The following is a 72,089-nucleotide window of genomic DNA, read 5'->3' on the forward strand; positions in this document are numbered from 1 at the left end:
TATTTTTCACACACATTGTACTTTAGGCATGGATTCTCAGTTCCTGTTATGTGTTACTGCCAAAAAAAACCTCAATATGTGTTCAACAACATCTCCTGAGTACAGTGATACCATCCATGTATAGGTGTGTCGGGTTCTCTGGGGGCTAAAAGGCCTTAATTTTAGGAAGCGCATTCCAGTTTTTCAACTTGGAATTTTCACATCGGTCATCATGCACCCATGTCCTATTTGGGACATTTCTGAAGCTGGCCAATGGAATTTACCCCCATCAAACCATATATTTTTGAAAAGTAGACACCCTAGGGTATTTCAAATGCTGGTATTTTAACACTTTCCATGCACTAATTCAACCACCAGTCTTTGTCAAACTTTTGGGTAGTCATTTTTTTGTGTTATTTTTCACACACATTGTATTTTAGGCATGGATTCTCAGTTCCTGTTATGTGTTACTGCCAAAAAGCACCTCAATATGTGTTCAACAACATCTCCTGAGTACAGTGATACCACCTATGTATAGGTGTGTTGGGTTCTCTGGGGGCTAGAAGGCCTTAATTTTAGGAAGCGCATTCCAGTTTTTCAACTTGGAATTTTCACATCGGTCATCATGCACCCATGTCCTATTTGGGACATTTCTGAAGCTGGTCAATGGAATTTACCCCATCAAACCATATATTTTTGAAAAGTAGACACCCTAGGGTATTTCAAATGCTTGTATTTTAACACTTTCCATGCACTAATTCAACCACCAGTCTTTGTCAAACTTTTGGGTAGTCATTATTTTGTGTTATTTTTCACACACATTGTACTTTAGGCATGGATTCTCAGTTCCTGTTATGTGTTACTGCCAAAAAAAAACTCAATATGTGTTCAACAACATCTCCTGAGTACAGTGATACCACCCATGTATAGGTGTGTCGGGTTCTCTGGGGGCTAAAAGGCCTTAATTTTAGGAAGCGCATTCCAGTTTTTCAACTTGGAATTTTCACATCGGTCATCATGCACCCATGTCCTATTTGGGACATTTCTGAAGCTGGTCAATGGAATTTACCCCATCAAACCATATATTTTTGAAAAGTAGACACCCTAGGGTATTTCAAATGCTTGTATTTTAACACTTTCCATGCACTAATTCAACCACCAGTCTTTGTCAAACTTTTGGGTAGTCATTATTTTGTGTTATTTTTCACACACATTGTACTTTAGGCATGGATTCTCAGTTCCTGTTATGTGTTACTGCCAAAAAAACCCTCAATATGTGTTCAACAACATCTCCTGAGTACAGTGATACCACCCATGTATAGGTGTGTCGGGTTCTCTGGGGGCTAAAAGGCCTTAATTTTAGGAAGCGCATTCCAGTTTTTTAACTTGGAATTTTCACATCGGTCATCATGCACCCATGTCCTATTTGGGACATTTCTGAAGCTGGTCAATGGAATTTACCCCCATAAAACCATATATTTTTGAAAAGTAGACACCCTAGGGTATTTCAAATGCTTGTATTTTAACACTTTCCATGCACTAATTCAACCACCAGTCTTTGTCAAACTTTTGGGTAGTCATTATTTTGTGTTATTTTTCACACACATTGTATTTTAGGCATGGATTCTCAGTTCCTGTTATGTGTTACTGCCAAAAAAAACCTCAATATGTGTTCAACAACATCTCCTGAGTACAGTGATACCACCCATGTATAGGTGTGTCGGGTTCTCTGGGGGCTAAAAGGCCTTAATTTTAGGAAGCGCATTCCAGTTTTTCAACTTGGAATTTTCACATCGGTCATCATGCACCCATGTCCTATTTGGGACATTTCTGAAGCTGGTCAATGGAATTTACCCCCATCAAACCATATATTTTTGAAAAGTAGACACCCTAGGGTATTTCAAATGCTTGTATTTTAACACTTTCCATGTACTAATTCAACCACCAGTCTTTGTCAAACTTTTGGGTAGTCATTATTTTGTGTTATTTTTCACACACATTGTACTTTAGGCATGGATTCTCAGTTCCTGTTATGTGTTACTGCCAAAAAAAACCTCAATATGTGTTCAACAACATCTCCTGAGTACAGTGATACCACCCATGTATAGGTGTGTCGGGTTCTCTGGGGGCTAAAAGGCCTTAATTTTAGGAAGCGCATTCCAGTTTTTCAACTTGGAATTTTCACATCGGTCATCATGCACCCATGTCCTATTTGGGACATTTCTGAAGCTGGTCAATGGAATTTACCCCCATCAAACCATATATTTTTGAAAAGTAGACACCCTAGGGTATTTCAAATGCTTGTATTTTAACACTTTCCATGCACTAATTCAACCACCAGTCTTTGTCAAACTTTTGGGTAGTCATTTTTTTGTGTTATTTTTCACACACATTGTACTTTAGGCATGGATTCTCAGTTCCTGTTATGTGTTACTGCCAAAAAACACCTCAATATGTGTTCAACAACATCTCCTGAGTACAGTGATACCACCTATGTATAGGTGTGTTGGGTTCTCTGGGGGCTAGAAGGCCTTATTTTTAGGAAGCGCATTCCAGTTTTTCAACTTGGAATTTTCACATCGGTCATCATGCACCCATGTCCTATTTGGGACATTTCTGAAGCCGGTCAATGAAATTTACCCCCATAAAACCATATATTTTTGAGAAGTAGACCCCCTAGGGTATTTGAAATGCTGGTATTTTCACACTTTCCATGAACTTATTTAACCACCAGTCTTTGTCAAACTTTTGGGTAGTCATTTTTTTGTGTTATTTTTCACACACATTGTACTTTAGGCATGGAGTCTCAGTTCCTGTTATGTGTTTACTGCCAAAAAACACCTCAATATGTGTTCAACAACATCTCCTGAGTACAGTGATACCACCCATGTATAGGTGTGTTGGGTTCTCTGGGGGCTAGAAGGCCTTATTTTTAGGAAGCGCATTCCAGTTTTTCAACTTGGAATTTTCACATCGGTCATCATGCACCCATGTCCTATTTGGGACATTTCTGAAGCCGGTCAATGAAATTTACCCCCATAAAACCATATATTTTTGAGAAGTAGACACCCTAGGGTATTTGAAATGCTGGTATTTTCACACTTTCCATGAACTTATTTAACCACCAGTCTTTGTCAAACTTTTGGGTATTCATTTTTTTGTGTTATTTTTCACACACATTGTACTTTAGGCATGGATTCTCAGTTCCTGTTATGTGTTTACTGCCAAAAACACCTCAATATGTGTTCAACAACATCTCCTGAGTACAGTGATACCACCCATGTATAGGTGTGTTGGGTTCTCTGGGGGCTAGAAGGCCTTATTTTTAGGAAGCGCATTCCATTTTTTACACTTCCCATTTTCACATCCCATGCACCCATGTTCTATTTAAGACATTTCTGAAGCCGGCCAATGTAATTTACCCCCATAAAACCATATATTTTTGAAAAGTAGACATCCTAGGGTATTTCAAATGCAGGTGTTTTAACACTTTCCATACACTAATTCAACCACTAGTCTTTGTCAAACTATTGGGTATTCATTTCTTTGTGTTATTTTTCACATACATTGTACTTTAGACATGGATTCACAGCTCCTGTTATGTGTTACTACCAAAGAAGACACCAATATGTGGTCACCAACATCTCCTGAGTTCAGTGATACCACCTATGCATAGGTTTGGTGGCTTGTTTGGGCGGTGCAATGCCAAATGTCTGACATGTGTTTGTGATTTTTTTTCACATTTAACATATTTTCTTTGCCTATCGTCTTTTTTTGGGGGTCTTTTAACATACCCCAATTTATTTGTTTTCCATAAATGTGATTATATTTAAAAAGTTGACCCCCCAAGGTATTATACATGGAGTGGTTTGATGACTTTGATGCAACCGTTTTAGCCCAAAAAATTGGAGAAAGTATATGGTGGTAATTTTTCAATTTTCATTGTTACAGACACATTGCTTTTTTACTATGATTTAGGAGAGACTGTTGTAAGTTATTGCAAAAGAATACTTCAGGTTGTTTTCTGCAAGGCACCCTGAGTACACCTATGCCCCCCATGCATAGGTTTGCCAGGATTTTGGGAAGGTTATGTTACATGATTTTAGTTATTAAAAATGAGAGTATTTCTTCTGATAGGCCTATCTTTAGTTTGGGGCCTATCACATACCCCACTTTTATTTATTGCATTCAAAGTGTATATTTTTTAAATGTTGACACCCCAAGGTATTGTATATGGTGTGCTTTGATGCCTTTGAAGCAACCGTTTTAGCCCAAAAAATTGGAGAAAGTATATGGTGGTAATTTTTCAATTTTCATTTTTACAGACACATTGCTTTTTGACTATGATTTAGGAGAGATTGTTGTAAGTTATTGCAAAAGAATACTTCAGGTTGTTTTCTGCAAGGCACCCTGAGTACACCTATGCCCCCCATGCATAGGTTTGCCAGGATTTTGGGAAGGTTATGTTACAATTTTATGACTTGTGATTTTAGTTATTAAAAATGAGAGTATTTCTTCTGATAGGCCTATCTTTAGTTTGGGGCCTATCACATACCCCACTTTTATTTATTGCATTCAAAGTGTATATTTTTTAAATGTTGACACCCCAAGGTATTGTATATGGTGTGCTTTGATGCCTTTGAAGCAACCGTTTTAGCCCAAAAAATTGGAGAAAGTATATGGTGGTAATTTTTCAATTTTCATTGTTACAGACACATTGCTTTTTTACTATGATTTAGGAGAGACTGTTGTAAGTTATTGCAAAAGAATACTTCAGGTTGTTTTCTGCAAGGCACCCTGAGTACACCTATGCCCCCCATGCATAGGTTTGCCAGGATTTTGGGAAGGTTATGTTACATGATTTTAGTTATTAAAAATGAGAGTATTTCTTCTGATAGGCCTATCTTTAGTTTGGGGCCTATCACATACCCCACTTTTATTTATTGCATTCAAAGTGTATATTTTTTAAATGTTGACACCCCAAGGTATTGTATATGGTGTGCTTTGATGCCTTTGAAGCAACCGTTTTAGCCCAAAAAATTGGAGAAAGTATATGGTGGTAATTTTTCAATTTTCATTTTTACAGACACATTGCTTTTTGACTATGATTTAGGAGAGATTGTTGTAAGTTATTGCAAAAGAATACTTCAGGTTGTTTTCTGCAAGGCACCCTGAGTACACCTATGCCCCCCATGCATAGGTTTGCCAGGATTTTGGGAAGGTTATGTTACAATTTTATGACTTGTGATTTTAGTTATTAAAAATGAGAGTATTTCTTCTGATAGGCCTATCTTTAGTTTGGGGCCTATCACATACCCCACTTTTATTTATTGCATTCAAAGTGTATATTTTTTAAATGTTGACACCCCAAGGTATTGTATATGGTGTGCTTTGATGCCTTTGAAGCAACCGTTTTAGCCCAAAAAATTGGAGAAAGTATATGGTGGTAATTTTTCAATTTTCATTGTTACAGACACATTGCTTTTTTACTATGATTTAGGAGAGACTGTTGTAAGTTATTGCAAAAGAATACTTCAGGTTGTTTTCTGCAAGGCACCCTGAGTACACCTATGCCCCCCATGCATAGGTTTGCCAGGATTTTGGGAAGGTTATGTTACATGATTTTAGTTATTAAAAATGAGAGTATTTCTTCTGATAGGCCTATCTTTAGTTTGGGGCCTATCACATACCCCACTTTTATTTATTGCATTCAAAGTGTATATTTTTTAAATGTTGACACCCCAAGGTATTGTATATGGTGTGCTTTGATGCCTTTGAAGCAACCGTTTTAGCCCAAAAAATTGGAGAAAGTATATGGTGGTAATTTTTCAATTTTCATTTTTACAGACACATTGCTTTTTGACTATGATTTAGGAGAGATTGTTGTAAGTTATTGCAAAAGAATACTTCAGGTTGTTTTCTGCAAGGCACCCTGAGTACACCTATGCCCCCCATGCATAGGTTTGCCAGGATTTTGGGAAGGTTATGTTACAATTTTATGACTTGTGATTTTAGTTATTAAAAATGAGAGTATTTCTTCTGATAGGCCTATCTTTAGTTTGGGGCCTATCACATACCCCACTTTTATTTATTGCATTCAAAGTGTATATTTTTTAAATGTTGACACCCCAAGGTATTGTATATGGTGTGCTTTGATGCCTTTGAAGCAACCGTTTTAGCCCAAAAAATTGGAGAAAGTATATGGTGGTAATTTTTCAATTTTCATTTTTACAGACACATTGCTTTTTGACTATGATTTAGGAGAGATTGTTGTAAGTTATTGCAAAAGAATACTTCAGGTTGTTTTCTGCAAGGCACCCTGAGTACACCTATGCCCCCCATGCATAGGTTTGCCAGGATTTTGGGAAGGTTATGTTACAATTTTATGACTTGTGATTTTAGTTATTAAAAATGAGAGTATTTCTTCTGATAGGCCTATCTTTAGTTTGGGGCCTATCACATACCCCACTTTTATTTATTGCATTCAAAGTGTATATTTTTTAAATGTTGACACCCCAAGGTATTGTATATGGTGTGCTTTGATGCCTTTGAAGCAACCGTTTTAGCCCAAAAAATTGGAGAAAGTGTATGGTGGTAATTTTTCAATTTTCATTTTTACAGACACATTGCTTTTTGACTATAATTTAGGAGAGACTGTTGTAAGTTATTACAAAAACATACTTCAGGTTGTTTTCTGCAAGGCACCCTGAGAACACCTATGTCCCCCATGCATAGGTTTGACAGGGGTTTTGGTTAAAAAAAAAACAGGCCCAATTTTAGAAAAAAATAGAGTAGTGAAATGTAAAAATCTGGCACAGTAAAAGTAAAAAAAACAAAAAAACATCTAACTGTAAACATAACCAAAAAAAATATATATATATGTAACAGCAAATGTATTTATTTTTTTAAAAATTGACCATTGTATGGTACCGCTTGAAGCAGTCCCCAATGCAGAGTGCAGGCTGTCCAGGGCAATCAGGACAGTAATATATGGTGTCCCTTCTCTTTCCCCTCTTGGTACAGACTCTGCATTTTTTTTGTGGTTTCTGCTTTGTGGCAGTAGGGGGGATTTTAAAAATAAAATGGGTAGCCCCAACTCTGCTCTCTCCCATCACCGCCCGGGGAGCAGGTGCATCATGGTACAAAATCCCCGTAATAATCTGGAGCTGAAACTGTAAAAAAGTCTTTTTAACTCTGGGGTTTGCTTTTTTGAACAACAAAAAAGCGTTGTGGGTTGCAATCTGCATTAGGTAAATTGCAACCTTTTTGTACCAGGCCCTTGTCTTCCGCATAATTAGGTAGGGCTGCAGCAGCTGATCAGCCAGATCAACCCCACCCATATGCCGGTTATAAGACTTGATGCACACTGGCTTCCTTATGATCTAAGCTCTGCCACGTACAGAAACCTCCACCGTCCTCTCTGTGTGGATGGTGGTAAGAAGGTATACATCCTTCTTGTCTCTGTACTTCAGTGCCAACAGCTCCTCTTGGCGCAGAGCTGAGGTCTCCCCCCTTCGTAGCCGGGTGCGTACAAGCTGTCCTGGGAAACCTGCGCGGTTCTTTTTAATTGTACCGCAAGCTACTGTATCAAAGCAATACAGTAGCTTGAACAAAAGGACACTTGTATAAAAATTGTCTAAGTACAAGTGATACCCTTTGTTCATTAGGGGTAATATCAGGTCCCAGACAATCTTGCCAGTGGTTCCCATATGTTCTGGGCAACCTGGAGGGTCAAGGTGGCTATCCTTTCCCTCATACACCCGGAAGGCCTGAGTATACCCAGTCTCGCTGTCACAGAGCTTATACACCTTTACCCCATATCTGGAGCGTTTGGAAGGAATATACTGCTTGAATCCCAGCCTTCCCTTATACTTCATTAGGGATTCATCAACGCATATATTCCTTCCAGGTGTATAAGCCTCTGCAAACCTGGCAGAAAAGTGGGTTATCAGGGGGCGGATTTTATACAGCCTGTCAAATTGGGGATGCTCCCTAGGGGGGCACAGGCTGTTGTCGCTGAAGTGCATGAAATGCAGAATCATTTCATACCTCTTCCTCGACATAGTCTGGGAGAAAATGGGGGTGGAGCAGATGGGGCTAGTACTCCAGTAGGAGCGAATGGAGGGTTTCTTTATGATGCCCATCAGCATAGTCAATGCCCAGAATTTTTTGAATTCTGGCACATTGATGGGGGCCCATTGCTGCTTTGCCAAATATGTTCCAGGCTTTGCAGCACGGAACTGATGGGCATATAAATTAGTTTGGGCGACAATGTTCCCCAATATATCATCGCCCAGAAACACTTCCAGAAACTGCTGGGGGCTAAAACCTGCCACATCTATATTTATGCCAGCATTTGCTGTGAAGGGTGGGATATCTGGCCTCTGGAGATGAGGCGTTACCCACTCTTCAGCAGCAATGGCAGCAACACGCCTCCTTCTGGCAGGGGGGCTAGCAGGGGGGCTGGCAGGGGGGCTGGCAGGGGGGCTGGCAGGGGGGCTAGCAGCCACAGATACATCACTATCAGTTGAGACTGCATCTAGTGATGTATCTGAGCACATGGCAGGGTCAAAATTGGGGTCTGAGTCAGAAATAGAGGCATCTGACTCTGACGCAAGGATGGCATACGCCTCCTCAGCACTATATCTTTTCTGTGACATTTTTGTATTGCAGAAAACAATTACTAAAAAAAATTAAATTAACTAAATTAATTAACTAAATTAACTAGCAAAAAAGTACAGCTATGCTACTGCCAGTGATTTATAGCGATCACTGGCAAGCTAGAGGTTAATGGCTCTGAAAATTAAATTAAATTAACTAAATGTTTCTGAAAAGAGCCTTTGGGTTTTTAAAAAATTACAACAACAAAATTAACCCCTAAAAAAAATGCACAGACAGCAAAAAAGTACAGCTATGCAACTGCCAGTGATTTATAGCGATCACTGGCAAGCTAGGGGTTAATGGCTCTGAAAATTAAATTAAATTAACTAAATTAATTAACTAAATTAACTAGCAAAAAAGTACAGCTATGCTACTGCCAGTGATTTATAGCGATCACTGGCAAGCTAGGGGTTAATGGCTCTGAAAATTAAATTAAATTAACTAAATGTTTCTGAAAAGAGCCTTTGGGTTTTTAAAAAATTACAACAACAAAATTAACCCCTAAAAAAATGCACAGACAGCAAAATGCAGCAAAAAAAAAAGTGCACCTTTGCTACTGCCAGTGATATATAGCGATCACTGGCAAGCTAGGGGTTAATGGCTCTGAAAATTAAATTAAATTAACTAAATGTTTCTGAAAAGAGCCTTTGGGTTTTTAAAAAATTACAACAACAAAATTAACCCCTAAAAAAATGCACAGACAGCAAAAAAGTACAGCTATGCAACTGCCAGTGATTTATAGCGATCACTGGCAAGCTAGGGGTTAATGGCTCTGAAAATTAAATTAAATTAACTAAATGTTTCTGAAAAGAGCCTTTGGGTTTTTAAAAAATTACAACAACAAAATTAACCCCTAAAAAAATGCACAGACAGCAAAATGCAGCAAAAAAAAAGTGCACCTTTGCTACTGCCAGTGATATATAGCGATCACTGGCAAGCTAGGGGTTAATGGCTCTGAAAATTAAATTAAATTAACTAAATGTTTCTGAAAAGAGCCTTTGGGTTTTTAAAAAATTACAACAACAAAATTAACCCCTCAAAAAACGCACAGACAGCAAAATGCAGCAAAAAAAAAGTGCACCTATGTTACTGCCAGTGATATATAGTGATCACTGGCAAGCTAGGGGTTAATGGCTCTGAAAAGAGCCTTTGGTTCTATATTTTTTAACAAATAAAAGAAATAAATCTCTCTCTCTCTGCTAAATACAGGTCTCTCTCTCTCTCCAACAAAATGGCAAGTGAGGAGAGGGAGGGAGATCCACACTGATCATAGTCAACATTTACAAATATTGACATGATCAGACAAATGGGGTATTTTATTATTATTTTTTTTTTAGGGTGGGAGGCTCAGATTGGGTGACCCTAGCTTGCCCCTATGATGATGCAGGCTAGGGACACCCCCAGAGGCCCCATGATGCACTGGGCATCGCCATCTTGGATGCCTAGTGAAGGGGGCTATTTAGTGTTTTTTTTATTTTAATCGTTTTTATTTTTATTTATTTTTTTATTTTAATTTACAACTAACTAAGTGCCTCGACCCACCGAGGCACTTAGCAAACAAGCAGAGCATCGGAAGCGTGTCCGATCGCTTCCGATGCTCTGAAACACTGCCGGGCTCCACGTGGAGCGAAACCGGAAGTGATCACTCGTTGGGGAGTGATCAATCCGGTCCCGGCACTCGGGAACAGTATTGCAGGATGCCTAGACCTCAAGGCAAGCCTGCAATACTGTTAGAGCAGCTGGAAGCGATTTTGATCGCTTCCAGTGCTCTGTTAAACCGACGACGTATGCCATACGTCCTCGGTCGTTAAGTGCTTTTTTTTTGAGGACGTATGGCATACGTCGTCGGTCGTTAAGGGGTTAAGGAATGGCCAGTGGCATCAAGGGATCCAAGCAATCGTGAGACCTCAGACTTTTTCTCTGCCGCTCCACACTCGCGGTTCAGCTTCAGTATGTCCTGATACACCTTCCAGTGTGACGTCACTCCAGGCAAAGGATGTTACAAATAATCAAGCCGGTCCAGGTAACACATGTCAAAGGATTAACGCTGTCCAAACAGTATCCAAACGGTTCATATGCATTATATGCACGCATAGGCAGTCACTAAAAAGTTGTCAAAGTGGGTAGAGCCTCCCAGGGCTATCTGTTAACCAGAGCTCTGAGGACGCACTTACCAAATGAGCAGTAACTTCCATTGCACTCAAGCGATTGCATTTACTTTCAACTTGAAATATGAGCCGAAAACCTGACGCGTGCAAACAGCCGCGATATACCCCTTATTGCTGTTAGTGCTTCACTCGTAATCTGGCCCTAAATCATTTGGCTGGTAGATTTTTATAGATTTATATATTTAGATACATATTAAACTTTAAACATGTATATGTATGTATCTCTACGTTAAAGGGACACTAAAGTCAAACTTGTATAATTCAGAAAGAGCATGAGGTTATAAGACACTTTCTAATTTACTTCCATTATCAAATTTTGCAGTCTTTTTATAGTTACACTTTTTGGGGTACAAGATTCTATTGAGCATGTGCACAAGCTCACAAGGTATACGTAAACTAGTCTGTGATTGGCTGATGTCTGTCACATGATACAAGGGGCTGGAAAATGGGAGAAAAAATAAATTTGTCAGAAAAAATTCTACTGCTTATTTGAAATTCAGAATAGGTGTTAAATAATTGTCTTTTTATTATACACGTATTAATTATGCAAATCTACTGCATTGAGTTTTCCTTTAAAGCCCTTTGCCTGCGCTTTTTTTTCCAAACAGCTGAGCCCTTATACCCTTTTTGTGCAATATTTTTTGATTAATTTTAATAGATGGTGTTATTATGCGTGCAACTGTACTTTATAATGTACTTTTATGTGTTTTGTTTCAGCTGTAGGAGTTGAGACTGAAGACTTTACCCTTAGCATTCACCAAGACTGGCAGCAGGGTGGTGGCAAACTCCGGGTCTGCAAGTAAGAACTTGACAGCTATATATACAGCATATAGGAATATCAATTTAAAAATATAAAGAACTTGCAAAGAACATTTCCCCTATATGAAAAACAATGGAATGTAAAATATTTACAGTTAAATATACACTAACACACATTATTAAATAAATATTAAAAACATATTAAAACTGAAAAAATATTTCATATATATATATATATATATATATATATATGTGTGTGTGTGTACATGTGTATATATATATATATATATGTGTGTGTGTGTGTGTGTATATATATATATATATATATATATATATATATATATATATATATATATATATATGTGTGTGTGTGTGTGTATATATATATATATATATATATGTGTGTGTGTGTGTGTGTATATATATATATATATATGTGTGTGTGTGTATATATATATATATGTGTGTGTGTGTATATATATATATGTGTGTGTGTGTGTGTATATATATATATATGTGTGTGTGTGTGTGTGTATATATATATATATATATATATGTGTGTGTGTATATATATATATATATGTGTGTGTGTGTGTGTGTATATATATATATATATATATATATATGTGTGTGTGTGTGTATATATATATATATATATATATATATATATATGTGTGTGTGTACATGTGTATATATATATATACATCATATATAAATACAAAAATGCACATGTATACACACACACACATATATATATATATATATATATATATATATATATATATATATATATATATACAGTATATTCTATACCTTTCCATTCAAGCACCTTGTGATATGCCATATACCTTTTAACCCTTATAAAGTATTTTATTTAATATTCTTCAGTCTTCAGTCCAGTTAACCCATGGGTGCAAATTTAAATTATGCTTGGTGGTACGCATTTACTTTGAACTAATATGTTCACAAGTAAGTATGGTTGTGCTGTTGCAATATCGCGACTGCGCTAATGTTAGTGCGACACTTGTAATCTAGCTCAGAGGCAGAAAAATATTAAAAATTATACACAAATACAAATATGTGGTTATCTTTTAAAAAAAATATTTTAATAACTTTGAGTTGTCATTCATCCATAATTTTTAATGCAAACTTATACCTGGACATACAGTTGACAGCCTTAAATGGACAGTGAAATTAAAATTAAGGGGTAGATTTACCATATGTCGAGTGGACATGATTCACTAAATGCCAACAGCATACGCTGTCTGGTGAAATGCTTGTGCAATGCCACCCCCTGATCACTGGCGGCCAATCAGCTGATAGCAGGGGCTGTCAATCATACCGATCGGATTGGGATGATTTCAGTCCGCAACCTAAAAGGTGGCAGAGAAGTTAAGGAGTAGCGTTCGTACGACCGCTGCTTCAAAACTTATGCTTCAGGAGGGCCTGGGATGATGGACGTAGAAATCAGCATCCGCTGCATAATAAATCTACCCCTAAGGCTTCACGATTAAGACACAATTATAAACAACTTTCCACTTTACTTCTAATGTTAAATTTTCTTTGGTCTCTTTATTCTTTGTTGAAAATCATACATAGGTATGCTAAGGGGCAGCAATACACTACTAGGAGCTAGCTGCTGTTTGATGTTTGCACATATATCCCTCTTGTTATTTGCTAACCCAGTGTGTTCAACTAGCTCACAAGAATGCATTGCTGCTCCTTTATCAAAGGATACCGAGAGAATGAAGTAAATGTCATAATAGAAGTCAATTGGAAAGTTGTTGATAGCTGTTTGCTCTATCTGAATCATGAAAGAAAAATATTTGGTTGCATGTCCCTTTAGGCATGACCATCCTGGATCTTTCTAAAACATTTGCCTAATTAAAACACACAATAATAATTTTTCTTTGTGATGGATCTTTAGCTTAAAACCAAAATAAAATTTAGACTGTCAACATATAAAATAGAAACAAGGGTCACCAAAATTAAATATGGACCTTCACGTTGATTATTAAAGGGCCATAAAATTGCAAAAAGAAAATGCTCTAATGTGTAACTGCATTTTATTATTGCACTGTTGATTGCATATAACTATGCATTTTACCCCATGCTGCACATATCTGGTGAGTCAATGACAAGAAACATATGTGTAGCCAACAATCACCAGCTAGCTCTTATATATATATGTGTGTGTGTAATAATGGAAAGAGGAAGTGTAATCATGTATCAAACCATTAAAACAACAATATTTTCATGTAAAACCTTATGATACATTAATATTTTTCTCATTAATTCAGTAGGTTATCCAAAAAAATCTCCTACAAAACATTTTATCATCTATATACCTTCCAGAGATGTATATTATTTTGTGAACAATTGTTTTCTGGCAAATATAAAAAAAAAAAAAGGAGAAAGAAATTTATCAGGTAAACATAAATTCTGTTTTCTCCTACATTGGTGTATCCGGTCCACGACTTCATCCTTACTTGTGGGAACCAATACCAAAGCTTTAGGACACGGATGAAGGGAGGGAACAAGTCAGGTAACCTAAACGGAAGGCACCACTGCTTGTAAAACCTTTCTCCCAAAAATAGCCTCCGAAGAAGCAAAAGTATAGAATTTGTAAAAATTTGGCAACTGTATGCAGTGAAGACCATGTCGCTGCCTTACAGATCTGTTCAACAGAAGCCTCATTCTTGAAAGCCCATGTGGAAGCCACAGCTCTAGTAAAGTGAGCTGTAATTCGTTCAGGAGGCTGCCTTCCAGCAGTCTCATAAGCTAACCAGATGATGCTTTTCAGCCAGAAAGACAGAGAGGTCGACCTCTTGCCAGAATAGACGACAAACAAGGACGATGTTTGTCTGATGTCTTTAGTTGCTTTTAGATAAAACTTTAAAGCACGAACCACATCAAGATTGTGTAACAGACGTTCCTTGCTAGAAACTGGATTAGGACACAGAGAAGGAACAACTATTTCCTGGTTAATTTTCTTATTGGAAACCACTTTTGGAAGAAAACCAGGTTTGGTACGTAAAACGACCTTATCTGTATGAAACACCAGATAGGGTGAATTACACTGCAAAGCAGACAATTCAAAAACTCTTCTAGCAGAAGAAATAGCTACTAAAAACAAAACTTTCCAAGATAGTAACTTAATATCTATGGAATGTAGAGGTTCAAACGGAACCCCTTGAAGAACTGAAAGAACTAAATTTAGATTCCATGGAGGAACCACAGGTCTGTAGACAGGCTTGATTCTGACTAAAGCCTGTACAAACGCCTGAATATCTGGCATGGCTGCCAGACGCTTGTGTAACAAAACAGACAGAGCAGATATCTGTCCTTTTAAGGAACTAGCTGACAGACCTTTCTCCAATCCTTCTTGGAGAAAAGATAGTATCCTTGGAATCCTAATCTTACTCCATGAGTAACCCTTGGATTCGCACCAGCAAAGATATTTCCGCCATATCTTATGGTAAATTTTCCTGGTGACAGGCTTTCTAGCCTGGATCAGAGTATCTATAACTGATTCCGAAAACCCACGCTTAGCTAGAATCAAGCGTTCAATCTCCAAGCGGTCAGTTGCAGAGAAACTAGGTTTGGATGTTCAAATGGACCTTGAATTAGAAGGTCCTGAATCAATGGTAGCTTCCATGGTGGAACCGATGACATATTCACCAGGTCTGCATACCAAGTCCTGCGTGGCCACGCAGGAGCTATCAGAATTACTGAAGCCTTCTCCTGTTTGATCCTGGCTACTAGCCGGGGGAGAAGGGGAAACGGTGGAAAGACATAAGCTAGATTGAATGACCAAGGCGCTACTAAGGCATCTACCAATGTCGCTTTGGGATCCCTGGACCTGGACCCGTAACGTGGAACTCTGGAGTTCTGACGTGACGCCATCAGATCCAGATCTGGAATGCCCCATAGTTGAGTTAACTGGGCAAAAACCTCCGGGTGAAGTTCCCACTCCCCCGGATGGAAAGTCTGACGACTCAGATAATCCGCTTCCCAGTTGTCCACTCCTGGGATGTGAATTGCTGATAGATGGCAGGAGTGATCCTCTGCCCATTTGATGATCTTGGATACCTCCCTCATCGCCAGGGAACTCTTTGTTCCCCCCTAATGATTGATGTACGCTACAGTCGTCATGTTGTCCGACTGAAATCTGATGAATTTGGCCTCCGCTAGTTGAGGCCATGCCTGGAGCGCATTGAATATCGATCTCAATTCCAAAATGTTTATCGGGAGAAGAAATTCTTCCCGAGACCATAGGCCCTGAGCCTTCAGGGACTCCCAGACCGCGCCCCAGCCTAAGAGGCTGGCGTCGGTCGTGACAATGATCCACTCCGGTCTGCGGAAACTCATTCCCTGAGACAGGTGATCCTGAGACAACCACCAGAGGAGTGAGTCTCTGGTTTTCTGGTCCATTTGAATCTGGGGAGACAAATCTGCATAATCCCCATTCCACTGTTTGAGCATGCACAGTTGCAATGGTCTTAAATGAATCTGAGCAAAGGGAACCACGTCCATTGCCGCAACCATTAGTCCTATTACCTCCATGCACTGAGCTATGGAGGGTTGTGGAATGGATTGAAGAACTCGACAAGTGTTCAAAAGTTTTAACTTCCTGACCTCTGTCAGAAAGATCTTCATTTCTACCAAGTTTATTATTGTTCCCAGGAAGGGAACCCTTGTGAACGGGGACAGAGAACTTTTTTCTATGTTCACCTTCCACCCGTGAGACCTTAGAAAGGCTAGAACAATGTCCGTATGAGCCTTTGCTTTGTGAAAGGACGACGCTTGTATTAAAATGTCGTCTAGGTAAGGTGCTACTGCAATGCCCATTGGCCTTAGCACCGCTAGAAGGGACCCTAGCACCTTTGTGAAAATTCTGGGAGCAGTGGCCAATCCGAAGGGAAGCGCCACGAACTGGTAATGCTTGTCCAGAAAGGCGAACCTCAGGAACTGATGGTGATCTTTGTGGATAGGAATATGCAGGTACGCATCCTTTAAGTCCACGGTAGTCATATATTGACCCTCCTGGATCATTGGTAAAATTGTCCGAATGGTTTCCATTTTGAATGATGGAACTCTGAGGAATTTGTTTAGGATTTTTAAGTCCAGAATTGGCCTGAAAGTTCCTTCCTTTTTTGGAACTACAAACAGGTTTGAGTAAAATCCCAGTCCTTGTTCTGCTGTTGGAACTGGGTGTATCACTCCCATTTTTAAAAGGTCTTCTACGCAATGTAAGAATGCCTGTCTCTTTATCTGGTCTAAAGATAAGCGAGACATGTGGAACCTTCCCCTTGGAGGAAGGTCCTTGAACTCTAGAAGATACCCCTGAGAGACAATTTCTAGTGCCCAGGGGTCCGGAACATCTCTTGCCCAAGCCTGAGCAAAGAGAGAAAGTCTGCCCCCTACTAGATCCGGTCCCGGATCGGGGGCTACCCCTTCATGCTGTCTTGGTAGCAGCAGCAGGCTTCTTGGACTGTTTACCCTTGTTCCAGCCTTGCAATGGTTTCCATGCTGGTTTGGGCTGGGGTGCGTTACCCTCTTGCCTAGTGGCTGTAGAGGTAGAAGCCGGTCCGTTCCTGAAATTGCGAAAGGAATGAAAATTAGACTTATTTTTAGCTTTGAAAGGTCTATCCTGTGGAAGGGCATGGCCCTTTCCCCCAGTGATATCTGAAATAATTTCTTTCAACTCTGGCCCGAATAGGGTCTTACCCTTGAAAGGAATATTAAGTAATTTTGTTTTGGACGACTCATCCGCCGACCAAGATTTTAACCAAAGCGCTCTGTGCACCACAATTGCGAAACCAGAATTTTTCGCCGCTAATTTAGCTAACTGCAAAGCAGCATCTGTAATGAAAGAATTAGCCAACTTCAGGGCGTGAATTCTGTCCATGACTTCATCATAAGAAGTCTCCTTCTGGAGCGAGTTTTCTAGTTCCTCAAACCAAAAAGCCGCTGCAGTGGTTACAGGAATAATGCAAGAAATTGGTTGAAGAAGAAAACCCTGTTGAACAAAAATTTTCTTAAGTAAACCTTCTAATTTTTTATCCATAGGGTCTTTGAAAGCGCAACTGTCTTCTATTGGTATAGTCGTGCGCTTAGCTAGCGTTGAAACTGCCCCCTCTACCTTAGGGACCGTCTGCCACGCGTCCCTTCTGGCATCAACAATTGGGAACATTTTCTTAAATATAGGAGGGGGAACAAAAGGTACACCTGGCTTCTCCCACTCCTTAGTCACGATATCCGCCACCCTCTTAGGTATCGGAAACGCATCAGTGTGTACTGGGACCTCTAAGAATTTGTCCATTTTACAAAAATTTTCTGGGACCACCAAAGGGTCACAATCATCAAGTGTAGCTAGGACCTCCTTAAGTAGGGCGCGGAGGTGTTCTAGCTTAAATTTAAATGCGATGGTATCAGGCTCTGCCTGCTGAGAAACTTTTCCTGTGTCAGAAATTTCTCCCTCAGACAGGCCCTCCCTCACCGCCAAGTCAGATTGATGTGAGGGCACTACAGATAAATTATCCTCTGCGTCTGCTTGCTCATTTTCTGTATTTAAAACTGAGCAATCACGCTTCCTAGGAAAAGCTGGCAGTTTGGATAAAAATGCTGCAAGAGAATTATCCATTACTGCCGCTAACTGTTGCATAGTAATAGCAATTGGTGCGCTAGATGTACTGGGCATCGCTTGCACGGGCATAGCTGGTGTTGACACAGAAGGAGAGGATAGCGAGCTATCCTCACTACCTTCAGCTAAAGAATCATCTTGGGCTATATCTTTAAGCGTGATTGTACAGTCCTTAAGCTGTTTGGATGCTATGGCACACTTCACACATAAATTTAATGGGGGAATCGCCTTGGCCTTTGAACATACAGAACATAGGCTATCTGAAGGGTCAGACATGTTTGACAGACTTAAACAGAACTTCAATGCAATAAAAATTATTTTGGACAAAAACGTTACTGTGTCTTTAAATAATAAAAGTGCACACTTTATTACTGAAACATCAAAAAACCATCAAATAAACATCCGATTTTAATGAAATTTTCACCACAGTGTCTTAATGCTTCGAAAAGATTGCACACAAATTTTCAGACCAATTAACACCTTAATGCCCAAACCGGAGCTAATAACAGCAGTTAACCGGTTAAAAACACTACAGTACTATGCCACAGCTTCTACTGTGGCCTTTACCTTCCTTAAGGATTATTTAAGTAGGAAATAAGCCTCTCTGAAGTCTTTTCTGATGCCTCTGGACTCCCCACGTGAAGCTGCATGAACTGCCTAGTCAAAACAACTGCGCAATTGAGGCGCGAAAATGAGGCCTCCTCCCTCTTCATTCCAGAGTGGAGGGGCCTTTCTGACTAGATTAGGTGTCCAAATAAGTGCCAGGCGCAAATTAAACCTCAAAAGTGTTTTAAAGTCTGAAAAAACACCTTATTTATAGTGAAAACATGCTAAAAAGCAATCAATTAAGCCCACAATAGTGTCAACCAGCATAGAGCCCTTAATATAAGCCATCATTTTATGCATGTCTTACCTACCCCAGAGGGAATTTTTGACAGTCTTCTAGCATTATATGGTCTTGTTAGAAAAATGACTGATCATACCTGAAGCAGTTAAGCCTGCAAACTGTTCCCCCCAACTGATGTTCTCTGGTATTCAACAGTCCTGCATGGGAACAGCAATGGATTTTAGTTACTGGTGCTAAAATCATATTCCTCTTAGCAGAAATCTTCATCACTTTCTGCTGCAGAGTAAATAGTACAAGCCGACACTATTTTAAAATAACAAACCCTTGATAGAAGAGATAAAAAACTACAACTAACACCACATAATCTTTACCACCCCCGTTGAGATGCTACTAGTTAGAGCGGCAAAGAGAATGACTGGGGGGGCGGAGCCTGAGGGGAGCTATATGGACAGCTCTGCTGTGTGCTCTCTTTGCCACTTCCTGTAGGGATTGAGAATATCCCACAAGTAAGGATGAAGCCGTGGACCGGATACACCAATGTAGGAGAAATTGTTACTCTAAAGGCAGGAAAACCTTTTCTCCAGATGGAAAGGACTTCAAAAGTTCGAATTTTCCTTATTCAATAACAATTTAGCAATGTCCTTGTGTGTTTATGGATTCTGGTGTTAGTCAATACGTTTGTAAGCTTCACTTTTGTTCTTGTCCAAACTTTATTTTGTGTGCTGCTGCTCGCTTGTAGCAATAGCATTAGCTACTGCTTTAACTTTTCTTTTAAGTTTAAGCTGCTCTTAAGATGTTTACAATTGGAAATAGTATAATATTGGATTTTTGTTAAAAGGGCATCAAACACTAAATAAATGCTAGATAGAGTGATGCATTCAAAGAAAAGATTAGTCTGAGAACAACATGTAGATGCATTTTTTTAAAGTTTCATTAGCTAATTATATATCATGGACATAAAGCCAATTACAAGCTTAACAAATGATTTATCAACAAAAATCCCCATAAACTTTAATTGTGATTTTCCGTAGAAAATCCTTAGACATGTTTTTCGAAAGGATTGTAAATGTCCTTTAGGTGCGCAACAATCATTTTTTCCTTCTATAAAACAGTTCACTATCACTATAACATATGTACAAAAAAAATGGAATTAGTTGAAAAAATGTATAAATAAAAAAGCGACATCCAGCTTTTACATTGTAGGACACAACCCCTAGACAAGATATGTCAAAAGGTTAATCGCACGTTTTTAAATCTCGTATGCTGACACACATTGGGGGGGGGGGATTTCCAACCCTGCCTTGAAAACATAGCAATAGCAGTATTATATCTCTCCCTATTTGTTCTCAGCAGAGGTAAGTGGCCTTTAAAATGTCATATTCCTGGGCCGCAAAATTTCCTAACAAAATGACAGTTGAAATGCCTTTAATTTTTTACTGCATATATACCTTTTACAAGGTATGGTTTAATTACTAATACATACTTCATGGCTATAAAAATAGTTATTTTATTTTAAGAATTATTATTAAAAACTCTTAGCAAGTTATCCATTTAACATAATGTTTTAAGAAAATTATCTTTCTTTCATGTAATTGGCAAGAGTCCATGAGCTAGTGACGAATGGGTTATACAGGAGGGGCAAAGTTTCTCAAACCTCAAATTGCCTATACATACACCCCTCACCTCACCACACCCACAATTCAGTTTTACAAACTTTGCCTCCTATGGAGGTGGTGAAGTAATTGTGTGCTTGATTTTCTTCGTTGATATGCGCTTCTCAGCATTTTGAAGCCCGATTCCTCTCAGAGTACAGTGTTTATCAGAAGGATGTGAACGGAGTATCACCTATTGATTCTATGGTTTTCCTCATGGGAAATCTTTTCAAAGGTTTTCTGTTATCGGTCGTAGAGATTCATTTCCTACCTCCCTTTTCAGATCGACAAAATACTCTCATATTCCATTACCTCTACTGATAACTGTTTCAGTACTGGTTTGGCTATCTACTATATGTGGATGGGTGTCTTTCGGTAAGTATGTTTTCATTACTTAAGACACTCTCAGCTATGGTTTGGCACTTTATGTATTAATATAAAGTTTTAAATATTACTTATATTTGCCATGAGTCAGGTTTATGTATATTTCCTTTTTGCAGACTCTCATTTTCAAAATTGGGAAACATATTTAGGAAGTTATTTTTTTCTTACCTGGGGTATAGTCTTTTCTTCATTAATTTTTGCGGGCAAAATTAGGCTTGCGAGGTTGCAAAATGCTGATATTTATTGCGCCATTCTTGGCGCAAGAGTTTTTTTGCCGCAAAGGTATGTTCTGTGATGCAATTTGTCATTGCTGGCGCCTTAGTTGATGCCAGGTTTCCTTGCACAAGGTTGCGTCTGCCATGATGCGAGTAGGGTCATTTCCGGATGTTGTTAGCGCCAAAAAATTCCATTTTGCGTTGTGCATCATACTTGGCGCCAAATAATTTAATTATTAAAACCCACTTCCTATATGCCTTTTGCCTCTTTTTATGCTCAGAGAGCTATGCTGTTTGTATTTTTTTTCCATTCCTGAAACAGCCATATAAGGAAATTGATAATTTTGCTTTATATGTTGTTTTTTTCTCTTACATTTGCAAGATGTCTCAATCTGATCCTGTCTCAGAAACCACTGTTGGAACCCTGCTGCCTGATAACAGTTCTACCAAAGCTAAGTGTATCTGTTGTAAGTTAGCGGATATTATATCTCCAGCTGTAGTATGTAACAGTTGTCATGATAAGCTTTTACATGCAGAGAATGTATCCATCAGTACTAGTACAATGTTGTTCCTTCAACATCTAATGTACATGATATCCCTTTGAATATAAAAGATTTTATTGCTGATGCGATTCAGAAGGCTTTGTCTGCTATTCCGCTTTCTAATAAACATAAAGGGTCTTTTAAAACTTCTCATAAAGTTAATAAAATTTCAATTGACTGACAACATACTGATTTATCCTCCTCTGATGAGGATCTATCTGGTTCAGAAGATCCTACCTCAGATATTGACAGTGACAAATCTACTTATCTCTTTAAGATGGAGTATTTTCGTTCCTTGTTAAAAGAGGTGTTGATTACTTTGGATATTGAGGAAACTAGTCCTCTTGATGCTAAAACTAGTAAACATTTAAATTCTGTTTATAAACCTCCTGTGGTTACTCCAGAGGTTTTTTCCAGTTCCTGATGCTATTTCTGATATAATTTAAAAGGAATGAAATAGGCCTGGCACTTCTTTTATTCCTTCTTCTAGGTTTAAAAAGTTGTATCCTTTGCCAGCAGTTAGGTTGGAGTTTTGGGAAAAAATCCCCAAAGTTGATGGGGCTATTTCTACTCTTGCGAAACATACTACTATTCCTATGGAGGATAGTACTTCTTTTAAGGACCCTTTAGATAGGAAACTTGAATCTTATCTAAGGAAAGCTTATTTGTTTTCTGGCTACATTCTTAGGCCTGCTATACCCATGGCTGATGTTGCAGCTGCATCAACTTTTTGGTTGGAAAGCTTAGCGCAACAGGAAACAGATCCTGATTTGTCTAGCATTGTTTGCTTGCTTCAACATGCTAATCATTATATCTGTGATGCTATTTTGATATCAGCAATATTGATGTTAAATCTATGTCTTTAGCTATTTTAGCTAGAAGAGCTTTGTGGCTCAAATATTGGAATGCTGACATGGTATCTAAGTCTAGATTACTATCTCTTTCTTTCCAAGGTAACAATTTATTTGGTTCTCAGTTGCATTCAATTATTTCAACTGTCACTGGGGGGAAAATATCTAAGGGTAAATCTAAAGCTTCTAATCATTTTCGTTCTTTTCGACAGAATAAGGAACAGAAAGCCAATCCTTCCGCCAAAGAATCTGGTTCCAATTGGAAACCTTCTTCAAGTTGGAATCAATCGAAGCCTTTTAAGAAATCAAAGCCAGCCCCCAAGTCAGCATGAAAGTGCAGCCCTCATTCCAGCTCAGCTGGTGGGGGGCAGATTAAAAATGTTTCCAAAACATTTGGGCAGATTCTGTTTAAAATCAATGGATTCAGAGTATTGTCTCTCAAGGGTATCGAATAGGTTTCAGAGTAAGACCTTTTTTCTTTCACATGTCCCAGCAAATCCAGTGAAGGCTCAGGCTTTTCTGAAGTGTGCTTCAGATCTGGGGCTTTCAAGGGTAATCATAGCAGTTCTGTTTCAGGAACAGGGTCTTGGGTTTTATTCAAATCTATTCATTGTCCCAAAAAAAGAAAATTCATTCAGACCAGTTCTGGAACTGAAAATTTTGAATCATTTTGTAAGAGTGCCAACTTTCAAAATGATGACTATAAGGACTATTCTGCCTTTTGTTCAGCAAGGTCATTATATGTCCACTATAGACTTCCAGGATGCATAGCTTCATGTTCCGATTCATCCAGACCACTATCGGTTTCTGAGATTCTCTTTTCTAGACAAGCATTAACCATTTGTCACTCTTCCATTTGACCTAGCGACAGCTCCAAGAATGTTTTCAAAGGTTCTCGGTGCCCTACTCTCTGTAATCAGAGAACAGGGTATTGCAGTGTTTCCTTATTTGGACGATATCTTGGTACTAGCTCAGCCTTTACATTCTGCCGAATCTCACACAAATCAACTAGTGTTGTTTCTTCGAAGACATGGTTGGAGGATCAATTTACCAAAAAGTTCCTTGACTCCTCAGACAAGAGTCACCTTTTTAGGTATCCAGATTTAGTGTCCATGACTCTGTCTCTAACAGACAAGAGACAAATAAAATTGGTTTCAGCTTGTCGAAACCTTCAGTCTCAATCATTCCTTTCAGTGGCTATGTGCATGGAAGTTTTAAGTCTCATGATTGCAGCATCAGACGCGATCCCCTTTGCTCATTTTCATATGAGACCTCTTCAGCTTTGTATGCTGAATCAATGGTGCAGGGATTATACAAGGATATCACAATTAATATCCTTAAGTGCCAATGTTCGACTCTCTCTGACTTGGTGGTTAGATGAACATTGTATAGTTCAAGGGACCTCTTTTGTTCGTCCAACCTGGACTGTAATCTCAACAGATGCAAGTTTTTCAGGTTGGGGAGCTGTCTGGGGATCTCTGACAGCACAAGGGGTTTGGAAATCTCAAGATGCAAGATTACCAATCAATATTTTAGAACTTCATGCTATTTTCAGGGCTCTTCAGGCTTGGCCTCTGTTGAAGAGAGAACCATTCATTTATTTTTAGACAGACAATATCACAACTGTGGCATATGTCAATCATCATGGTGGGACTCACAGTCCCCTAGCTATGAAGGAAGTATCTCAATACTTTCTTGGGCGGATTCCAGCTCATGTCTAATTTCTGTGGTACATGTCCCAGGTGTAGACAATTGGTCCTACTAGATAGGGGGCGCCCTTTGGGTTGAATACAATATTTGTAGACTAATAGTTTAAACAAGTGTAAACATCAATATGAACTAATTCCTAGATAATAGCATGCATAATAAAGAGTCAAATCCACATTAACAGAGTATCAAGATGACAATGATATTATCAATAACCCTTGTTATATCCATTGTGATATGATAAATTACAATATCGCCCAACAACAATTGGTTTCACACTGTTGGAGAGATAGCAATTAGTCCCTTGATATAAGATAGAGAATAAGATAAGGCATCAATCTGTGGAGGACCCGGCCTGGATCTCAGGATGGCAATCTAAAAACAAGAAAAGAGACAGATGCGCCACATGGCCCAATATTGTTTGTTCCAAAAGATATATGTAATAGTAATGTGTTGAGTTACACTTACATGTGATAAAAACACTCCAAATAGTGCCATGGGAGCAGTCTGGGATCTATAACAGTCACCTAGCATACCGACCTCTTGGATAAGGCGGAGAATCTGTGATATAAGGATACAAAAAGACACAAAGGTGCCTATATGGCCTAGTACAGTTTGAGCCCAGGAGTAGATAGTATAGGTGGTATGATATATACTCACAATAGTTGTAGCATCTCCATTGATGCTAGTGAGGCAGGAAGGGATCAATATAGTCACCCAACAGACTTAACAGGGCAAACCACAGATACCAAAGCTCCCAGATATCCAAAGAGCCAAAATGGATATAGTTCAAAAAAATACAGTGCAGCAAGTGTTTTTATATAAAAAGTAACCAACTTTACTTAAAATAATTAAAAACAAGTGACGCGTTTCTCAGCACTAGGCTGTTTCATCAGGCTTATAAAAATGACAAAAAACACTTGCTATAAATACACCAAACAATTGTATAAGCTTAATTAGCCACACTTGTAGGGGGTGGCTACAAACAATTCACTCATATGAGAACCTATCAACATCCACTTAAACATAAACAAACATTTCATAACAAATTGATACTGAGTCATAATATCAAAGAATATATAGCATCATTTCATAATATCCTACATTGTTGTTGTCTCTTTGGTATATTTAAGCACAAAAAGTGCATCATAATGATTTCTTACATTCCATTTGTCATTTCATAGATTGTCTTATGATCTCAGCCGTCAGACTTTACATCCGGGGGAGTGGTCTCTCCATCCAGATGTGTTTTTTCAGATTGTTCAGATGTGGGGTCTTCCAGAAATAGATCTGATGGCTTTCCATCTAAACAAGAAACTTCACAGGTACTTGTCCAGGTCAAGGGATCCTCAGGCGGAGTCGGTGGATGCATTAGCAGTTCCTTAGTTTTACCAACCTGCTTATATCTTCCTGCCTCTAGTTCTTCTTCCAAGATCCTCATGGAACAATTGTTTGTGTTTCTGGTAGCACAATCATGGCCTCACAGGTTGTGGTATGTGGATCTTGTCCAGATGTCCAGTTGCCAACCTTGGCCACTTCCTTTAAGACCAGACCTTCTGTCTCAAGGTCCGTTTTTCCTTCAGGATCTCAAATCGTTAAATTTGAAGGTATGGAAATTGAATGCTTAGTGCTTAGTCATAGAGGTTTCTCTGACTCAGTGATTGATTCTATGTTACAGGCTCGTAAATCTGTTTCTACGAAGATTTATTATCGAGTTTGGAAGACTTATATTTCATGGTGTTCTTCTCATAAATTCTCCTGGCATTCTTTTAGAATTCCTAGAATTTTACAGTTTCTTCAGGATGGTTTTGAAAAAGTTTGTCTGCAAGTTTTCTGAAGGGACAAATCTCTGCTCTTTCTGTTTTATTTCACAGAAAGATTGCTAAACTTCCTGATATTCACTGTTTTGTGCAGGCTTTGGTCCGTATCAAGCATGTCATTAAATCAATCTCTCCTCCTTGGAGTCTTAATTTGGTTTTGAAGGCTTTACAGCCTCCTCCTTTTGAGCCTATGCATTCTTTGGATATTAAACTACTTTCTTGGAAAGAGTTGTTCCTTTTGGCTATCTCTTCTGCTAGAAGAGTTTCCGAATGATCTGCTCTTTCTTGTGAGTTTCCTTTTCTGATTTTCCATCAGGATAAGGCAGTTTTGCGGACTTCATCTAAATTTTTACCAAAAGTTGTGAATTCTAACAACATTAATAGGGAAATTGTTGTTCCCTCTTTGTGTCCTAAACCTAAGAATCTTTGGAGAGATCCTTACATTCTCTGGATGTTGTAAGGGCTTTGAAATATTATGTCAAAGCTACTAAAGATTTCAGGAAGACTTCTAGTCTATTTGTTGTCTTTTCTGGTCCTAGGAAAGGTCAGAAAGCTTCTGCCATTTTCTTGGCATCCTGGTTAAAGCTTTTGATTCATCAGGCTTATTTAGAGTCGGGTCAGGCCCCGCCTCAAAGAATCACAGCTCATTCTACTAGATCAGTTTCCACTTTGTAGGCTTTTATGAATAAAGCTTCAGTTGATCAGATTTGCAAAGCAGCAACTTGGCCTTCTTTGCATACATTTAATTAATTCTACCGTTTTGATGTGTTTGCCTCTTCGGAATCAGTTTTTGGTAGAAAAGTTCTTCAGGCAGCTGTTTCAATTTGATTCCTCTGCCTATGTTTTAAGTTTTATCTTTTCAAATCATGAGAAAAACTTAGACACCTAGATTACGAGTTTGGTAATGGATCAGCCAATCGGAATTCAAGGGACGCCATCTTGGATGACATCATTTAAAGGAACCTTCATTCTTCAGTTGGACTTCGTTTGAAGAGAATGCTCCGTGTCAGATGTCTTGAAGATGGAGCTGCTCCGCGCCGGATGGATGAATATAGAAGATCCTGCCTGGATGAAGACTTCTGCCCGTCTGGAGGACCTCTTCTTCCCGGCTTCGATGAAGACTTCTGCCCATCTGGAGGACCATTTTGCCCGGCTCCGTTGAGGACTTCGGCCTGGTTGGGTGAAGACTTCTCAAGGTAGGGTGATCTTCAAGGGGTTAGTGTTTTATTAAGGGGGTATTGGGTGGGTTTTAGAGTAGGGTTGGGTGTGTGGGTGGTGGGTTTTAATGTTGGGGGTATTGTCCTTTTTTTTACAGGTAAAAGAGCTGATTACTTCTGGGCAATGCCCTGCAAAAGGCCCTTTTAAGGGCTATTTGTAATTTAGTATAGGGTAGGGCTTTTTATTATTTTGGGGGGCTTTTTTATTTTATAAGGGGGATTAGATTAGGTGTAATTAGTTTAAAAAACGTAATTATTTTATTATTTTCTGTAATTTAGTGTCTTTTTTTCTTTATACTTGTATTTAGTTTAGGTAATTAATTTAATTATAGTGTAGTGTTCGGTGTAATTGTAACTTAGGTAAGGATTTATTTTACAGGTATATTTGAATTTATTTTAACTTGGTAGCTATTAAATAGTTAATAACTATTTAATAACTATTGTACCTAGTTAAAATAAATACAAACTTGTCTGTAAAATAAAAATAAACCCTAAGCTAGCTACAATGTAACTATTAGTTATATTGTATCTACCTTATGGTTTATTTTATCGGTAAGTATTTAGTTTTAAATAGGAATTATTTAGTGAATTTTAGTAATTTTATTTAGATTTATTTAAATTATATTTAAATTAGGGGGGTTAGGGTTAGATTTAGGGGTTAATACATTTAATATAGTTGCGGCGACGTTGTGGGCGGCAGATTAGGGGTTAATAAATTTAGGTAGGTGTCGGTGATGTTAGGGATGGCAGATTAGTGGTTAATAAAATGTAACTAGTGTTTGCGTTGCGGGAGGGTGGCGGTTTAGTGGTTAATATATTTATTATAGTGGCGGCGATGTCCGGTTCGGCAGATTAGGGGTTACATTTTTTATTTTAGTGTTTTTTTATGTGGGGGGAGCCTCGGTTTAGGGGTTAATAGGTAGTTTATGGGTGTTAATGTACTTTTTAGCATTTAGCATTAGAGTTTTATATTATGGCGTTAGCCCATAAAACTCTTAACTACTGACTTTTAAATGCGGTATCAGTCTTGACAGGAGAGGCTGTACCGCTCACTTTTTGTCAGACTCGTAATACCGGCGTTATGCAAGTCCCATTGAAAATATAGGATACGCAATTGACGTAAGTGGATTTGCGGTATTTTCGAGTCTGACCAAAAAAGTCAGCGGTACACCTGTACCTGCAAGATTTGTAATACCAGCGTTAGGAAAAAAGCAGCGTTGGGACCTCTCAACGCTGCTTTTTAAGGCTAACGCACAACTCGTAATCTAGCCTTTATTTTTTTGGATATGGATTTAATTTTTTCAACGGAAAATGGCTGATTTTATTTTTATCCCTCCCTCTCTAATGACTCTTCTGCGGAGTACCACATCTTGGGTATTACTATCCCATATGTCACTAGCTCATGGACTCTTGCCAATTACATGAAAGAAAACATAATTTATGAAAGAAATTACCTGATAAATTCATTTCTTTCATATTGGCAAGAGTCCATGAGACCCACACTTTTTATCGTGGTTATGTTTTTTTGTATAAAGCACAATTATATTTCCAGTTCCTTTTTTTTAATGCTTTTTACTCCTTTCTCTATCACCCCACTACTTGACTATTCGTTAAACTAACTGAATTGTGGGTGGGGTGAGGGGTGTATTTGTAGGCATTTTGAGGTTTGGGAATCTTTGCCCCTTCTGGTAGGATTGCATATCCCATACATCATAGCTCATGGACTCTTGCCAATATTAAAGAAATTAATTTATCAGGTAAGTTCTTACATAAATTATGTTTTTAAGAATTGAATTATATATAATTCTATGTGCCCTTGTTCTATGTTACAACTGCACAAAATCTTTTTAAGGTGCTAAACAGAACCCTCCTCCCCATTTTCCTTTATGTATTTATGAATAAATGTAGCCCAATATATTTTAAATTTAAAATGATTAACATTATTTTATTTTGAATACTCAAATATTGTATTTTTATTTAATGCATGCATTTGGATTTCAGTCGTAATCTGGCTACTGATCTGGGTTCCAAGTTGGTTTCATATTAGACATAAGGGACATTAAACCCATTTTTTTTTTCTTTCATGATACAGAGAGAGCATGTGATTTTAAACAACTTTCCAATTTACTTCTCTTATCTAATTTGTTTTGTTCTCTTTGTATCATTTGCTGAAAAGGATACCTAGGTAGGCTCAGGAGCTGCTGATTGGTTGCTGCAGATATATGCCTCATGATTTTGGCTCACACAATGCTCCCAGTAATGCAATGTTGCTTCTTCAACAAAGAATACCAAGAGAATGAAGACAGTTAGATAAGAGAATAAATTGAAAAATTGTGGAAAATTGTGTGAATCATGAAAAAAAAAAACTACTTTGGGTTTCATGTCCTATGTCCCTCATGTTTAAGTTTAGAGTAATTAAAAAACAGCTAAATACTTTGCAGTATATCAGAAAAAAAATATATTTTATTGTCTACTGACAGGTTAGTTAAATTTTAAGAATTTCGGTCCAGGTTGGTTGTAATTTTTATAATGTTTGATTTGTATTGCTAACAACTTCCAGTTAACTAGAATGTCATACCTCTGTGGACAGATCTCAGGATATACAGTACACTCCAAAATAATATACCATTGTATCTTAGATCCCTTTAGCTATTAATAAAATAAAAAACAATAGCTAGAATATATATTTATTATTTGTCAGATTATTTCGCTGATTTTCAAATATATTTTATGTATGCAATTTTTTTTTGTAAATCCATCAAAAATGTACTTCATGGATTAGACTCTACTCAAATGAGAGATATCCATCATAGATTAACCTATTATGCAAATTGCCCCTTGGGATTTTTTTCTGTTATAACCTTACAAAAGAATCCTGTTATCTGTTTTTTGCATGAATAAAGTATAAATGCAAGGAGAGGGTGCCTTCAGAAATAATCAGCCCAGAGAGATAATTATCAAAGATTGGTAGCAATTAAAAAAAAAAAATGGAATGGTATGTAAATATTTTTTTGTTTTCCCTTGTTTTGTCTTTCAATCAGCAATGTGCATTCTGTTTTGGAAATATACAAGACTTGACTTGACAAATAATGGCAGTAGAATGTTTTCAGCTCCCACCAAAGTCAATAGGAGCCAAAAAAAACTATAAATTGTGCTCAGATTTTTTTAGCTCATTAACTACTTTTGACTTGACATATTCTGTATTCTGACATATTGTAAGAGGGGTATTTATTAGCACTACAGAATCTGTTGGCGCTCTACAAATAACTGATGATAATAATAATGATAATAATAAAATATTAGTTATTTTCTGTCATGAAAATAAAAGAAAAAGAGTTAACATTTTAAAATTTATGTAAAAGCTGTTTGAATTTAATGCATAACTGAGTCCTGAGACTCTACTGCTTATTGGCCGACAGGGAAAACTCCCATAGTACGGCAGAACTTTTGGTTTCTAGATAGAAAAAGCAGGAAAAATAAATAATAAAGAAACCATTTATTGGTTTTTACAATGTTTGATTAAACATTCAATTTTGAGTTTAATGTCGTTGTCACCTATATCTTTTTATTATGCCCACTAATTGGAGCTACTTGGTCTCCAAAAAGATTGCAAACCAACCTAGGAATTAGTGCTAATCAAAATCCAATCTTCAACCATAAAGAGATATAAAAGTCTGTTTTATTGTTGTAATAAAAAGCACTAAGCAGGGGATTATATTTAATATAATCATTTGAATATGTATTTTTCATCATTTTAAAAGGATTTTACCTTTTAACTTAAATTTGTGCAAGGTCCATTACTTCATTTCACAACCCCACAATAGAGCTGTGGTGTCTACAGGAAGTCAAAGGAGTAGTTTTGCCTTAGAAGTGGTTACTAGGAGACACCTTCCCAAGCTGCTGTTAGTTTCTTGCCCATGCTCAGTAAAAGACTTTTGCTGCAAAAATCATGTGACAATAGAACTTATAACAGTAGACGTTTTATAGTGGTAGCTCCCTTTGCTCACTAAAGGCAGTGGAAAGATTGAGAATTTCTAAGAACTCATTTTACATTGAAACAATTATATTGTTTGCTGCTTTTAACACATTCTGCCTTTTGCATGTTTACTTTGATTTAACATATATTTTTCTAATAATGGAGCACTCTTTCATATACCTTTTAATTAACTTACCATGACTTACCTTTTGACAACATTTCAATATTTTCCGTTTAAATGAAGGACATTTTCACCTGTCAATTATTGATGACAGTTTGGTATCAAGTGTTTTATGTCAGTGAAATTTTGGGTTCATTTATTAAAGTTTCAAAAAGTAGAAGCAAGCGTATGTGAGAATGTCTGCATTACTTCAAGCCCTCCAAATGCCAAATTATATAAAAATTTGCTCTGGATATCTTTGCATTAAATCGGGCATGGTAGTTGGCAAAGATTTTTAAATTAGAAGGCAGACTAGTCACAGATAAGTGGTGAGACCTTGGTGGTCTTAAAGCAATATGTGGGCGTTCTATAGCACCTAACACATTATGAATGCCAACAATGTATTTTCACTGATTGCCATTCCTCTGGTGTTTCAGGTAGGCAAACATAATGCTTAAATATTATGTACATTATGTCTAGTAAAGTCCGTCGGTGTCTGAGGAATATACGTTGACTTATACCAACGACAACAATGGATACAAATTGGAATGACCTGGTGGCCATGAAATGCAGAACGGTCAACAATTTCAACATGCCAGAGATAGCTCTTGTTCTGAAGGTGACTGGCTCCTAAAAGTTCTGTATCTGGTCAAACAGCATAAGATTACATTGCCTTTAAGACAAGAATGGGGCAAAAACAATCTCCCCCCTCCTCTTCCCTTTGATTTAAACCAAGACGTGGTCTTCTGCAAAGAAAGGTTGCTGCCACTGTAAATACCAGTATTTCCATTCCTAAGTACATTAAACTAATCATTTATTCTTCTTATTAATATTATTATTATACTTCATTTAAATAAAACAATATAAAACTTGTAAGAGACAAGACAAAATTTACAAACACATACAGGAGGAATTGAGGGCCCTATTCCTGTTGAAACTTACAATCTAGAAGGGTAGGAGGTTGAGAAACAAGAGGCGAGGACTGCAAGTTTGAGAAATATGTTAATGCAGAATTAGATGAGGGAAATGTTGTTAGGTAAGAGAAATATATTATATATTGGGTGGTAGGCTTCTCTGAACAGAAAAGTCTTCAGAGAGCATTTAAAGAAAGAAAGATTAGGGCAAAGGTTGACAGCACAAGGGAGAGTGTTCCAGAGGGTAGGTGCTGCACGACAGAAGTCCTGCAGTCTAGCATGAGAGGAGGTGATAGTCGAAGATGCAAGGAGCAGGTCATTGTTGGATCTTAGTTGACGGGCTGGAGTATACTTGTTGATTAGAGAGGATAGGTAGAGGGGAGCGATGTTGGTGAGTGCTCTGTATGCAAGAGTGAAAATTTTGAATTTAATTCTGCTGTGAATGAGGAGACAATGAAGGGACACACAGAGAGGTGCAGCAGATACAGAGCGATGGGAAAGGTGGAACAGCCTGGCAGTGATATTTAGCATGGATTGAAGGGGGGAGAGGCGGGAAAGAGGAAAGTCAGTAAGTAGGTTATTGCAGTAGTCAAGTCGGGAAATAACAAGGGAGTGGATTATTTGCTTTGTGGTGTTAGCGCACAGAAAAGGTAGAATCTTGGTAATATTACATAGATGGTTGCGAAAGAATGTAGAAAGCAATTGGATATGGGGGATGAAGGATAGATTTGAGTCAAGTGTAACTCCGAGGCAGCGGACTTGGGGCTATGGGGAAATGGTGATGCAGTCAACAGGGATAGAGAAGTTACAAGTTGGCATAGAGCTTGAGGGGGAATAAGAAGGAGCTCTGTCTTGGACATGTTAATCTTTAGGTGGTAAGAGGCCATCCAGGAAGAAATACCAGATAAACAGTCTCTGACATGAGAAAGGACAAAGGAAGGGAGAGCAAGGGTGGAGAGGTAGATCTGGGTGTCATCAGCATAGAGGTGATATTTGAAGCCATAACTGTTGATAAGTTTACCCAGCAAAGAAGTATAAATGGAGAAGAGTAGAGGACCCAGAACAGATCCTTGAAGTACTTCAACAGACAGTGGCATTGGAGAGGAGGAGTCCCCAGCAAATGACACAAAAAAAGACCTGTGAGAAAGATAGGAGTGAAATCACGAAAGAGCAATGTCACAGAGGTCAAAAGAGCTAAGGGTCTGTAGGAGGAGGGGGTGGTCAACTGTGTCAAAGGCAGCTGAGAGGTCAAGTAAGATGAGTATAGAGTAGTGGCCAATATTTTTAGCAGAGAGAAGATCGTTAGTAACCTTGGTAAGGGCAGTCTCAGTTGAGTGGGGTCAAGCAGGGGGTTGGCAGACAGGAAGTGGGTTAGGCGATTGTAAACTAGTTTTTCAAGGAGTTTTGATGTTAGTGGAAGCAGGGATATGGGGCGGTAACTTTCAGGAGAATTAGGGTCGAGGGAGGGTTTTTTGAGTATGGGAGTGACTTTTGTGTGTTTAATAATTATGGGAATGAGCCGGTAGAGAGAGATAGGTTAAAGATGTGGGTAAGAGCAGGAGTGAGGGTGGAAGATAGGGAGGATTTCAGATGGGAATGGATAGGGTTGAGCGGACAGGTAGTGGGGCATGAGGAAGATAGTAAGGAAGAAACTTAATTCTCAGTGGCTGAATGGAAGATGCAGAGGGTGGCAGAGGGAGTAACTTGGCCTGTTGATGGAATATTGCAGGATGGTGTTGGGATGTTGATTCGGATAGTATGTGTTTTGTTTAAAAAGTAGTCTGCCAGGTCTTGAGCACTAAAGACAGATGGGGGGGGTGTGGAGCAGGTGGGTAGTGGAGAGAGTTATAGGTGGAGAAGAATCATTTAGGGTTTAAGGAAATAGTAGATATGAGAGAAGAGAGGTAGGTTTGCTTGGCTAAGTAAAGGGCAGAAGTGTATGAACAAAGAATAAACTTATAGTGTATGAAATCAGGTTCAGAGTGAATTTTCCTCCAGACACGCTCAGCAGTACGGGAGCATTTTTTGCAAATAGCGTGTTTACTGAGAGCGCCAGAGCTGCAAGTGACTTTGTGATGTTTTGCACAGCTGGGGAGGGACAAGTGTGTCTAGTGCAGAGGAGAGAGTTTTGTTATAGTGGGCTCTTGCGAGATCAGGGCAGGTTATAGTGGAAGTGTGAGGGAGGAGATCTTGAATGATTTTTGAAAATTGGAGCAGATCCACAGCATGTAGATTTCTACAGGTGCGGGGGCGGGGTGGAGAAGTGGGTTTAGCTGTTGCATTAATATAATAGATGACCAGATGATAGTCTGAAATGGAAAAAGGGCGGCAGGTGAGGTCAGATAAAGAACAGAGGTTGGAAAATACCAAGTCGATGGAGTGTCCATCACGGTGGGTAGGGAATAGGGTGAATTGTGAGAGACCAAAGGAGGATGCGAGTGAAAGAAGTTTAGAGGCAGCAGGGGCAGACGGGTTGTCAAAGGAAATGTTGAAGTCCCCAAGAATTAGGGTTGTTATATTTGTAGAGAGAAAGTGAGAAAGCCAGGCGGCAAAGTTGTCAAGGAATTGGGAGGTAGGTCCAGGAGGGCGATAGATGACTGCCCCTTTGAGGGAGAGGGGGGAGAACAGGCAAATACAGTGGACTTTAAAGGAGGAGAAGGCGATAGATGGGATTGGATTGGAGGTAGGTACTGATAAGTGCAGGAGGGGAAGAGCAGGATCCCAACACCGCCACCAGGTTTCTCAACTGGCCTAGGGGTATGACTAAAGTGGAGACCACCATGTGTGAGAGCAGCAGTGGAAACAGTGTCGGAAGAAGATAGCCAGGTTTCGGTAATTGCTAAAAGGGTGAAAGCATTTGAAATAAACAGGTCATGAATGTTTGTAAGTTTGTTGCAGACAGAGCGAGAGTTCTATAGTGCACAAGTGAAAGAAGTGTGTGCGTATGGGATGCATTGGATGGAAATGAGGTTATGTGTGTTGCTTTTATTAAAGTTTCTATAAGGAGTGCGTAATTGGGTAATGGTGGGAATGAGGGTGGACCCAGGATTTGGAGATATGTCACCTGATGCTAATAGCAGCAAGATGGAAAGTAAGAGTAGGTGAGAATGAGATTTATAGCAGTGAGGGTATTTCTGTGAGATGGTGCAGTTTAGTGACATAGATTTTAAAATACAAAGTAGTTCATGAGAACTAAGGTAAGGAGAGGACAGGAGAGAGGGGCCTATATAAACTGCATGTGGAGAAGGGTAAGGTATGAGCATGTGAGCATGCCTGTGGAATAAGCATGAGACTGTTAAAAAGAAAAACAGTCCTGAAAACATAGCAGAATTTTAAGTGCAAAATATTTGTTTTGAAAAGAAAATATTTAGCTTGCCTCAAATCTTCTTCAAGTCTTGTTCAATTCTTGTCTAATTCTTATGTCCCAATTTATATCCATTCCAAATTCCAGACTGTCTATTGTTTTTTCGTGGTATTTGATTTCCGGCATGTTTGTAATACACATTGGGGCATATCTATTAAGCTCCGTATGGAGCTTGAAGCCCCGTGTTTCTGGCGAGCCTTCAGGCTCGCCAGAAACACCAGTTATGAAGCAGCTGTCTAAAGACCGCTGCTCCATAACCTGTCCGCCTGCTCTGAGGAGGTGGAGAGAGATCACCGCAATTCAACCCAATCGAATACGATCGGGTTGATTGACACCCCCTGCTAGCAGCCAATTGGCCGCAAATCTGCAGGGGGCGGCGTTGCACCAGCAGTTCACAAGAGCTGCTGTTGCAATGCTGAATGCAGAGAGCGTATTGCTCTCCGCATTCAGCGAGGTCTGTCGGACATGATCCGCAATGTTGGATCATGTCTGACAGGCCTTTCATAAATAGGCCCCAATGACTATACACATTTTGCTCTTGTGGTACTAATTTTATTCAGACAGCCAGACTATTGTTTTCTATGGCGTTTGCAACATATCATGTGCCGAAAACACATTTGCTATCCAGGGGAATTTTTAGACACGACTTGATCCGATTTGGCTTAATATGTCTGGAAAATATGTGAAATCGGTCAGATGAGAATACACATCATGATTAAATATGGGAGCAGGAAAAAAACGTTGTTTTGAATAGGGTGCATACCTTGATAAATCTAAACGCTGAATTGTGAATGGATTTGAATGCATTTGAGGGTTGAAGTCTTGATAAGCCTTAGGGCAAGTGGTTGCCATAGAATAAAATATACAAAAAGGTTTTACATGACTTGGCCTACATTATCAGTTACATTATGATTTGAATATACAATGTAACATTTAATTATTTTAATTAATAGCATTCAAATGTTGATTCTTCAGCATACGTCTATTCTTCAGCATACGTCTATACAAATGAATGTTTAATATGAATATGAATGTCTAAAATTAAACGTTTCAATGACCACTAAATACAGTAGAGTTACATAGTCAATAAACACCTGGTTAAAGGACATTGCAATAACATTTACTCTTAAAGGACCACTAAACACAATAGAATCACATCTAGACTATAATCGCGTTTGTAACGCATCCATCGCTGTCGTCAGTTGCGCAAGCAGTCAAAAGAATGTAGGCTGCACCCACAGCCAAAGGAAGCATTTAACCAAAAAACCTAACCGCCCGCACGAAATATTAACAAAAAACTTACCGCTAACTTACCACTAAACACAATAGAATCACATCTAGACTATAATCGCATTTGTAACGCATCCATCGCTGTCATCAGTTGCGCACGCAGTCAAAAGAATGTAGGCTGCGCCCACAGCCAAAGGAATCATTTAACCAAAAAACCTAACCCGCACAAATATTAACAAAAAACTTACCGCCGAAAACTAAGTATTATCAAAAAAACACCTAACACCCGCACAAAGTATTAACAAAAAAAAATTAGCCGCCCACACAAAATAATAACAAAAAACCTAACCGCCCACATGAAATAATAACAAAAAACCTAACCACCCACACAAAGTATTAATAAAAAAAAATCATAAACGCCCGCACAAAGTATTATAGGGACAGTCAACAACAGAATTTGTGTTGTTTTAAAAGATAGATAATCCCTTAATTACCAATTCCCCAGTTTTGCATAACCAACAGTTATATTAATACACATTTTATCTCTGTAATTACCTTGTATCTAAAACACCTTATTTCAGTTCTTTTGACAGACTTGCATTTTAGCAAATCAGAGCTGACTACATGGTAAATTCACGTGCATGAGCTCAATGTTATCTATATGAAACACGTGAAAAACTATCAAAATGCATTTCGATTAGAGGTGTCCTTCAAGGTCTAAGAAATTAGCATATGAACCTCCTAGGTTTAGCTTTCAACTAAGAATACCAAGAGAACAAAGCAAAATTGATGATAAAAGTAAATTGGAAAGTTGTTTAAAATTACATGCCCTATTTGAATCATCAAAAAGTTTTTTTGGGACTCGACTGTCCCTTTAACAAAAAAACACCTAACTGCCTGCACAAAGTATTAACAAAAAAAACCTAGTTGCCCGCAAGAAATATTAACAAAAACCTAACGCAAAATGTACCTCTAAACCGCCAACCCCCACATCGTAAAATAATAAAGTAATTAACCCCTAATCCACAAATTAAAAAAATAACCCTTAAACCGCCAAACCCCCACAACACAAACTACCTAATTACACTATTAACCCTTAAACCGCAAAAATCTCCACAACGCCAACTGCCTAAATACAATATTAACCACTAAAACGTCAACCCCCCACAATGCAAATTTTTTTATCTAATCACTAAGCCTCCTAACCTAAAACCCCATAAATTATCCCCAATAATTTTACAAGATTTAAGATTAAATTAAAAAAAATCTAACTATACAAAAAAACAAACACTAAAATTAGAAAAAAAAACCCAGAAAAAAATAAACGTAGTTATCAGAATAAATTTTTTAAAACCTAAACTAATATCCCTATAAAAAAGCCCCCCAAAATAAAAACACCCCCTAATTTAACACTAAACTACCAATAGCCCTTAAAAGGGCCTTTTGTAGGGCATTGCCCTAGGTTAAACAGCTCTTTTACCTAAAAAAAGTACCCCCTAACAGTTAAACCCCCCACCCAACCAACCCCTGAAAATAAAAAACCTAAGTCTAAAAAAACCTTAGCTACCCATTGTTTATATAGTGGCATTTGTATGGGCATTACCCTTAAAAGGCCAATCAGCTCTTTTGCTGCCCATTAAAATAAAAAAGCCCTAATCTTTGGAAATACGCTGACTTGAAGAATATGATTTCTTGTGCTGCACTAATAATGATTATGTGTATGTCATGTTCTTTTTGAGCCTGTACAATGTACCATAATGGTGATGTTTTATTTTGCTTCTTTTTTTTCGGTGAACACTTTGTACATTCAGTTTATGACGTGTAGTGTTATATATAACCTAAATAAAGCTCTTTTGAAAATAAAAAAAAGCCCTAATCTAAAAAAAGCACTAACACTAAACTACCAATAGCCCTTAAAAGGGCCTTTTGCAGGGCGTTGCCCTAAAGCTCCTTTAACCTAAATAAATACTAATTACCCCCTAAAAGTAACCCCCCCACCCACACAACCCCCCAAATAAAAAACCTAAATCTATAAAAACCTAAGCTACCCATTGCCCCTAAAGGGCAATCAGCTCTTTTGCTGCCCATTAAAAAATAAAATAATCCCTAATCTAAAAAAAAACACACAAAAAACAAAAACAAAAAAACCTAAGTATAACCCCGAAATGGGTACTTACTCACAGTTCCTAAAGTCTGGGGGTGAAGGTCTTCTTCCAGGTGACGACATCTTTATCCAGTGCGGGGATATCTTTGATTTTTGATCCGGAGCGAAGGCGGAGTGGAGGTGACCGCCGAGCAGGATCGGCGTTCACCGTACACTGAAGATTGAATTCCATTCCTATTGGCTAAAATGTTTAAATCAGCCAGTAGGATGCGAGCTACTGAAATCCTATTGGCTGATTTGAACAGCCATAGGATTTCAGTAGCTCTCATCCTATTGAGTGATTTCAACATTTCAGCCAATAGGAATGCAAGGTACCTAAATGGGGTACCTTGCATTTAATATTCAGTATACGGCAGCGACCGCATGAAGAGGTTCCTCCATGCCAGTCCTGCTCCGTGAACCACCAATCCTGCTCTGTGATCACCAGTCCTGCTCCGAGGTCACCTCCCGGGTCACCTCCACTTGCCACCTGGAAGAAGACCTTCACCGCCGGACTTCAGGAACTGTGAGTACATATTTCGGGGTTAGATTTAGGGGTTTTTTTTGGGGTGTTTTTTGGGTGTTTGTTTGTGTTTTAGATTAGGGATTTTTTTTTTTATTATTGGGCAGCAAAAAAGCTGATTGCCCTTTTAAGGGCAATGTCCATAAAAATGCGCCTTTAGGGGCAATGGGTAGCTTAGGTTTTTTAGACTTAGATTTGTTTTATTTTGGGGGGTTGTGTGGGTGGGGGGGTTTGCTTTTAGGGGGTACCTTGTCATTTTTTTAGGTAAAAGAGCTGTTTAACTTTGGGCAATGCCCTACAAAAGGCCATTTTAAGGGTTAGTGGTAGTTTATTGTTAGATTAGGGAGTGTTTTTATTTTGAGAAGGTTTTTTTTTATAGGGGTATTAGATTAGGTTTAATTTGTTTTATTTTTGATTATTTAGTTTATTTTTTTCAGGAATTTTAAATAGACTGCCCACTGGGCAGGCTTATCGCCTAGTAATCAATAAATGCATAATAAAGAGACAAATAAAAAGCACTTAGTTTCAATTTCAAATGAGTAAGTAGATTTCTTTATGACAAATGTCAAAGTTAATGACATTTTCCTTCCCACTGCATCACGTGACAGCCACCAGCCAATCAGAAAATACATATAGGTATATCCTGTAAATTTTGCAGTAGGATCTGGTGCCTGAGAAGTTGTGCGTATAAAAAGACTGTGCATATTTAGATAACGGAAGTGAATTGGAAAGTTGTTTAAAATTGTGTGCTCTATCTTCACCTTAGACGTTTCTTCACCTCTCTTGTCTTGTCTATAACCACTTTGTCTGAGAAACTCCCATGCTACCTGAGCAGTATGGTCACCCTTGCTCCCCACTCCCCATTTAACTTGAGAGCCTCTTTTTCTGCTCTACTCTACATTCCCCATTATAACAAGGAAACTGGTAGGTAAACGTTCTTATTCAGACCTTCTCAGCTGTGGAATAACCTTCCGGAAACTACAAAAGCTTCCGGCAATCTGAAATCCTTGAAAAAAAAAAAAAATCTCTCTACAGACAATTCATTCTTGTAAAGACTGTAAATTATAAAACAACCTACCTTGTGTCTGTGTATAGCTATTTAAGTATATAACTATTTGTACAATATGCAATGTATTGCTGACATATCCCAGGACAACAAGAGAAATCTCAATTTCAGATGAACTATAGATTTTTTATTTGACAAATATTAAAATGTCTTTAATTTCACTGCTTCCTGTATCATATGACAGCCATCAGAAAGTCATTATATATGTACAGTATATTCTGTGATCTCTTGCATATGCTCAGTAGAAGCTGGTGCCTCAGAAAGTGTGCATATACAAAGACGGTGCAACATTTGATAATGGAAGTAAATTAGAAAGTTATTTTTATTTTTATTGCATGCTCATTCAGCTAGATTACAAGTTTTGAGCACTATAGGGAAATTAAAGACCGCCACAAAAGCGGCGGTATTTCACTTCCCTATAGCGCTGCTATTGCAGGTTTTGTAAAACCCGCCTTGTACTGGCGATATGGTGGCGTTGAGCGCCATACCTCACCCAAATACAAGCAGTGTTTTGACGTGCTCGTGCACGATTTCCCCATAGACATCAATGGGAAGAGTCGGAAAAAAAAAGCCTAACACCTTCGATCGCGGAATGAAAAGCTCAGTAATGCAGCCCCATTGATGTCTATGGGGAAAGAAAAAGTTATGTTTAAACCTAACACCCTAACATAAAAAACACGGTTAAACACCACTAATCTGCTGCCCCTAACATCGCCGCCACCTACATAATGTTATTAAGCCCTAATCTGCCGCCCCCGACATCGCCACCACCTACATAATGTTATTAACCCCTAACCTGCCACCCTTAACATCGCCGCCACCTACATTACAGTTATTAACCCCTAATCTGCTGGCCCGAACATCGCCACCTACCTACACTTATTAGACCCTAATCTGCTGCCCCCAATGTCGAGACCACTATACTAAAGTTATTAACCCCTAAACCTCTGGCCTCCCACATCACTAACACTACATAAATATATTAACCCCTAAACCTAACCCTAACATAACCCTAACCCTAAGCATAAGTCTAAGCCTAACGTAATCCTGAACCTAACCCTAACACCCCCTAACTTAAATATAATTAAAATAAATCTAAATAAAACTTACAATTATTACCTAAATAACCTATTTAAAACTAAATACATACTTACCTGTAAAATAGAACCTAAGCTAGCTACAAATTAACTAATAGTTACATTGTAGCTAGCTTAGGTTTTATTTTTTTATTTTTTTAAATCAAAGTTTTTTATTAAGGTATTTGGCGATACAAAATATAATGCATAACAACATATAAATCAACATAGCAACATAACAGGTCTATAAAGTTGCACACATATTATCTTATTTAAGCTATTTTCATAATTCCTTAGATTTTATTTTATGTTTTAAATTTACAGTGATACCTCTATATGTAATTAAGCTATCAACTAGAATGATATGCACAATTAAGATATTCAGCATAATACCATACATTCAGAGATGAGAGGCAAAGTTTGAACTCTAAAGGAAAACTGTAGTATAGTGTAATGTAACACCTCCCAACTCAAGCCGGGTCGCTTTTGTACCCTGATGATAAAATCTTAAGCTAGGGAGGGTCTCAACTAGCACATATGGTCTCTCTGGGACCCAAACAATGTTTGTACAATTATTGAAATTAACTAATGATACTACATGTAAGTGAAAAATGCAAGGAATCATTTCTTTTCAGGAGCCACAAAAATACACAGAAGACGTTGGGGTTTTTTACTCAGTATCTATATGCCCAAGTGGTAACCTGTTAGCTGGTAAATTTAGAATGAGCACACTGGATACCTTATATAAGAATAGTTGGGAACAGGTAAACTCCTATTAGGGTAAGATAAAAGTAAACACTATTAGTGTCCCCATGACAGGATAATGTACAGAAAGGGGTTAGTCTATTAGAGATTTATCGCCAGAGACTAGTAACTGCAGTCTGTCTCTGTGATCTCGGTGCTACATAGAAATACCCCTTCAACATGCTAAGTAAGGTCTGCAAGCCACATTAATGACAATCCTAAACTCAAATATAGCGTCAAACAATACTTGCGCCATGTTAATACTAACTTCTTGTGATTTGTCGGCATATGACAGCTTATTACCTATCAAACTTTACATATCAAAAGTATATAATGATTACAAAAAGAAAGTGGATTAATACCACAGCAACAATTCACCAAATTGTGTGAATGACTTTTTTATAATATTGTAATTTTACAATAAAACATACTGCTTTAGCGAATACATCTAAGCCAAGCCTATTAACAGTACCATTTGTCTGGGTAAGATGGATAAAGTGAAAACCTGCTGGCAGCATATATGATATTTGAACAGTGTAACATAGCCGGTTGGACTATAAAATGAAATTATAGGGTGCTAACCCATATCCCCATCCCCCTCGCCGGCTGAGGGAGACACAGAGCCTGACCCAACACAGTGCATTTTGCAGCCCATGGTGAGTACCCTGTGGAGCCATTTGGCTGACACCAGGCACTTCATCAACTTGCTTAAGGATATTGTGTGGCAAGGAAATTACAGATGGCTCACTGTGGATGTAAAATCCCTCTATACCTCGATTCCACACAGTAAGGGTCTGGAGGCCATCCATTTCTTCATGACCAGATTTTTTGAAAATTCAGATTTCTCTGATTATGTGGTGGAAGTCACTAGGTTTCTTCTTACCCATAATTATTTTGAGTTTGGTGGGGAGTACTACCTCCAGAGGCGTGGGACAGCAATGGGGGCCAAGTTTGCCCCCTCGTACGCCAACCTATTCATGGGTTGATGGGAGCTGTCCCACGTCTTTGGGGATGGGAATCCTCACCGGGAAGAGATCATCTGGTTTGGGCGCTACATTGATGATCTCCTCTTCATTTGGGGGGGATCTGGGTCACTCCTGATGGAATTCACGGAATATCTAAACAGGAATGATGTTGGCATCGAGTTCACCTCGGAGACACAAGTCTCTCGGGTGAATTTTTTGGATATCACTTTGGTGGGTATTCCAGGCCAGAGGACAAAGACTGACGTGTATCACAAGCCCATGGCCGGTAACTCATTACTTCATGCCTCTAGTTGTCACCCACGTTGGGTTTTTGGAGGTGTAGCCAAGAGTCAATTCATCCGCCTGAAGAGGAACTGTTCTGAACCTCAAAGATATGAGGCGCGGGCGGATGAGTTGACCCAGAAACTGAGCGATAGGGGTTATGATACACGAACCATCAGGAAGGCAAGGAAAGTGGTGGACAGGATACCGAGAAAGAGTCTCTTGGATCAGAAGAAAACTAACTATAAGATTTCTGATCCACTGCTCAATTCCGACTCCAAGGTCACTTTCATTACCGAATATTCCAGACAGTATGAGGAAGTCTGCCAGACTGTAGACAAACATCTCAAGCTCTTGAGAGCGGATGACGGTCTAGTAGGAGTGATTGACCAGGGAGTCAGATTTGCGTACAGGAGAAACAGGACAGTGGGTAATTCGGTGGCACCCACCAGGATAGGGATAGGTGGGGGAACAACTCCCTCATCGTGGCTTACCCACCTGGGGATGTTCAAATGCCATCACCATACGTGCGTTGCATGTGAGAAGGTGAATGTGGGAGACTCATTTGCCTCTACCATGACAGGCGAGTCCTTCAGGATAAAATTCTGCCTGAATTGCAGACAAACTTTCATCATTTACCTTATCACATGCAATAGCTGCTCAGTTCAGTACGTAGGACTAACCACTAGGGAGGCGAGAACACAAATTAAAGAACACCTATCAGACATTAGGTTGGGCACTATGACGACCCCCCTAGTGAAACATTTTGCTGAGGTACATCAAAAGTCATCCAGATCACTGACATGGACCATTATTGATAAGGTCCCACCCAAGAAGGGTTTAACTGATCGAGTTGGTAAACTGGGAGAAAGAGAGGCCTTCTGGATCTTTAAGTTGAGAACTAGAGATCCGGAGGGCCTCAACTCTGAGTTTGACCTTATAAATTTTTGGTCAACACATAGGGATTAATTCGGATTGTTTCATATGTTCCAATTCACTATTCACTTGTTCCCTGATTCCCACTAGGTCTGTACATGTTGGCATGCTTTGTGACTCTTTACTTTGGGTCACTGGAATATGTTCAGAAGTTTATTGCCATATGTCAAGCCCACCCGGTCCATATTCCTATTATTCCAATTATCCCCATTTATGCATTAGGCATATTAAGTTACATCTAGTCTACCTAGGTTATTCATTGTATTATTATCAATATATATATTTCACAATTCTTTGGCTCATCCTTTCCACTTGTTGTAAGGGATTTTTCCCTTCCCATCTGAGAGCACCCTGTCAAGTAGCTAGCACCACTTGTTTATTACCCTGTCTAGGCAACCGTACCCACGGTAATAGGGATGTTTATATTATTTATATTGTTCATGACTTCCTGAAGTGGAGCTCTATTTGGAAGCTTGTCTTAGTGTTTATACGTTGCCCACAAGTCCTTTCCCTCTTTTAATATTGCTTCACAGTGAGCATTGACATTAGGCTACTTCTTAGCTTGCGGACAGTACATTTGGTAGCTGGGATTTAGTTACTCCCACGGTACTGACGAACATTTCTGTGACCGCTGTCAAGCAAGAGGACGTTTAGCGCACGCCCAGGGGGAGGGAGTGTCCCGCCGGTTGCGTAACAGGATTGGCCGGGCGGGCACTCCCCCCTATGTTAGCATGGATTCACGCAATAGCTTGAGGGTGGGGGGGGGGTGTAGGTTCATTTGCATTTGATTGGCCAACAAGATTCAGGCTGAGACCCTGACGGCCTATCACGGCTGGAGTAAGGTTTTATAGCACGTAGGTATCGTGCTAATTTTAAACAGGCTATGAGTAAGGCTTAGGCCGAAACGCGTAAGCCAGTTACTAGTATCTCCAGCCGAACCTGTCTCTGTTTTTACTGGGGTTATTATTACCCTTGAATTTGCTGTTTGTTTTCGCACTTTTCCTTTGTCCAACATTGGAATTTCTAATAAATACACTGAAATGCTGTTGCTCGTGTGCTTCTCATATGTTCTTTTCAATTCTGCCAACACAGTGAAAACATATTAAATGAAAATCCAACCTGCCCTAACATGCTGATCTCGATAGTATAACATCGAAACTGCAGGAACATAACTGTTTCTAATAATTAAACTAACTGGCATTTACACGATAGCTCAAACAAAAGAAAAAAAAAGAAAAAAAACACTAGGGCTAAGTACAGTGACATTACAAGTATCTAAAATATTATCTCGGTTATATGCCATATGTGAACCTGGAGATAGATATTGCTCAGTCCACGCCAGAAGTGACCAGCTGGGTCATATTCAACCATCTACCCAGCTGAGATAATTTCTGGATCCAGCGGGGGAGAGACCACTCCTGGGCATGTAAGTTCTGTCTACTAGGGTTACCGCAAGTTACTTGGTCTGAATAAACATGCGACTCACACCCTATGGACCATAGTCTCTCCTTATCTGCTGACTTTCGCCGGGAGCTACCTCTCCTCATTGCTAGAAACTGAGTGCCCCTTTTCACTGTAAATGTAACCTCATCACCACAGGTCAGGAGGTCGGCCGCCCCTTCCCAAGATCCGGCTGAGAAGGATATGGAGTAAGGGCTGCTCAGTAATTTGCCACATTCAGGATCTGAAAAGGGAGTCCCAGGCTCTTGGTCAGGTAAGGAAGATTGCAGCGGTGTTCCGATCTTGCTTCTCCGCAGTGTACAGCTGTGATCAACATCTGATGCGGAGCGAGCAGAGCTTGATGCGGTCAATTGCTCCGGGTACATCAAAACAAAGTCTCCTCTCTCCGCCATCTTAGGTAATCTGTAAGCATCGTGAGTACAAGAGTCTCTCAGCTCCCATGTAAGTGCGACAAAGTTAACTTGCATTTGTATGTCCAGTTGTACAAGGAGCTCTTGGATCTGCATTCGGTAGCCCTCCTCCATGATCAAATAGGGTACATTAGCTAGGATGCACTCTGCTCTGTAGCGGAATCACTGACACACAGCCCAAGTAAAATAGAAAGAAGGGTAATGGTAGCGTGAGTATAGGCCTCAAACTAAGCACATCGCCTCCTATTTCTTCTCACCGCTCAAACTAGCTTCCAAAGCTGCAGCATACTGTTGGTCACCACTTCTGTGCTAGATTTAAGCTCTTTTTAAGCTAGTTGTCTGCAGAAATTACAGTTTTAAGTAGAAAAGTATGTGGAGCTCATTTCCCATGCATCTAGTCTGCTTGGCGGTTGGCTCCGCCCCCCCAGGTTTTATTTTTATTCCACAGGTAAGTTTGTATTTATTTTAACTAGGTAGACTAGTTAGTAAATAGTTATTATCTATTTACTAACTACCTAGTTAAAATAAATACAAACTTACCTGTAAAATAAAACCTAACCGGCCTTACACTAAAAACTAACATTACAATAAAATAAAAAAATTAAATTAATCAAATACAATTATCTAAATTATAAAGAAAATAAACACTAAATTACACAAAATAAAAAATGAAATTATCCAAAATAAAAATGAATTACTCCTAATCTAATAGCCCTATAAAAATAAAAAAGCCCCCCCCAAATTAAAAAAAAACCCTAGCCTGCACTAAACTGCCAATAGCCCTTAAAAAGGCTTTTTGCGGGGCATTGCCCCATAGAAATCAGCTCTTTTACCTGTAAAAAAATACAAACAACCCCTAACAGTAAAACCCACCACCCACACAACCAAACCCCCCAAATAAAAACCTATCTAAATAAACCTAAGCTAACCATTGCCCTGAAAAGGGCATTTGGATGGGCATTGCCCTTAAAAGGGCATTTAGCTCTTTTACATTGCCCAAAACCCTACTCTAAAAATAAAACCCACCCAATAAATCCTTAAAAAAACACTAACCCCCGATGATCCACTTACAGTTTTCAAAGACCGGACATCCATCCTCATCCAGTCTTCATCCAAGCGGGCAGAAGTCCTCATTGAAGCAGAAGTCTTCATCCAGACGGCATCTTCTATCTTCATCCATCCGGCATGGAGCGGGTCCATCTTCAAGACTTCCGGCACGGAGCATCCTCTTTTTCCGATCATTGCTGTAGAATGAAGTTTCCCTTTAAGTGACATCATCCAAGATAACATCCCTTACATTCTGATTGGCTGATAGAATTCTATCAGCCAATAGGAATTAAAGGTGAAAAAATCCTATTGGCTGTTGCAATCAGCCAATGGGATTGAGCTTTTTTCCTATTGGCTGATCCAATCAGCCAATAGGATTGAGCTTGCATTCTATTGGCTATTCCAATCAGCCAATAGAATGCAAGTTCAATCCTATTGGCTGATTGGATCAGCCAAAAAGATTTTTTCACCTTTAATTCTTATTGGCTGATAGCATTATATCAGCCAATTGGAATGTAAGGGACACCATCTTGGATGATGTCACTTAAAGGGAAACTTCATTCTACAGTGGCGATCGGAAGAAGAGGATGCTCCGCGCCGGATGTCTTGAAGATGGACCTGCTCCGCGCCAGATGGATGAAGATAGATGATGCCATCTGGATGAAGACTTCTGCCCGCTTGGATAAAGACTTCTGCCGCCTGGATGAGGATGGATGTCCGGTCTTCAAAAACTGTAAGTGGATCATCGGGGGTTAGTGTTAGGTTTTTTAAGGGTTTATTGAGTGGGTTTTATTTTTAGAGTAGGGTTTTTGGGAATGTAAAAGAGCTAAATACCCTTTAAAGGGCAATGCCCATCCAAATGCCCTTTTTAGGGCAATGGTTAGCTTAGGTTTATTTAGATAGGTTTTTAATTGGGGGGGTTGGTTGTGTGGGTGGGGGGTTTTACTGTTGGGGGGTTGTTTGTATTTTTTTAACAGGTAAAAGAGCTGATTTCTTTGGGGCAATGCCCCACAAAAGGTCATTTTAAGGGATTTTGGCAGTTTAGTGTAGGCTAGGGTTTTTAGTTTTTTTTTTAGAGTAATTTGTTTTTATTTTAGATAATTTCATTTTTTATTTTGTGAAATTTAGTGTTTATTTTTTTGTAATTTAGATAATTGTATTTGATTAATTTAATTTTGTTATTTTATTGTAATGTTAGTTTTTAGTGTAAGGCAGGTTAGGCTTTATTTTACAGGTAACTGTATTTATTTTAACTAGGTAGTTAGTAAATAGTTAATAACTATTTACTGACTAGTCTATCTGGTTAAAATAAATACAAACTTACCTGTGAAATAAAAATAAAACCTAAGCTGTAACTATTAGTTGTTTTGTAGCTAGCTTAGGTTTTATTTTAAAGGTATGTATTTAGTTATAGTTATTTAGGTAATAATTATAAGTTTTATTTAGATTTATTTTAATTATATTTAGGGGGTGTTAGGCTTAGGGTTACGTTAGGGTTAGGTTTAGAGGTTAATATATTTATGCAGTGATGCGGGAGGGTGGCGGTTTAGGGGTTAATACGTTTATTATAGTGGCGACGATGTCAGGGAGCTGCGGAATAGAGGTTAATAATTTTATTTTAGTGTTTGCGATGCGGGAGGGCCTCGTCTTAGGGGTTAATAGGTAGTTTATGGGTGTTTAGTGTACTTTTTAACACTTTAGTTATGAGTTTTATATTACAGCTTTGTAGCGTAAAACTCATAACTACTGACTTTAGATGGCGGTACGGATCTTGTGGTTATAGAGTGTACCGCTCACTTTTTGGCCTCTCAGGCAAACTTGTAATACCGGCGCTATGAAAGTCCCATTGAAAAAGGACTTTTTTAAAAGTGCGGTACTGACGTTGCGTGACGGCCAAAAAGGTGTGCAGTACACCTATACCTACAAGCCTTGTAATAGCAGCGTTAGGGAAAAAGCATCGTTATGGGCCATAACGCTGCTTTTTCAATCATAACGCCAAACTCATAATCTAGCTGTATGTGTATCATGAACGTTTAATTATTGGGACTTAAGAGTAACTTTAAACTAGACATGTACGATTCGTTTCGGATCGTTTCGGAAATTCGGCCGAATTCGTAAAATTCGGGATTCGGATCGATCCGAATTTCCGAATTAAAATACTGCCGAATCTACCGAATAAATCCGAATTAGTTCAGATTTATTCGGATTTATTTGGTAGATTCGGATGGCCATGGATTACACTAGTATTGTACAGTATATTAGGTTATATCACTCTGCTATGGGTTACACCTAATATACTATACATAATACTAGTCTAATCCCACCTAACACTTACGGAAATTCCGAATTTCAGAACCGAACCGAATTGAACCGAATCCAGCCGAATTTCTTCGAATCCGAATGAATCCGAAACGAATCCGAACCGAATCGATTCAAATTTCTCTGAATTCGAATCAATCCGAACCGAAATTTGAAAAATTCCGAATCGATCCGAACCGAACCAAATTTTCTCGCCATGCACATATCTACTTTAAACATTTTGTAATGTAAATGGAAGCATGTATTCTACTATTCAAATATTAAGAAAAAAAATAATTTTAACTTCCACAAACTTTTTTTTTTTATGTTGCATGGAAGGTTAATTGTTAAAAAAAAGAGAAATACATATAAAAATATATAAATTAGAAATTGTGGCTAGTACTGTCTTGTGAATATATAATAAAATGAATACAATGAATGTACTAAAACACATAAAAAAAAAAAAAAATAAGGAACAAACTTGCTATCCAATGACAAGACTTCTTATTTACATTTTTGCTGAGTCATCTGATGCTACATCAAAAAAACAAAACAAAAAAAGCTACAACATAAAGATGCAATATCCTGAGGATGAGTAAACTTGGTAAATGTGCCTTAGAAAAGCTTTTGCCAAGTACATGAGTGTTCATCTAATACTCTGTAGAGTATCTGGCTGAGGGTTTACGTTTGAAACAAATTAGTAAATTGCGCACATTGTCTCAAATGGAGCCAGATTAGGGTCTTGTGATTGAAGTTTTGGAATGTAGATAAGTCAAACCTGTCTAAGTTGTGGCCCGTGTCCCAAATAAGACAATTGTGCTTTTGTGAGGTAATTGATAAATACTGTGTTCCACCCTAAGAGAACTTCCAATCTACAGTATAATTAATAGGTACCATATGAGTCTTTGATTTACATAAGTTTTATCTATACCTGTGCTATTAACATATATGCTATTTCTTAAAGGCAAACATATACACGCCTGCTATAATCAACACTTTACATATCTCTTGCGGTTTTATAGTGAGGACATATAAATGTTTAAATTAGTTTATAACTTTAAAGGGGAAGTAAAAACCTTTAAATTTGAGATACATAAAATGTTTAGTTATGTATAGTAAAACAGCTTTGCAATATACATCATTCCATTATTTAATCCCCACCCCTTTTCATGTAAGCTAGCTCAGAAAATAGTGTTTTTTCTCATTTTCAGACATGGAAATGCATATTGCACACTTGTCATGTCTAACCCTGACACATATCTGCCCATAATTGGATTCAGCAGATAACAACTGCAAAACAATGCTATTTATACTAACAAAACAGTGGCTAGTTTTGAGTTCTTGAAAAGCAAGCCCAAATTGGCTCCTCCAAATAAAGCAAATGATGAGTAGAGTTTGGCAATTGAAAAACAATGTGTATAGAAAGTGATTAAATAAGAATATCTGATATCCCTGTAAGCTCAATCTATTTTAAAGGACAAGTAAATACAAAAGATTTGTATAATCAAAAAAAGCATGATAAAAAGACAATGCAATAACACATAGGGGCCAATTTATTATGCCCCGTATTCAGCAGTATATAGCTGTTTCCGCGTGATCCTTCAGGCTCGCCGGAAATATGAGTTAAGAAGCAGCGGTCTTAAGACTGTTGCTCCTTAACACGTCTGCTGCCTCTGAGGCTGCGGACATCAATCCGCCCAATCTCATACGATCGGGTTGATTGACACCCCCTGCTAGTAGCCGATTGGCTGCGAATCTGCAGGGGACGGCATTGCTAAAGCAGTTTACCAGAACTGCTTGTGGAATTTTAAATGCTGACAGCGTATGCTGTCGCCATTCAGCGATGTCGGGCGGACATGATCCGCTGTCCGACAGTTAGTAAATCGGCCCCTTAGTCTAATCTTCAAATGAGTAGTAGATTTTTTTCTGACAAATTTCAAAGTTATGTCTATTTCCACTCCCCCTGTACCATGTGATAGCTATCAGCCAATCACAAATGCATATACGTATATTCTGTTAATTCTTGCACATGCTTAGTAGGAGTTGGTAACTTAAAAAGGTAAAGGAAGTAAATTGGAAACTATTACAATTTTTTCCTAGTCCACCCAGCAATTGTTCCTATAGCCCCCCTGGCCCCTAACCTTAACCCCCCTGCTGCCTGGTCTGCAGATCAGCAGTATTACATGGTCCCCAGCAGGTGATGTGGCTCTGCAAAGGCCCACCGGCCTTAAAATTAGCTGGACAGGCAATGGGACCCCCAGCATTTCAGGATCTGCAGGGTTAGGATTTACGCCCCTCCCTTTCCCCATAGACGTCTATGGACCGTGCTAAAAAAGCCTTTTCTTTTGCTAACCCAATTGCACTAAAGCCGAATGTAAGTTCTTTTTTATTTTAAATATATAGGGCTAGATAACAAATGGCACGCAAAAGATTGTGATAACGTTATCGTGATCTTTTGCGCCCCCCTTACATTGCGCTGATATTACAAGTTCAATCGTGATTTCGCTAGCACAATCTTGATTTACACGAGAAGTCTCCAAAGGGCTTTAACATAGGGATACATTAAGACACATGTCTAAACTTGTATATACAATATATATATATATATATATATATATATATATATATATATATATATATATAAATCTCTCTCTCTCTCTCTCTCTATATATATATATATATATATATATATATATATATATATATATATATATATAAAAACACAGGAATGGACCACACTCACAGACTGGACTGGGTACACATCCTAAGCCACAGCAAACTCCACAGCCCTGAACACTGACAGACATCTGCAATGTTCCCAGCAACCCAGGCAGTTAACCCCAGAGCAGCCTGGGTGACAGGTCCGCAGGGAAGCATTACAAACATTATCAACAAACAGAAAACCCGGCACTCGCCAGCAGATTCACAGCAATGTTTAAAAGCAAAACTGGGGGAAGTCAGTTACATTTGGTGCCAAAGGATCAAGCCCAGGACCACGACAAGGTCTCCCCCTTCCTGGGACCCTAAACCAGCACCCACACAATGCATATTTCCAAACAAACCAATTGGGAACCTCCCAGGGTGACACAGGCTTTTGTAACCTCCCCTATGTAAATACAAAACACAGGAATGGACCGCACTCACAGACTGGACTGGGTACACATCCTAAGCCACAGCAAACTCCACAGCCCTGAACACTGACAGACAGCTGCAAAGTTCCCAGACTTCCCCCAGTTTTGTTTTTAAACATTCCTGGGAATCTGCTGGCGAGTGCTGGGGTTTCTGTGTGTTGTGTTGATAATGTTTGTAATGCTTTCCAAGAGGATCTGTCACCCAGGCTGCTCTGGGGTTAACTGCCTGGGTTGCTGGGAACTTTGCAGCTGTCTGTCAGTGTTCAGGACTGTGGAGTTTGCTGTGGCTTAGGATGTGTACCCAGTCCAATCTGTGAGTGCGGTCCATTCCTGTGTTTTGTATTTACATAGGGGAGGTTACAAAAGCCTGTGTCACCCTGGGAGGTTCCCGGTTGGTTTGTTTGGAAGTATGCTTGTACTAGTATTCCAAGTGCTGATTAGCATAAGGGTTAATTTTAGTAAAGAGGCTGCTAAATTACTGAGCTTGCGTCGTGGTGGTGACCAAACAAATGTGTTGATACATCTAGCAGCTTTTTAACCGATTAAATAAAAGTGAGTCAATTTATTGAGGGAGTTTTTGAACCCTTGTATAATACTTTGCTATTTGTAATCATACAATGAAAGTTTGAATGTATACATGGACTCTGATGAGCTATCGAGTTTATAGTATCACAAGTAGTTTAACCCAAGTGTTACCCTCTGTTTAAACAGGTACAATTATCATATGTTCAGCATATCTTCAATGGTTATTAACATCTCTATCAACATGGGTAAAATGAGTATATATCAAATAATGACAACCGTCAGCAAGTTAATAATACGTTAAGTCGGCTATTGGTACAAAATTAGTGTGCACACTGCAAGTTTAACAGCTGAGCAGCCTGTAATAGCTGAGTCAGCCCTCTACCATGCGGTAAATTAATAGACTGCATCAGCGAAATTAACCTAAGGCCATCTAAAACACAGGAGCTCCAGGACTCTTCACCAGTACCCTAACAACCCTGACATGTTTCGCCTGAACGGCTTTCTCAAAGGGAATTACTCGCGCCGCGTCCATGACGGCTTTTTGTAGCTAGTTTGGATAAACCCTCTTAGTTGCATCATATCCAGGCAGCCAATCTGGATGGTATCTCCACCATCCGGGTATGTATACAGTTCTAACTTGGAATTTCAATTCATAGTGTTATGAACAAAAATTAAAATAGCTATATTGTTGCGATCCTGGGCCATACTTTGTAACAACAAGTATATCATGTTAGCAAGGGGAGGAAGAATGCTGAAACTGCAGATATCAAATGCATTGTATATGTAGATGTTCAGAAAGCGTCTGATGTAAATTTAGTCCCACTTTAATAACCAGATTGTGTTGAATATACATAAAGTTGGAATAATATATAATATAATTATTAATACTTGGGCAACCGTTTATTACGAACCCAGAGTGAATGTCACCTTAAAATAAATAATAAATAAAGAAATAAAAGTGTAACGTGTGCACAATATCCTATACATCGTAAATAATAAAAAATGAACTACACCATTGCACGTGCAAATAATATTAAATATATGAGAGTGCGTGAAGAATTGTGTAACTAAAATATGTGCGCCGGTATCCCTCGATCTTGGCATACATATAGTAGATCCATATCGAATAACAAGAAATTTATATCAAAGAGATTTACGAACGAATTCTATGTGTACAACAATAAACTTATATTGTGATGTGTTGAAGTGCTTATTTCTAAAGTAGTAATGAATAACCTACTAAGGGTCACATTGTTTTGACTTGTGTTTGTTGTAAAAGTGCCGGGCCACAGAGGTAAGTTGTTTACCTGCTTTGAGGTCATTTGACGCATTTTTAATGTTTCTCAGATGCTCTTGTAGACGTGGCTTAGGATGTGTACCCAGTCCAGTCTGTGAGTGAGGTCCATTCCTGTGTTTTGTATTTACATAGGGGAGGTTACAAAAGCCTGTGTCACCCTGGGACGTTCCAAGTTGGTTTGTTTGGAAGTATGCATTGTGTGGGTGCTGGTTTAGGGTCCCAGGAAGGGGGAGACCTTGTTGTGGTCCTGGGCTTGATTATTTGGTGCCAAATGTAGCTGACTTCCCCCAGTTATGCTTTAAAACATTGCTGTGAATCTGCTGGCGAGTGCCAGGTTTTCTGTGTGTTGTATATATATAATATATATATATATATATATATATATATATATATAAAAGTTCAAGATAGACAAGCACTCCAGAAATCCAATTCCAATGCCCAGGGTGCAGCAGATAAGTAAATAGCAAATAATGAGGAGTGCACTCGCCAGGACTTTTCAGAAGTTTAATTCCAATATGTGAATGTTTTCGGGGGATTAGCCCCTTCTTCAGACATACAAAATACAATATGAGCAAACCCACACCAGACACCCTTAAGTAGGTAGGTCAGCCAATCACTAGCTCTCCAGGTGGGGTGCCACCCACACAGTGAGGACACTCTTCTAGCAACCAATGAGGCTGGCCAAGCAAAATATACAAATGTGCATACATATATACATATATACAGCAGGACATAAAGTTGGAGGACACATAATATACATTATAGACATATATACAATACATTATCAAAAGCTCATATATGTCAAGCCCAACATTGTTTAGATAAGCAAACAAGGACAAAGATAAACACACAGTAACCGTATGGGCAATGTTAGTTAGGCAACCGTTATGCATACATCGCATAGCATATTTGAACGTGCAAATGGGAAGGAGTATATAGTGTGTCAAAGGTCTAGTATTAGCGTGTTCAGCAAAGCTAGAATGAACAGGGAATAGCATATCACCTTATATATAACCATTTAAAATCTAACGGCAACCAGAGAACTAAGTTTGGGCCATAATATAAGCCGCCATGAACCATAGGGTGAGAATCGGCCGGTAATTATATTAACCTCGGCACCCTTGATAAGAAGTAACAGCTTAGGCAACGTGGGAACACAGTGTATCACAGATACAATGTAATAAATGTCAAATAGGAAGAGGCACATATGTAGCAGATGTAAGGATTAGCAACAAGTAACAGGTGTAAGGATTAACACTAAGTAAACATACCCAAAATACGGGGGCAACATCAGGGGTCTGTCATATTACAGAAAAAAACGGGAATGCAAATAATTTGCAAATGAGCGCAAACCAGTCCGGTCACTATGGCAACTGGGAGACACAAATTCCTAAGTGTAGTGCAAGCGTGTGAGCGTATATGTGATCCATTATGAGACCAGGGCCAGAGTCAAATACGTATTGGTGCCAGAAGCATATCCCTCATCACAGAATTAATACTGGTATCACTAATGTTATCAACATAAGAGTGTGTACCTATACACTAAAATCATAGTGTACATATGTGCCAAAACCAAAGACATTATCCCTAAGACATGGGTCGATCTCAAATGCCAAACACACTGAGCCTAGGTCACTGAGTATAACGTGACCGTTTAGCCTAACACGAAGGGTACAGTAAATAAGAGCGGTACAGTGCGTGTCCATCATTATAGAGGTTATAATAGCATGAGTCTATCATTATCAATAGTTAGAATAGGGGCATATAGAAAATGGGCCAAATACAAGTCTAGACATGTGTAACAAGCAGGCTGCAATAGACCGGCCAGGCAAACTAACTATAAACGGTTATATAGTGTGACCGGGGGATTTTAGGAATGTCACTAAAAGTGTGTCCATGATAGGACTGTAGATATATAAGAGGACACTAGGGCTGGAGTAGTTTATAACCAATCAAGCCCATCTAGAAAAACAAACTGTAAAACAACAGTGTAAGAACAAAAACGGTATACGAGACAAAAAAAAAAGTATGGGAAAACAAAGAAGCTGTATGTAAAACAATGTCTCATTGCAAGGCAAATGTTATGAACCAACACAAGAAACAAGTATGAAAACATTCATGCATAAGCAAATAACAAAACAATATTAGTGAAGAACATAAACATAGTTATGAAATCTGGGCCAAGTAGTCCTAAGGCCTGATGTAAATAAGGGTAACATATTAAGCTGTGTCATATTAGTCACTGGGCATGATTCATAAACACACCTGCCAGTCCAGATGTGTGTTTAGCCCTTTTGGTATGAGTGTCTCCAAGTCATATGTCCAACGGGCCTCTTTCTTGAGTAAAAGGGTACCTCTGTCACCTCCCCTATTAAGAGAGGGCACATGGTCAATGATGGCATACATGAGGTCCTTAACTGTGTGGTTGTTCTGGGCAAAGTGACGTGCCACCGGTTGCTCAGAGGACCCATTTTTGATAGCCGTTCTGATAGCTGACCGATGATTGGCCATTCTTGTACGAAGGTCATCGGTCGTTTTGCCCACGTAAAAAAGGCCACAAATACAGTGCAGGAGATAAATTATATGGGTGGTGGTACAAGTTAATCTGTATTTGTGAAAGTATTTTTTCCTTTTGTGTGGATGTGTAAAGTAATTGCCAGTTATTAAAGCGCTGCAAGTAGTACAGCCAATGCACCTGAAGACTCCCTTCTTATTCAAATGAGCCAAGTACCTTTGTTGTAACTTTTTATTGCGTCAGTTTTCACCAGAATGTCCCTGAGGGATCTTGATCTCCTAAATCCAATCCTGGGCGGTGGCATAGACTGAAATGGTAATGCAGGATCCGTGCTCATGACATGCCAATTGTCCTGGAGATGTTTGTTGATTCTCTGTTTGTCCCCAGTGTATGTAGTTACAAAAGTCATCCTGGGAATATGTTTGTCATCTTTAGCAGTGTCCAGATTAGCCAAATGTTGTGTTTTATGTTGTTTCAGCAATTTTGGGGGGTAGCCACGTTGTGAGAATCTATATTCCATTTCTGTCAACTATTCATCTTTTTTCAAGTCCAGAGTATTATTTCTAATAACCCGTTGTAGTTGTGATTTGGGCAAAGCGCATTTAAGCGCTGGGGGGTGGCAGGATGTATAGTATAGAAGGGCATTCCTGGCAGTCTCTTTTCTGAATAATGTGGATTGTAGTCTTTCCGAATCTTTAAACAAACGTACATCCAGGAAGTCTATTGTGGCACTTGAATAGTTCATTTTAAACTTTAAAGCCATGGATGCACTGTTCAATTGTTGGAACCAGATGAGCAGTTCCTTTTCTGTTCCACTCCACACCAGCAGCAGATCATCAATGTAGCGTTTGAAGAATTTTATCCGCTGGTCTGTAAATAGGGTCGTGTCATTGGTCTCAAAATGTGCCATATAGAGGTTGGCATATGAGGGCGCCATATTAGACCCCATGGCCGTCCCCTGTTTTTGCAGGTAAAAATGTTTTTCAAATTTGAAATAATTGGTTGTTAGGCAGAATTCCAATAGGTGGATCAGAACCTCCACTGGCGGCCCCACATAGGGGTAATGTAGGAGGTGTTGCCTTGTGGCATGCATGCCATCATGGTGGGGTATCACAGTATAAAGGCTGGTGACATCCAAGGTCACCAGCAAGTCATTTTCAGTAGACGTAATGGCTGACAAGCAGTTTAGAAGCATTGAAGAGTCCCGTAGAAAACTCTCCATGTCTCTGACGATCGGTTGTAAGTAAAAGTCCACAAATCTTGCAATGGGTTGTAAAATAGAGGCCATAGCCGACACTATGGGTCTGCCAGGGGGGGAAGCCATGCTTTTGTGGATCTTCGGGAGAGTGTAGAGGATTGGAATGGTAGGGTAACTCACTAGTAGGTAATCCAAGGTGGTCTGTGAGATGATATTACGATCTAAAAGTTCCAAGAGGTAGGAGTCAATTTCCGCTTTAAAGGTGTTGGTAGGATCACCGGGTAGTCTGGAATATGTGAGTGTGTCACTTAGTTGGCCAAGAATTTCAGCCCTATAATCACTATAATTTAAGAGTACTAAGGCACCATCCTTATCAGCTTCTCTTATGATGATAGAAGTGTCTTCTGGCACCAATACGTATTTGACTCTGGCCCTGGTCTCGTAATGGATCACATATACGCTCACACGCTTGCACTACGCTTAGGAATTTGTGTCTCCCAGTTGCCATAGTGACCGGACTGGTTTGCGCTCATATTCAAATTATTTGCATTCCCGTTTTTTTCTGTAATATGACAGACCCCTGATGTTGCCCCCATATTTTGGGTATGTTTACTTAGTGTTAATCCTTACACCTGCTACTTGTTGCTAATCCTTACATCTGCTACATATGTGCCTCTTCTTATTTGACATTTATTACATTGTATCTGTGTTACACTGTGTTCCCACGTTGCCTAAGCTGTTACCTCTTATCAAGGGTGCCAAGGTTAATATAATTACTGGCCAATTCTCACCCTATGGTTCATGGCGGCTTATATTATGGCCCAAACTTAGTTCTCTGGTTGCCGTTAGATTTTACACGGTTATATATAAGGTGATATGCTATTCCCTGTTCATACTCGCTTTGCTGAACACGCTAATACTAGACCTTTGACACACTATATACTCCTTCCCATTTGCACGTTCAAATATGCTATGCGATGTATGCATAACGGTTGCCTAACTAACATTGCCCATATGGTTACTGTGTGTTTATCTTTGTCCTTGTTTGCTTATCTAAACAATGTTGGGCTTGACATATATGAGCTTTTGATAATGTATTTTATATATGTCTATAATGTATATTATGTGTCCTCCAACTTTATGTCCTGCTGTATATATGTATATATGTATGCACATTTGTATATTTTGCTTGGCCAGCCTCATTGGTTGCTAGGGGAGTGTCCTCACTGTGTGGGTGGCACCCCACCTGGAGAGCTATTGATTGGCTGACCTACCTACTTAAAGGTGTCTGGTGTGGGTTTGCTCATATTGTATTTTGTATGTCTGAAGAAGGGGCTAATCCCCCGAAAACGTTCACATATTGGAATTAAACTTCTGAAAAGTCCTGGCGAGTGCACTCCTCATTATTTGCTATATATATATATATATATATATATATATATATATATATATATATATATAATATTTATATATATATATATAGCAAGAGAGAGAGAGAGAGAGAGAGAGAGAGGAGAAAGAGTAAAACAGCGCTAGAAAACACAGACTAAGATAATGTACTAATATGTATCTCTTACAGACAAATGTGTATTTCTCTATATCTGTATATATCACAGAGCTCTAATATCAAAAATGGTTGTCTGTATATAGATCCAGAAATCACTGGATCTCTACACCTCCACTGAATACATAAAATATATGCGTAACTAGTATAGAAACAACAAGTAGATACTACTACTAAATACTGATACATGCAGTCTTTGGGAGAGAATGTCTAATATGTATACCTTGGCACTGTTCCAAAGATTCCCCACGAAGTGCAGCTCAGTCCATACACAGATTCAACTCTTCAGGACAAGATCATCCCCAGGTAGTCTATAGAACAGAGAAGAAGACAAGCGCACAGGGGGTGCGCCTAGTGTAATACGTTTCACACTTATATATCTTCAAATAAAAAAGTTGCAGCACACTCACGTGATTCCACCTCAAACATATGAGGTATGTTGTAGGCACTTGTACTATAGTTGTGGATGAACCTCCTCAGGGAAACCTCCTTTCTGGCTCCAATGGCTCATTCAAAAACACTTATGCATGTATATACACCCTTAGGTGCACAACTTGTCAAAGTCTTAAATCTCTAACAGAAGGGGACAGAGCCTGGGTCTACTATGTACAGGGGTAGTTTTATTGTTAAATGAAAATGACAGATGCCTTTTAAAAACGAATGGGTCACAGTTGACCATAAAACACTAGAAATAATTAAAAGAATATAAAATGATATATTATAAGACAATCTTGCTCACAGCACGAGCCTGGTCAGCACTTGATGCAGAATATAAACCGCAACAGCTGATTGGCTCTTTTGCCATTTGCAAGCAGAGTCTAAAGACAGGGGCAGAACTGATGCATTTCATAGCGCTATTGGCTACTTCATCAGAGGTAGAGGCCACCTCCCTAACACCCCTTCTATACAGAAACACTCCTGACAGTTAGATGCTTTAGTGGCCATCTTGTTTAATGGCATTACATCGCCGCCAAATACTGAAACACTTGCTAGGGCTCTTACAGTGTGTATTGTTTTATAGGGCGTGTTAAGCTAGCTGCCAGAAGATGTAAAGTTCAAAAAAATACACACTGTAAGAGCCCTAGGGTGGTGATAGGACAACTTCTGTCGGCAAAGCTCATCAGGTGAGAAAGCCCCCAAGACTTGTCAGCAGGGAATGTCCCAAAGAAGAACAAGCTCCAAAATGTCACCACAGTTGGCGCGATGATTCCGCATCAGTTCCAGAAACACTGACATCAGTGAGTATCCATGCCTGCCATAGGAGGAGGGGATGGTTTGTACATAACCAGCAAATAGCACCAACAAGAGTGGAGAGAACGGAGGGCTCATGGTGACTCTAGAGGTACTTCCTTCCGCTATAATGATACAAAGAATCAGAGCAAAAGAAGCCACACTGAGCCCAAGCTTGATGCTGAAGAAAAGTTATTTTATTCCAAGTGATAGAAGGGGAACATACAAATGCCTCACGCATTTCGCGCATGCTCACATGCGCTTCATCAGAGGCTCTGATATATATATATAGATATATATGAGATGGAACTAACAGCAGTGCAGGTGGTGACACATCACCGAGGCCCTAGGGTTGGGGGGCCCAAACAAGTGAGTTTTTAGGAGTGGAAGAACTGGCCATTTGCCTTGGACGCCAAGACTCTACTCATTGCAGTGACAGCTGTGCTAAGCTGAAGAGGAGTCTGGCAGGGGAGGAAGCTTCATAAGCGAGCTAAACAGGAGGTACTGTGTGCTGCTGGGACCAGCTAGGAGGCATCGGGTTAACATGATGGTGAGTACAGAGTGCTAACCTGATACCTCTTAGTGTGGCCTCATATCCGACAGCCCACAGTACTTTCAGTTTAGTGCACTTATAAAGCGTCCCTGTTTGACTCCAGTTTAGCATGCCCAGGCTTTTACCACCTCAGATTGGGGGGGAGAAGGAAGGGCCACTTCAGGTCTCTGAATGTTTGCTGACACTTATGTAGTGTCAGGAGCCAGGGAGCACAATCAGCTGAGGAGCGGAAATTTTGTGTGTCAGTCAGTGAAAGCAGGCTCCAAAAATTCAAACCACAAGGAGGATGAGGTAAGGGGGGACGGTCCTCATTAGGTCTGCCACTGCTTGTTTGAGATGGAAGATTAATGATCACACATTAGTATTTTCAATCAGTCCATGTAGTCAATTGATAACTGCAATCAGCAAGAGTTTGAGAATATCCAGAACCTCTCAGAGCTGACTTAGCCATTGGTGATTTTGACCTGAGACATAAACCAGTGCTCCACACATAATATGGACTTCACTCCAACTCATCTACCAACAAAGTAGTAAAGCAAATGCATCTCTAATGCCAGGGAAATATGCAGTTCATGTCTTTATGTGGGCTATTGACAAGTGTCCACTGTATTGTTGTTATATAGTCAGCAATGAGGGGGTTAACAAACTATAACTAACAACAGTTATTTAGAGAGATAGAATAAGAAAACAATGAATAAATACCCCATGTTTCTCTTCTTAATGTAACACCTTCCTTTTTGCTCCTGGAGTAAAATCCTGTAGATAACGCTAGCATTAATTATATTCAACAAGTGCTCGCTTGACCAAATACATATACATGAGATCATCATCTACATATACATTTTTTTTCTTTATTCTTTTATTAAACCAGTTCACAAGACATAAGAGAGAAAATTACATACATTTCATGTCAATAAACAGATGACAAATTATGATATGTTAATACAGAAACAATAAGTAAATACATAAACCACCGAAAAATTAGAGTAACCCACGTCTTCCAAGAATTAATCTCAATTTGAAAAGGTTACCCAGATTTCAAAGCTTCCAACACAAGTACAGGGCAATTCCTGTATATATTATGCCAATATCTTTAGGTACTATCATGCCTGTGAACCATACAAATTTTACTTTTATCCCCCAAAAAACATAAAATAGACTAAAAAAAAAAAAAAAGAGAAGAAAAAACCCAACATAACCATAAATAATAAATAAATCACTCCATCCCTCAATAACATTACTCACTTTAACACAGTCTTCAAATTATTATAATACTGATGAAGCTGGTATCCAGGAAAGAGGAAACAGCCCAGTTTTAGAAGCTGATATAAATGGTTTGGTGTTAAATAATGGAGATAATAACTGTTTTTGAATCACCAATGTTTGAGCTCTGATCAATGGTAACCATTTATCCAAAAATTCTTGGGTCTTATTATCATTTAATAAATTAATATTCTGAATCTCAAACGTAATATTTTGTAGAAGGGTACTTATAAAACTAGAAAAACTAGGTGGAGAAGTATCCTTCCACTTCTTCAATATCATGTATCGCATTATCATTATCATTGTACAATAGGTATGGTAGTAGTTTGGTCTAATAATTGCTGAATCCGTCAGAAAAAAATATATCTACCATTAATAAGTTTGTTGTACCAAAAATTTAATTTGGACCATAGTTGTGATATTTTTGGACATTTCCAGAATATATGTAGAATATCTGCTTTATCTAGATGGCATTTAGAACAGTAAAAATCATTATTTGGAAAGAATTTTGCCAATTTAGAGGGAGAGAAATAGACATTGTGAATCAGTTTGACATGTGATTCTTTCCAACCAATGGGAATTGTAAGTTTGCATTAACATAAAACTGTGTCTAATATTAATAGAGTCTACTGCTGGAAAATGCAATACCCAGAAAGCTTGAATTTTATTTAAATATAACTGACCCTGTTTAGAAAGCAAAATATCATACAATAACGATATAGAACATTTGCCTACAGAATATTTCCTGATGTATAGATTGATCTCGGACCATCGACACAGTAGCTCAATTTTCCAACTTTTAGAATTAATAAAATGACGTATCTGAAAATATGCAAACAAGTCATTCCTAGATATTTGGAAAATGCAAATAAGGTTATTAAAGGATAGTAAATGTCCAGTAGAAGAGAACAATTAATGCAGATATATCAACCCCTTTTGGGACCATGATTTAAAAACTGCTTGTTGGATTCCTGGTATAAATTCTGGATTCCCAATTATTGGAAGAAGGAAAGAGCATTTAAAATATATTCCCAGGTTAAAACAAATCTTCCGCCATGCAATGATAAAATTCTTAAAAGTTATTAAATTTGTTAGAATACTAGGGAGATTCCCTATTGAACAATGCAAAATTGCCTTGAGAGAAAATGGTGAGATATTTCTGTTTCAAGTTCAATAGAGGTGAATTGACTAAGATTCGTTAGCCAGTCCATAGCAGTCCTGGCTAACATTACAAAATTGTACAGTTTAATATCTGGAAACGCCAGCCCAGCATTCTCTTTATCTTGAGTAAGTTTTGCTATTGATATGCAGGTTTTTTGCTTTTTCCATAAAAATTGTAAACAAATTGAATAGAATTTATTTATTTGCTGTTTAAAAATAAAAAGTGGTAAATTCTGTAACAAATACAGAATTAGTGGAAATATAATTGTTTTAATCAAGGTGATTCTGGCTGACAAAGAAATGGGAAGATCCATCCAGTTTTTAAGATCTGAGATAGATTTACTAAAAACCTGCGGAAAATTCATCTCATACCAAAATTTCGAAGAAAACCAGTAAATCGTCAGCATACAATATTTTAATCTTCTCCGTACCAAATTTCAGCCCTATCAATTCAGACCGAAGCTATATAGTGAGGGATTCTATAGATATATTGAATAATAATGGGGAAAGGGGACATACTTGACAAGTCCCACGACCTAATAAAATTCTAGCTGAGGGTTTACCATTAATCAATAGATAGGATTAGGGATTTGTATATAATTTCAGAATAAAACCTACAAAATTACCAATGAATCCAAACTAGGATAAAGAATCTAGCAGGTGATTCCAAGATATGGAGTCAAAAGCTTTCTCTGCGTCTAATCACAGAAGAGCCAGATCTGTGTCAAACATCTTCTTTTTATTGGATTTTTTAGGTAATTGTTGAGGGATTGTATTCCAAAATGACTTCCACTTTACGCAAGTTTAAAGACATATTCCTTCCCTGTATGAAACCCGTTTGATCAGGATGTATTATTTTATACCGAAATTTGTTTAACCTGTTCGCTAAGATAGCCGTGAGGATTTTATAATCCGCGTTTAAAACAGAGATCGGCCTATAGGAAAATGGCTCTTCGGCATCCTTGCCTTTTTTATGAATACGAGTAATATTAGCTGTGGAAAAGTAGCTTGTGGTCTTAAGACCGCTTCTTCTTAACTCCTGTTTCCGGCAAGCCTGAAGGCTCATGCGGAAACAGATGTATTTGGCCCCATTCGGGCCATGATAAATTGGTCCCATGGCATGAGACTAAAGGGAGAGGATAAAAAGAGACATTAAAGACAGGATGGAGTATAGAAATATTATTTAGAGGGAGAAGGGAGAGATACAAATTTAAAAAAAAAATCTCTAGGTCTTCTTTGATCTTCCATGACTGTCAGCACTCTCTGCATTCTCTCAGTTCAACAACTTTGTTTTTCTACCCAGTTGTTGTCGCTCCCAGAACCCCTAGTTGATGTTGCTAAGTGCTATGCACTTATTTTTGTTAATTTATTACTGAAGGTTGTATTATTAAATTTGTTACACTATAAAATAAAAACAATATTAAAAATTAGTGCACAATAAGGTGTTCCACCATGCCTAAGCATATGTAAAGAGGGGGTAGAGTAGTGCGTGTGTTGTGGGTGGGATGAGTAATGGCGAGTAACATTTTGGACTGGCTAGTAGCTTAGGACTTGAAATTTTGAGTCCTGATAAACACATTATCCAAAAATAAAAAAATTAAACCTAATCCCTATGAAAATAAAAAAGCCCCCCCAAAATAAAAACACCCCCTAATCTAATACTAAACTACCAATAGCCCTTAAAAGGGTTTTTTGTAGGGCATTGCCCTAAGTTAAACAGCTCTTTTACATTAAAAATAAACAAAGTCCCCCCTACCAGTAAAACCCCCCACCCACCAAACCCCCCCCCAAAAAAAAACTAACACTAAAAAAAAACTAAAAAGGTCTTCTTCCAGGCGGGTCCATCATCCACAGCGAAGGCGGCATGGAGCAGAGGTCCGGAGCGGTCTTCCCAGATGTGGCGATCCTCTGCGGCGGTGGCGCTCCTCGGGGGCAGCGATCCTCGGCAAAGGTGTGGAGGTTCCTCTTCATGCGATCGTACGCCGCACACTAAAGAAAGAATTCAAGTACCCCATATTTTTTATTTTAAATAGTATTTTATTGAGGATTTGCAAAACAACGGTAAACAGAAACATTTTGATAGTACTGTAGACAATCGAGTGGTTACAAAACTTGCACAAAACAATGCATACAATAGAGATAGTACATTGGAAATAATACATCTTATTTGTGCTACTGGGAAAAAAACGGGCTGTCATGAGTCCTCATTATTTTAACCTTTAGGAGTGAGCTTGATAACGTAGCTATTCGACTGCCTACAAGGAGGCATCAGATGTAGGAAAAGAAAACCCTATGTAAGTGGAAGCTACTTTCAGAGAAACCCTCAGTAGGCAAGGGTAGGGCAGGTATGGGGTTTGGTGCGAATTACAGGAGAGGTCTGACATGCAGAAATATGTATAAGGAAAAAGGAGACAATAAATAAGTGGTTGCCACAGTCCTTAAAATGAGGAGGGAGGGGAGTAGCAGACAGGGAAAGGGAAGAAGGAGGATAAGGGAAAAAAAAGGTGGACTTAGGGGGTTCTTAGTCGCTAAAGAGGCTGTCCCAGGAAGACCACATCTCTTGGTATGTCAATTTTATGACTGTCCTTAAATACGTAAAGCTCCCTTCTCTGATGTAATCCATGATTTCTAGAACCTGGCCTAGTGTGGGGGGGGGGGGCCGTCTACTTCCAATTTCTGGAAATTGCCAGTTTAGTAGCTGTCAGAAGGTAAATCAATAAGTGTTTAGTCGAGGTTGGTAGGACCGATGTCCCTAGGTGCAGGATCCCAACCACAGGATGCACCGCCACTGGTATTTGAAGGCTAAAGTACCCCATATTTATTTTCAAAATAATCCAGTAGGATGAGAGCTACTGAAATCTTATTGGCTGATTTGAACAGCCAATAGGATTTCAGTAGCTCTCATTTTATTGGCTGTTTTGGAAAATTCAGCAGTCATTAGAATGAGAGCTAATGAAATCTTATTGGCTGATTTGAACAGCCAATAGGATTTTAGTAGCTCTAATCCTATTGGCTGTTTTGAAAAATGCAGCTAATAGGAATGCAAAGTACCCAAAATAGATTGTGGTACCTTGCATTCTTTCTTCAGTATACCATGGACGATCGGATGAAGAGGAGCCTCCATGTCGCCAAGGACCGCCCCCGCTGAGGACTGCCGCCGCTGCCGAGGACCGTCACCAAGGATCACCACATCTGGGAAGACCACTCTGGGCCTCCGCTCCATGCCGCCTTTGCTGTGGATGAATATGATGGACCTGCCTGGAAGAAGACCTTTTCCGCCGGACTTCTGAAACTGTGAGTACCTATTTGGGGCTTTAGTATTAGTTTTTTTAATTTTTAATTTTTATTTATTTTTTAACTTAGGATTTTTTGGGCTTTCTTAAAAGAGCTAAATTCTCTTTTAAGGGCAGTGAAAAAAGCTAAATGCTCCTTTAAGGGCAATGCCCATACAAATGCCCTTTTCAGGGGAATGGGTAGTTTAGGTTTTTTTAGTGTTATTTTTTTTTTTGGGGGGGGTGGTGGGTGGGGGGTTTTACTGTTAGGGGGGACTTTGTTTATTCTTAATGTAAAAGTGCTGTTTAACTTAGGACAATGCCCTACTAAAAGCCCTTTTAAGGGCTATTGGTGGTTTAGCATTAAATTTGGGGGTGTTTTTATTTTGTGGGGCTTTTTTATTTTCATAGGGATTAGGTTTAATTTTTTTTATTTTGAAAATGTGTTTATTTTTTTCTGTAGTTCTATTTTTTATTTGTTGTATTTACAACATATAGACAGGCTTACCAACTAGTCTATATATAAGTGCATTGGAGCCCTTTGCAGTTAAGTAGATGTAAAAACATTTTTATGCAATATTCATATTTAATAAAGTGTTATAGGGCCCCATGTATTAAAAGGCAAACGGACAGCTTCTCAACTTGATCCGCTGGCCCGATGTATCAATGTACACTCCGATGAGTGTGTAATGCCCGCCCCATCATTCGCATGACCAATCGTGTGAGTGAAGGGACTGTCAATCACGAGAGCAAGCAAATCTCTGTGATTTCTCTTCGCCACCTCTGAGGTGTCAAGGAGTGTAAAAAGCAGCGGTCTAATGACATCTTCTTACATTGCGGGAAGCAGGCTCTGATATGCAAACCTGCTCCACAAGGGCTCCGGTGCAGTTCTCGCTGCTTCGTACATGGAGCCCAATGTGTATGTTTCCTGTAAATATTTCCCATTCCAAAGTTTTGCATATAGGGAAATATGATGTTCTAAGTATTTATAGATATTCCTATATATCTGTATATATTAATACCTATATATAATCATGTGTGTGTATATATACATATATATATATATATATATATATATATATAAATAGAACATATTCTGCTATGTGAAGAACATTGGAATGTGAAATATTCATATTTTCATGTCGGTTTAACGCACTTGAGACTATGGGCCTCTAGTTATCAAGGTCTGGCGGACCTGATCCGACACTGCGGATCAGGTCCGCCAGACCTCGCTGAATATGGCAAGCAATACGCTCGCCGTATTCATCATTGCACCAGCAGCTCACAAGAGCTGCTGGTGCAACACCACCCCCTGCAGACTCGCGGCCAATGGGCCGCCAGCAGGAGGGTGTCAATCGAGTGTCGAGTACGATCGGGTTGATTTCCGGCGATGTCTGTCCGCCTGCTCAGAGCAGGCGGACAGGTTATGGAGCAGCGGTCTTTGTGACCGCTGTTTCTGGCGAGTCTGATGACTCGCAAGAAACAGGGGCCATCAAGCTCCTTACGGAGCTTGATAACTAGAGGCCTATGCGGTCAGGTTTGAGTGCTAGTAGGGTAACAGGTTTTTTTCCAACTATTTTTGCTCCATTGGCTTCTACGGGGGAATACGTGAATGTGCACGCAATATTGTAAATTTGTCTTTTTGTGTGCATCGGGTTAGCACGCAAGCGGAAACTGTTTACTTTCAATAATACTTGTAATACGAGTGCTACCCGATGCGTGCAAAAAGCTTACATCTAGCGAAGTTAATGCTCCACTTGTAATCTGGCCCTTAATTTTCCTTTAACACACTTGGTGATCACATTACCTATCTCTCTGCAATCTTCAGTTGACAATGTCATAAAGTATTTCTTTATACATTTTGTTTTAATTATTATATACCCTTTTAGCATCTTACAATCCTCCATTTAATGGTTTCTGGTTTATTGACCCTTTTTGTAAATACAATCTCCATTAGCCGGTATTATTATTATTATTATTATTATTATTATTATTATTATCATAGTTAACAATATGATTGCGTTTATTCACAATCTAGGGCAGTGTTTCTCAACCGCAGTCCTCAAGTACCCCCAACAGGCTAGGTTTTCATTATAGCTGATCCAGTACACTGGTGAAATAATCAGCTGATCAGTAACCATGGTTACTAACCTGCTCTCACCCATCAGCTGATTACTTCACCTGTGCTCTAGTTCAGCTATAATGAAAACCTGGCCTGTTGGGGGTACTTGAGGACCGCTGTTTAGAAACACTGATCTAGAGTATAACATATTAGGTGAGAACTAATTAGTGATCATTAAAGTAGAATAATTTATTTGATTTTTTTTTCATGTTGCATTACTACTTTATTAAATCCCTTTAAACTATCTGGAATAATGCTTTAAGTTATTTTATTTTTGTTGTATATATATATAAAACACGGAAGGGGACTGCACTCTCAGACTAGACTGGGTACATATCCCATGACCCTGCAATATGCTCAGCCCTGGGTGCTCTCTGGCACTCACAAGAAGCTGTGCTGTTCCCAGAGTCACAGGCAGTTAGCCCCAGACAGGTCTGGGTGCAAGGACTATAGGGAAAATTACAAAACAAATTAATAAAACACACAGAGAAAGTCCAGCACACACTTACAAGCTCTCAGCTAAGATTTTTGCTTTTAATCTTAGCTGAGAGCTTGTGAGTGCTGGACTTTCTCTCTGTGTTTTATATAGACAGTATATATATATATATATATATATATATATATATATATATATATATACAGTATATCCTTTGGGTTTGCGTATCCTTAAAGGGATATGAAACTAAAAATGAATCTTTCTCTATTCAGATAGGGTGTACATTTAAAAAAAAGAAAAAATGAAAAATCCCAATCCACTTCTATTATCCTATATATCACTTGGTATCCTTTGTCGAAGAGCAAGCAGGTAGGCTCAGGAGCGCTTCCATGTGTCTGGAGCACTATTGCAGCAGTTCTTTGAGAATATTTTTATCAGCAATGATATATGTTGTGCAAACAATGCTGCCATCTAGTGTTTAAAAGCATTCTTGCTAAACTGCTGCCATCTGCTTCTCCAGGTTACATGCAGACCACCTACCTAGGTATTCTTTAACAAAGAATTCAATAGGAGCAAAGTAAATTTGATAACAGAAGACTATTGGAAACATTTTTTTTAAAATTGTGTGCTCTATCTGAATCATGACATGACAGTGTTTTGGGTTTCATGTCCCATTAACGCATAATTCTATATGTTATAGCCACTCAATATTCAGACCATAATACACTACACTTATAGGGACAATAAGGGATATGAAACCCATTTGTCTTTCATAATTTACATAGAGCATTAAGCTTTGTAATTTACTTGTATTATAAAATGTGCTTCATTCTCTGGGAATCTTTTGTTCAATGAGCAGCAATGCACTACTAGCTAGCTAGCTCTACACAGCAGGTGAACCAATGACAATAGGCATTTATATATGCGGCCACCATTCATCTGCTAAATACAACTAAAATATTGCTGCACCTGAGCCTACCTAGGTATGCTTTCCAACAAAGGATACTAAGATAACAAATCAAATTAAATAATAGATGTAAATTGGAAAGTTGTTTAAAATGGCATGCTCTATTTGAAGCATGACTGTCTAATTGTGACTGTACTGTCCCTTTAAATACTTTCCGATTATACGATACAATGTTTTATTATATATAGCAAAACAACTTTGTAATATAATTTCATGTATTTTGTGGGTTTTTCATTTCCTGTTATAAATGTAAATGCAGACTCCAGACTAAACACTGGTATATTCCACACAGTCATTTGTTGCACAATGTAGAGACTCATTTATAGGGGGGGATTTATCAAGCTGAGACGGACAGGGACACATATTCGCGCCCCTGTCCGCTTTAACTCGCCTCTGGTGGTCTGAATTCTCCTGTAGGAATTCGGCATTGTACACGAGTGCAAACACGCGTGGGCAGGAGCTGTCAATCTCCCCAGTCGGAAAAGAAAGAGGAGATTTCATTTCACCAAACAAGAGGTGGCGAAGAAGTTAGCAAAGTCTGATGACCGCAGCTTGTTAAATACAGCGTCCAGGTTCTCGTGAGGGAAATTGCAGCTGTACGGGCTCAAAGGCTGGCAAATGTCTTTGATAAATTGACCCCATAGTTGTCTCTGATTGGCCTGAGCAGAGATCAAAACCTAAACATTAAAACTTTACACTTTCTTTTTCAGTATTAAATCAACTAGTTTAACTTAAAGGATTATAAAAGTTTATAAAAAAAGTCATAAAAAAACATGTAATTGACAAGAGTAAAATAAAAGCATCATAATGAA

The sequence above is a fragment of the Bombina bombina genome, chromosome 6 (assembly GCF_027579735.1).
Source record: "Bombina bombina isolate aBomBom1 chromosome 6, aBomBom1.pri, whole genome shotgun sequence".
NCBI lineage: Eukaryota > Metazoa > Chordata > Amphibia > Anura > Bombinatoridae > Bombina > Bombina bombina.